This window comes from Daktulosphaira vitifoliae, unplaced genomic scaffold, assembly GCF_025091365.1.
Source record: "Daktulosphaira vitifoliae isolate Bord-2020 unplaced genomic scaffold, ASM2509136v1 Scaffold_2, whole genome shotgun sequence".
Taxonomy (NCBI): Eukaryota; Metazoa; Arthropoda; class Insecta; order Hemiptera; family Phylloxeridae; genus Daktulosphaira; species Daktulosphaira vitifoliae.
In genome coordinates, this window is record NW_026099573.1 from 26,140,052 (window position 1) to 26,199,045 (window position 58,994).

General features: G+C 29.1%; 4 protein-coding genes across 7 annotated transcripts in view; 3 read left to right on the forward strand and 1 right to left on the reverse strand.

Annotated features, from left to right (window-relative positions):
- Positions 1 to 3,114, forward strand: part of LOC126897552 (probable WRKY transcription factor protein 1) — a 9,810-nt gene extending 6,696 nt beyond the window's left edge. Inside the window, exons 5-7 of the mRNA XM_050671243.1 lie at positions 84 to 1,522; positions 1,750 to 1,970; positions 2,793 to 3,114. Of these exons, the coding sequence (XP_050527200.1) occupies positions 84 to 1,522; positions 1,750 to 1,970; positions 2,793 to 3,023 (1,891 nt within the window). The 3' untranslated portion in view covers positions 3,024 to 3,114. The remainder of the gene's footprint in view (positions 1 to 83; positions 1,523 to 1,749; positions 1,971 to 2,792) is intronic.
- A 9,001-nt stretch (positions 3,115 to 12,115) lies between these two features.
- On the forward strand, positions 12,116 to 36,554 carry LOC126899383 (uncharacterized). 2 transcript variants are annotated; one of them, XM_050674258.1, is made up of 10 exons: positions 12,116 to 12,501; positions 12,773 to 13,481; positions 15,960 to 16,181; positions 17,732 to 18,715; positions 27,224 to 27,352; positions 29,174 to 29,726; positions 32,526 to 33,025; positions 33,140 to 33,454; positions 35,203 to 35,662; positions 35,922 to 36,554. In XM_050674258.1, exons 2-10 carry the CDS (start codon positions 13,101 to 13,103, stop codon positions 36,320 to 36,322), a joined length of 3,945 nt encoding a protein of 1,314 aa, XP_050530215.1. In that variant the 5' UTR covers positions 12,116 to 12,501; positions 12,773 to 13,100; the 3' UTR covers positions 36,323 to 36,554. The 2 variants fall into 2 exon arrangements, with proteins under 2 accessions (XP_050530215.1, XP_050530214.1); XM_050674257.1 differs by having other exon boundaries at positions 12,116 to 12,486.
- Positions 36,555 to 43,609: 7,055 nt separating this feature from the next.
- Positions 43,610 to 53,888, forward strand: LOC126899384 (dipeptidyl peptidase 4-like). The gene is made up of 15 exons (XM_050674260.1): positions 43,610 to 44,021; positions 44,109 to 44,349; positions 44,505 to 44,599; positions 44,676 to 44,753; positions 44,816 to 44,868; positions 44,970 to 45,352; positions 45,412 to 45,602; positions 45,660 to 45,796; positions 45,879 to 46,002; positions 46,309 to 46,694; positions 46,989 to 47,452; positions 48,645 to 48,943; positions 49,009 to 49,403; positions 51,477 to 51,694; positions 51,807 to 53,888. The coding sequence occupies exons 1-15, from the start codon at positions 43,965 to 43,967 to the stop codon at positions 52,355 to 52,357; spliced, it is 3,672 nt and encodes a 1,223-aa protein (XP_050530217.1). The 5' UTR covers positions 43,610 to 43,964; the 3' UTR covers positions 52,358 to 53,888.
- A 1,232-nt stretch (positions 53,889 to 55,120) lies between these two features.
- Positions 55,121 to 58,994, reverse strand: part of LOC126899386 (cyclin-dependent kinase 11B) — an 11,520-nt gene continuing 7,646 nt past the window's right edge. For all 3 annotated transcript variants that reach the window (XM_050674263.1, XM_050674262.1, XM_050674264.1), the window contains 3 exons: positions 58,157 to 58,386; positions 56,129 to 56,400; positions 55,121 to 55,487 (listed from right to left, as the gene is read on the reverse strand). In XM_050674263.1, coding sequence (XP_050530220.1) covers positions 55,220 to 55,487; positions 56,129 to 56,400; positions 58,157 to 58,386 — 770 coding nt within the window. In that variant the 3' untranslated portion in view covers positions 55,121 to 55,219. The remainder of the gene's footprint in view (positions 55,488 to 56,128; positions 56,401 to 58,156; positions 58,387 to 58,994) is intronic.

Sequence of the window (58,994 nt, forward strand, 5' to 3'; positions counted from 1 at the left end):
TATTGTAACAAAATTTATAAATGCATATAATTCTAAGTTCTATATATTACATTTTATTGTTATTACAATAATTTTATTTTTAGGCGTGGTGCTAACAATAAATATACAAGAAATTGGCAAGATACTAAAGCTTATGAAAAAGAAAGTGGCCCTGGAGGTGTTAAGTCAGGACTTAACAAAAAATTTAGTAAAAAAAAACCTTTTGCTCCAGACGCTCAAAATGATTATGGAAAAGAATTTCCTGATGCATTAAATAAAAGTGAAAACAATGCTGGAACTGAAAATGAAAATTTCATTTCTACTAATCCTCACCACGAAAAACAACTAAAACAAACTATATCTTCAGCTGAGCCAACTTCATCTAAAACTAATACTAACCCTCCAGTAGAAAAAAAATTTGATAAATCTGAATCTTTAAATAAAACATTGATTCAAACTTCTAAAAACGAACAAAAACAATCTCAATCATATAACCGAAATAGTAGTTACAATAAAAACTATGATAATAAGGGTAAACAATTTGATTCTGGACCTCCATCTGGTAACAGACGCTGGAAACATAATTCTGAAGATGGTTCTAAAAATAATTTTGAAGGTTTTAATAGGAAAGGAAAGTATGAAGAGTTTAATAATTTTGAAGGAGGAAGAAGAAATCCTAAATTTAATATTGACTATGAATCCAACAATAGCACTGATAGTGGAAGAAGAAATAATTATGTCAATAAAGATTCTGGGCAATCTAACAGTAACTATTTTAATAGAAAAGGTGATTCTTATCAAAAACGTTATAGTCCTGGTGGTCCATCTCATTATCAAAATATGAATACATCTGATTATCGAGGTCACAGTAGTTCTAGTGGGCCTCATGTTAATAAAAGTCGCAGTTTTCATAACCAAATGAATAATGCTCAAAACCAATTAAATAAAGAGAGATATTTCAGTCGACCCATACCTAATGAAGACGAGCAAGCTTACAATGATGATATTGGAGATCCAGAAAGTATGCAAACACCTGTTCAATCACATAGGTATTCTCAACAACACCATCGTAACACTAGTAATGTTGGAGGGGTTAAAAAATCTTCTTTGCAGTATGATCAAGAAAAGCAACAATCAATGGCTCCTCCTCCAGCTACTGAACAACAAGTTGTTCGTAGTTCTAAGAGATATACTGCCCAAAGTCGCCGTACTCTACCTGATCCAGTTTTAAATTTTAGCGGAAACAAACAAAATATTCCTCAAACTCAATCTCAACCTCAACCTATACCTCAACAAATTCAACAATCAAGTTTACAACAAATACAACAGCAGCAGCAGCAAATACAACAAAATACTTATCAACAGCAACATCTACAACAACAACAACAATATAATAATATGATAGTTGAACAACAGCATCATTTGAATAATGGTATGATGATGGTAGATCATACTCATCATCCTCACCACCCTCATCAACATCATCACATAGCATATCATCAACCTCATAGTCATCACATGACTCAACAGCAACAGCAGCAAGGTATGGTAATTTATAAATCATAAAATGAATTTAAATTCAATTTTTTTTTTTAGAATTGTATAAATCATTAATATTTATCTAAAAGTATCATTTGCAATCATTAAAATATACATGTATTCTACGTATATAAATACATAATATATATTTTTGTGTAAATGTTTTTAAATGTATAATTAATTAACTAAACCTAAAATTTATTAAGAATAAAAATTTTAATTCTTAAACAGCAATGCATGGTTATGCACCAAGTCCAATGTCAGCTGGTGGTGCTGGCACATCAGACGAGCAACAACCTGTGGCAGCTGCAGCAGCAGCAGCTGCTGCTGCTTTGCAAATGTTATCATATGGAAACCCAGCAGCTCAAGCAGCAGCTTATCAACCACAGCTTATTAATTATCAAACAACAGCAGCTGCTGCTACACAACCACCTCCTTCAGCTTATATGACCGTATGTATCAAAACAAGATTTTATACCTAAAATGTTTAGCTCAATTAAAAGTTAAGTCCTTTTATAGTGCACTCAGTATTTCTAGGCACATGTCTTTATGTTATGGGACACTATATTTAATAAAATAATGTCTGTTCTTAATTTATGAGTCCAGAGCTAAAATTACTTTGACTCTAATTTAATGGAGATGTATTGTCATGGAGAAAGGTTTGGTTTCAAACTAAGACCTACAAACTACTTAATTTAAATGGTCTTTAAAAATTATTTAATTATTTTTTTTATAACATTCCTAAATTTATTTTAATGTTTACAAAAATATAAAATTATTGACCTATGAAAGAGTTATTCATGCCCCATGTGTTTGGGTAAAGTTGAGTTTTGAAAGTGACTTTAAAAAATTAACCAGTACTCTTCCTTTTATCTTACAGTTTAATAACAGTTAAATAATCCTATTAATGGACAGTTATTTTTGGACACAAGTGATGCCCAAGGTTTAGGGGATTCTAGCTTCCTTAAGAACAGCTATGCAAATATTATTCTATGTATATTTTCTTTTATGCTTATCTAAAGTTTTGAAATTATAATTTTGAAAGTACAATTTTAAAAAAAAATTAATTATTCTACTTCTGTTTACAAATTTCAAAAGTAATAAAAATATATCTATTTCAGTTTCCTTAAAATAAAGCATTTTGTTGTTTCAATAACTAAAAGTAACTAGCCAAAATAAAAATTCAATTTTGTGTCATATATATTGGATGTTATAGTAAAATATATAATCTTATTAACTGTATATAACTGTAATCATTGTGATATTTTTTTAAGGATGCTAACTATATGGCTATGATAGCCTCTGGACACCCAGCAGCAGCTGCCACTGCTGCAACAACATACTATCAACAACAACCTCAGCCTCAACCACATCCTCCAAGAAGGGTTAACCTCGCTATTCCAATTGTAGCACCACCACCAGCTAATGGCCAACAACAGCCTAATAGCTCTGATAATGGACCAACTTCATCTACAGGAACCTCTGCTACTGTAGCAACATCTTAAATTTCTTATCTTTTTTATTCATATTTATGGTTGTATGTAGTTAGAAATTAAGTTTCTATAAAATAAATACTTGATGTGTACTACGTTTATAGATTATAGTTTATTTACATTCATGATCAGTACATATTTTTAATTGCAATTTAATTAACAACTGCAGCCTTTAAAAAGCAAGTAATACCAACAATTATTCTATATTTTTATTATTTTTAATTTATGCCAATTTTATTATAATTATATATGTATTTGAAAATTGTATTTGTACTTGAAAGTTGTAGTTTTTGACAACAAGTTACAAAACAAATTTGATGAGTTATGAAATATATCTAGCAACACTGTTAACAATTATGCTACATGAGTTAATTACAAATTAAATTTGATAAATTACATTATGGTTTGGACAATATACTTTAAATAATAGTAAACAATTTTCATTGTATTATAAACCATTTATTTAAAAATGTACAAATTAAATAAGACAAACGTGTTTCTTAAAAATGGTTTCAATTAACCTGTTTGTAGTACTTAAGGCTTAAGTATTAAAATTTGCATGTATGAATATGTTTCCTTTAAATTTTATCATCTATCAAATTTAACTTTTAACAAAAAATAAAAGTATTTTTCTTTTAAATGTCGTGTTAAATTCATGAATGTTTATGATATACCCTAAAAAATGATATAATTAAAAAAAAAAACTGGTCAATAACAACTTTTAAATCTGTATTTTTGGAAATGTTGATATTTCAAAATGAATATAGAGGATGAGGCACTGATTATATATTTTTAGTATTAGTCATTCTGTGCTGAACTACTCTCGCCTATATATAAAAGTAATATTTTCTAAAATAATGGTTCAAAAATTATAACCGAATAGTCATTTTCTGAACTAAATCGTTTACAAAAGTAAAGCTAGATAAATTTGTTAATTTTCAAAAAAAAAAAAAACTAATTTTGACGTTGAATTAGAAAGTAAGGAGCAAGATTAAACAAAATTTTAAAAAGTGTATAAAAATCTAAAAATTAAAAAAAGAATAATCAATATTTTTGTATTCTTGAATATTTTGCTTGAGGCATGTTAATTAATCACTGTATGTTTTGCAAAAAAAACTATTTCATTAAAAATTCGTAAAAAAATGTATCTTTTTTTATTTGATTAAATTCAACTAATAAATTTTAGGAAAATTTTTATTTTACGTCTAGTAGTTTATTTTATTCTACTATTTTAGCTTTAATTTAACGGTCCTGTTGTAATATTGCCTAAGTAGATTCATATTTAATATACTATTTTTATCACTTAACTAACACTTTATACCCAACCGTCTTGGGATTGATTCACATATACCCTCAAAAATCAGTTGCATTATTTCTACAATCTGTCTTTTCAAAATAATAACTAATAAAATAATAATAATTGCCGAACTATACTAATCCTATGTATTGAAAATTATACAAAAAAAAAAAATAACACTAAATAATATTACATAGCAATTAGAATCACTAAATTTTGAGATTTAATTATTGTGGTTACAAAAATTTCATCATCTTACGTTGATTTAATAAGTTAAGTTCTCTTAAAACATAATTATAGCCTCCAGTTTAAAAATTGGTTCCCCCAAAATAGAAAAATCATGTTGTGTCTTATAATATTTCTAAGGAAAGAAGAGAAATATAATTAAGTCCTTCCTTACAAATCATTAAATTGACAACTCTAAACGTAAAGAAATAAAATGCAATGTTTGTTTTAAATCTATACGAAATTTTTAATCCTAAAATGTAATGAATAAGTTAATGGCTCATATCCAGGTTTATGTTTACAAGTGTTCATTTTTTGTAACACGAAACAGACTAATAGCGTTTTATTATTAGATTTATCTCAATTTATTAAATGTGAAAAAAATTCTATATTATTTAATTTATAACATTTCATTATCAAGTAATTATAATTTTTTCATGATATTAAAATTCTTAAGGTTCTGTTTTGTACAAATTTAATGTTTAAAATCATTTAAACTAATATTACACTTGCTACGCTATGCTACTTACTTTATGCATGGTCTAGAGATTTTGAATAGCTTTGGATTAAATGATTACCAAACTTCAGCATCTCATTTTTTTAAACTAAACCATCACCAAACCATTATTATTTTATCAAATAGTTTGAAAAAAAAAATTAGTATTAATTAATACTAATTCATTTGCGCAACTGGTGGTTTTTTATGATCATTTAAATTTGACGTATGACATTTAATGACTCAGTTATTCAACTAATTGTTAAGAAAAAATCATAAATATTTTGGAAATTACGATTATTTATTTAGTTTGGTCAAAACTTAAAACCAACTAAATCATAAAAACACTGTCTAATTCATTATCTAAATATACTATTATCATAAGTGTAAAAAACAAATGTAAAAAAAAAAAATAAAGCATTAAATTATTTTTCAAAAGTTATTTAAAAATAAAATAACATTTTTTTCAAATATTTGAACTTAACGTATATTTCTTTGATAATTGTGCATTAGTCGGTTATTTGTCAAAAAAATAATTGAAAAATAGACATTTTTGAATTGGACTCAAAATTTTCTATCTATTGGTAGAAACGATACAATTATAAAACAAACCCAAAAATAGTTTCAGTGGAATATTGAGCTTTTTTGTCTGAAAATTAGTCAAACTCAAATTATATAAAAACTGTTAAACTCGATGATTAAATCATAAATTTTGCACAAAATTTATTAAAATAATAAAGTATTGAGAATTTTTTCTTGCTTCTATTAGTTTTATATTGTTTTTGATAAATCAATTTTTAGTTATTTTTTTAATTTATCTGTTATATCATATATTTATACCACTTTACTTTTTTAAATGGCCACACACATATTTCACTAGCTTATAAAATAGAAAATAATCTAATTATGAGAATGACTGGTCGATAACAATTATTTATACTTTAGAAGTTATTCTCATTTTTATACCTAGGCAGGACGAAGAGTACGGTTGGGAAATAACTAGTAATAAAAATAACTGTACCCACCCTCACCTTCATTCAGTATTTTAAATTGTTAATAACTTCTGAAATACTAGTTCACAGGTTGTTATTGACCAGTCATTTTCTTAATTAGATTATTTTCTATTTTATAATGATTTAATTGTTTAATTATCTCTTAATTAGTAATTATTTACTAAGTAATATATAATACTAAATAATAAAAAAATTAAGTTTTCGTGTTTTAACCCTGAAGGAATTAAAAAAAATTTATTTCATATCATTGTAGAGTTTTTGAATAGAACAATTATTTCCTTTATAAAAATTAAAAATTTTCTAACCTATACAAAGTGATTTTTTTTTCAAGAAAAGCAAATAATGGATAATTAAAAATAATATTGATTTATTGTGTTTTTTAGTTTCATGTTTTTTTTCCATTTACTAATCATTAAGTATTTTTTATTTTCTTCCATTATTTGATGTTAATTTTAATTTTTCAAATGACAACATACATCAATAATTAGCTTATTTATTAGATAATGACATAATTAAAAAAATGACTATTGGATGTCAATATTATTCATTTTATATTTTAAACATGTGATAATAGTAAATTGGAATATTGTAAAATGTTGTTTTCAAAAATCATAAATGTCTGGCTCATCATTAAATTTTTTGAAAAAAAAAATAAAAAAATGAATGGTTTAGGAAAGTGATTAAATTTAGTCATTCTCATAGTTTGCTTGCCTTTAGACGTACTAGTTAATGAGAATTTGTCTGTTTTTCGGAGTTTTAGAGTATTAAATAACAAACCCCTATTTTTAATTTCATATCTAAAATTGAAAATAAATTACGATTAAACACAATCATATAAATAGGTTTTTATCCATTTTTCTGGTTTAACTTTTTGAAAATGACTAAATTTCTTCATCAAAATTTATTTTTGATACTACTTCGGATCAACTGATAAAAATGCTAAGCAGAACATTTTTCTTAACTTGTAGTTGTTTTAGTATGACTTTTAATTCGCTTTAATACTGAAAATGATTGTTCAGCGGATCAATTACTGGCAGGCATAGATAATTACATACGGAGAGCAATTTCTATGTATGGATAAATTACCACAAAATCATTTTTTTTAACCATAATATAACATCCAAAATGGATTTGTAATTTTATCACAATACTAATACTTTTTATGTGACCTTAATGTTGTACAAATTCAGTGACTAACACTGATAAGCTTTTACTAAAATCATAAAAATGGATTTCTTCGACAGAATGATTATTTATAATGTGAAGAATATTTATGCCAATAAATCATATGAATTTTTTTGTTTTTGCAATTCTTATATAATTTTATCTAAAATAACGAAAAATGTCTCTATTATGAAATTTTTACGACCACTTAAAATTATTTCATTAGACGGATTTTCATAATGCCACAATTTTCGTTATTTCTCGATTCTAAGATCTTCATAATCATTTAGTTCACTTAATAATTTGGCAGCATCTTCATAAGTGGTAAAGGAATCCCTATTTCTAATTGATTTTACGAAATATATTAAAGATACATACAAATAAACAACAGTGATTAGATGTATATTCACAGAGTATAATTGTTTACTTGTTTTATTTAAAACAGTCTTTAAATATTTATAACTGTAATAAAAAAAAATTTCCGTACGGTGTGTAATATATCTTATTAGTTTAATTTACACTCTTTCATCGTTGTTATACTTATACTTATAAACTGGACCAATTTTATTATCATAATTAGTAGAATGGCGATCGCTGTACATATTTTTTCGGTTATGAGTAAAACATAACAACTGCAATATTTAGGCAACAATTTTTTTATGTAATACCAGGATATTATGGTGTTTCGTAAAAAATTGCCGCCTCCTAAAATGAGCCATAAATTTGCCACTGTGGCAAAGGGTAACACTTGTCCTCCCCTCCAATGCGAGCCTGTGTTAAGTTACTAACTAAGATGACCAAAATAATACGAAAATTACGTTTTAAGGTCACAAACGTTGAATCTCAGTAGTTTTTCAACTCTTGCGTGAGAACATTATAGTATTGCGTGATTTCGACTACAGAATGTGTTAAACGACTACAGCAGCTGGCTAAATTCCGCGGGTCGTCAGCATCCCCGTAAAGGTCGTCCATATTAGGAAAACCGGATCTTCTCCTTTGGTCCATCGGATGTCCGGTTATTCTGGAACACCTTAAATCGTTCTTACCATGAGATTCTCATAAGGGTTATCTGCATAAACCCTTCTGTTAATACCGTGACCGTCCTGAAGCTGCATAATATTAACTTGTGTTGTGGGAATAAAAATTCAAAGTTTAGATTTTTATTGTTTTTATGCACTTCCCGTTCGAGCAACCTGCAGCCGAAATATATCTCTGCAGCAACCTGCTGCAACACCTCACAGCATACACAATTATCTAACAATAAGCACTTTTCGTATACCACTCTCTCATATAGCCACCCCCACGTCAGCAGAAAAATAGAGCCCTTTTCCCTCCTACACACCCTACTAACGCGTGGCAAAATAATTTTATGCAACAAGTAGCTCTGTAGACCGAAAACAAAACGTATAGAATTAAAAAATTATTTTTTATTTTCTCACGGTCTTGCAAAAAATATACTTGAAATCATAAAAAAATATGTTTACTCTTGTTCTTAAAACTGTAACAGTTTTTCTGTTAAAGTCCGTTAGCTAGATAAGTCTTATACATTGTATATATATAAAATATATTATTCTCTCCCCCACACACGTACGCTATCGTTATATATTTTTCGAGTTGTATACCTTTTGATAGTTAACAAAACTGTGTTTCATAACACTTATGTATGAATCATTCATAGGCGTTTTTGCTGTCGTCGGTGGCGGCGGCGGTCAAAAGGGATAAAACCAGTTACACTATTGAGAATATATCTTTGCCTTTGGGACGTTGGTCCATGTGTAGAACCGACGGACGTTGAATCTCGCTGTTGAAAGGGGGGTCGAGGGGGAGGAATAACCTGATATCGGGCAATAAAAAATAAAACCGGATCTCGGTCGATCAGCATCCCTTCGCGTTACACTCTATTATTCGACGACTGAACGATAGATACAGGGGGAATCGATCCATGATCAAAAAAACGGGATTCTGGACTAAAGAGAAGACAATAACGGGATTCGATTAAGTAATCTACAATCGCGGCCGCGGTCCACCATCGCGAAGGTCATGTGAACGCGACGCTTAAAGGGTTCTCACCGTGGTCGTCATCTCACAGTCCGGCAAATGGACCATATACAATAATATTTTATTGAACTATTTCACCACAGCCTTTGAACATACTTGATTATTATTCATAAAAACAACGTTGAGCAACCACCTCCATAATTTATCGCGCTGTCCTTACAATACCTTTGTTAACATTATTAACCCGTGTTTCAATTAAATTGAACATTTAAAGTTTAAGATTAAAAACTTAATTTTAGTCTTGTTTTAATATGCTTAGGTTTTTAGACCTACGTGTACCACAAAAACCCAATTTTTATTATAATTCAACAAAATTAATATGTCTTAAAGACCAACTTAAAAATTATCACAATATTACTTATATATAAAATAATATTTTGGTATATGATATATAAGTTAAGTCAGGGGCGTCATTTCATTTTTTTTTTTTGGGTGTGCAACATTTCAAGTAGGCCATTTTGAAATTAAATCAGGCTATATAAAAATAGATATACCTACTTAAGTAAACAAAAAAAATCCAACCCAGCACAGTGGGGTCGTGGCATAGTTGGGACAAGTATAGATGATATCTGATAGTGATTTGAAAACACTATCATAAGAAACGTTTCGATGCAAATCTGTAGATAGTATTTAATTCTAAGAAATTGATGGATTATTTTAAAAGCAAAATAAACTCCTATTTTTTGTTCTACATTGACTGCTATTTCCACATAAAAAATAAGTAGTCGTTCCAAATTTTTGTTNCAAAAGCAAAATAAACTCCTATTTTTTGTTCTACATTGACTGCCATTTGCACATAAAAAATAAGTAGTCGTTCCAAATTTTTGTTTTTGAACTTCTATTACATAAATCAAGCTTTATTTTAACATATATTTAAAAAACGCAGTATTCCCGGAACATTTTCAAAAATTAAGTTAAAAAATATCTACTTTTTAAATAAATTTTCAAGTTTTCAAAAATTCAAAGTCACTTTTGTTAACTTTGAGGAGATTAAATAATCAAAATAAGTTTATATTTATATTTAATGTGGAATGAGGGACTAGTAGATTTAATTAGCGAGAAAGAGGTATGGGAGGCTGTGGCATCAATGAAAAAGACTAAAGCAGTAGGACCAGATGAATTGCCAGTAGATGTATAGAAAATAATAGCCGTTGTTGACATAAGGTGGTTGAAGGATCTTTTTAATAAAATCTTATTAGAAGGAAAAATTCCAAATTATTGGAGGAATAGTATTGTGGTGCTGATATTTAAAGGTAAAGGAGACATACAGGATTGTGGAAATTGAATGTGATATTAGGACGGCTGATGTGAGTATAGATGATAAGGAAGATCGTGTCAAGTGGAAATGTAATATAAGAGTGGCCGACCCCAAGTAGTTGGAATTAAGGTGAGGAAGAAGAAGAAGAATATTTATATTAAATGTTAGTTGGATTTATGCTACTTTTATAAAAATTGTTGAACTCATTACTATGACAAACCCTTACAAAGTAATTTAAAATAAACAAAAAAAATAAAATTTGAACACAAAAAAAATAGCATATATTTTAACTACGGCAGCCATTTGCATAAAGAAGACAGGTCATCGGAACAATTTTTTTTTTTAATTTTTAGTACGTAACATATGTTTAATTTGATATGTGTTTTAACGATGCAGTATTTTCGGAACATTTTTAAAACTTAAGTTGAAAAGTTGAGTTTTGTAAAAAAGTTGTTATTTTGAATCCCCCCTTTGTGGGACGGTAAAGGGTTAGATTATCATAAAATTAATATTAAATGAAAAGGAAATACGTAAGATGTTTATATAAAAAAAAATATTTTGGTTTGTTCATCTTTCAATAAGTTATTACAATTTTTAGAAAAAAAGTGAAAAAATGTCGAAATTTACCGATTTTAATAATTGTAATTTTTTAAGAGATTTTCACCATTTACAGGGAACTAAAGAAAATGTTTCAATTTTTGAGGGTAATGTCTTAAATTAAATTTGATTTGAATCTTTTGACGTATCGTTGAGAAAAATCGGTCCAGTGAGAGCTGAGAAATAGTAATGACAGACACAAAAAAATATAAAAAATAAACACATTATGGTAAAATTAATACCTTCTCGGATTCGCATCGAAGATGAAACTATTACGAACATCAATATCAATATCAACATCTTGCGTCCGGTACGAATATCAATAGTTCAGTATGATATATTTATTGTTTACTCAATTAATTGTTACCAAAATATTTGTTTATTGAACTATGATAATACAATATTTTTGAAATTTGAATTAATGTATAAAAAGTTGGTGCATTATTAATGCAGGCCAATTAAAACAGTTTTTAAAGTAAGGGGTGCGGTTGCACACCCTGCCCCTCTCTAAATGACGTTCCTGAGTTGAGTTATAATAATAATAAATATTAACATATTAATAACTGTTTAATTAATTAAAATTTTATTCATATATCAATGTTAATCATTCATAAATATAGATAATGCTATGTCATGTCAATTTTACTGGATATAAATTTCAACTTACCCCGTTAACACAAAATCAATACAACGTTTATTTTTAACGTTTTCTTAAGTAGACTAAATTTGATAAATAATTGTGACAATATTAACTTTTCATATTGACGCCTATGTTATCTGTAAAGTTTCATCACTCTATTTCAAATAAATAGTAATATGATAATGATGATTACATTCGTTTTAGTGTAGTAAACAAGTTGATGTAATATTAGTAGTACACTTTAACACGTCATCATGATAAAAAATGATAAAAAAATGTGTTTTAGAGCTTTGGAAAATTGAACATTTTATTATATTATTTATATAAAATGGTATTATTTAAAATAAATGTTTTTTAAAAATGAAAAATTACTTATATTTTTTATTGTTTTATTATTTTAAATTAGAGTTAATTTAAAGCAGCCTCAAACCAAATCCAACTTTAATATCATTTATTTTTCATTAAAATAATTTTCTACATTTTTTGTTTTTGTAAAAAGTTATTTAAGATTATTGTAACACAAGCCCATAAAATATTACCTATGGTCGGTACGAGAAACCGTCGCAGTAATATCCATATAACTCCTTCTGGTTGGACAAATGGTCGGAGTTAGTAGGGTAAGCGGAACAGACGAACGGATGGTTGGCGAACCGGTTTGGTCCACCTTGCAGACAACAATGGAGGAGTATACGGCCATAGTAGAGATTTTATTCGTCGTCGACTGCAGGTAGAGGGGTTGAGGGTAATTCTTTTATTGCATAAGTACCCTTGATATTAGGGGGTGTCTAGAAAACCTTCTTGATCTGGGACACGCAAAAGAATTTTTTATCTTCTGCTCACTCTTGATCTTGAACCTGATCCGCTAACATTTCAATGGTTAACAAGCAAATATTTTACTTGAGTGTTATGATTCAGTTCATTTATTAATATAATTTATATTAAATTTTGAATATATTATTTTATGAATTTTATTATCATTACGTTTTAATAAATTTTGTGTTATTTTGTTTTAGATCGATTCGTATTTGGGAATTTATACCCACTGCATTCATTTTTTTAAACAGATATTCTCACAGCTTTTCACATACACACTATTATTGTCTAAGTTAGCACGCTGACGTATTCCGCAAGATAACTTTAAAATTATTATATTATCACACATTTGTGCATCATCACTGTTTGTTTATGATCTGCAGAAATCACAGATATTCATTATTTTTAATTAATTAGATTTAGATTTGTACATTATTTAGATGCATTATACTTTTAAGGGAAAAAACATTATCTCCAATTTTATTATTATTTTTTAATACTTTTTTTACTGTGTAGTTTTCATAAATAATGAATCGACATCAGGATGATATGGATGACGAATCTACAGAGTACAAAAGACATCGAGAGTGGTACATGCAATGGGTTCGAGAAGCCTACACTGCTCCAGGATGTAGGGCTAAAACTGTGTGTGCGGCCAAGTACGAGAAGATTGTTAGAGCGGTACGAGGTCAACTTCGAAGGGCGGCGGATTCATCAAAATTTCGATTTTGGGTCAGGTCTAAAGGATTTCGAATGGGGAGACCAGCAATACTGGATCAAGAATGCAGTAGTCAAGGATCACAAGTTATGGTCGATACAGATCGATTATACGTAGTGGACTCGAGGAATAGCAGCAATGTCAACAGAAATTCTAATAATAAAAAATCTAAGAAAAACAATAAAAACATTGTAAGTGTTCTTTTTAATAATATCCAAGTAAATTAACTGAAACTTGCTATCGCTGATACATACTTTCAAATTTTTAATTAACATAAAATTGAAATTAATATTTCGTTTTTGATTACATAAATCACTGACTACATTAATTTAAATTTATTTTTCTATTTTTGCGTATCTATTTATAGGCGACATAAATACAAAGAGTATGACTATTATTACTATATGTATCCTGGACAATTTAAATTTAAAATAATTGGAATTTATATATTATAATCCCCAAACGATAAGATTACTTCTGGATGATATTTTTCATTAAAAGTATGCTATATTTCGTTTCTTACATATATTTTACATATATTAATACTTACGATGAGAATACTCGACTGTTTAAATAAAATAAAAATTTCTTTTGCTAATCAATAAAAAAGTTTTGGAGATGGCACACTCCAACCTGACTAGGGCGATACAATAAATAAGGTCTTAGTCGAGGGATACCCCTATTGAATTAGGTACATTTATAAAATGTACAATTATAAATATAATAGCCGAAATTTTTAAAAAGTTTTTATTGCTAATCAAAGTAGTCAGCGTGTCCGTAATCAGTCGTCGTCATATTGATATACTCTACTTTTTCACCAGTAAGTGGCTCTATCTGTTAGTATTGAACTTATTTAATGGACCCTTCAACTGCTAACAATAATTGTAGTTAAGCTGTGCTATTCATAGCTAGCTTTTTGATGGGTGGCCACTAGAGTATTTTAGTAATGGCAATACCGTATTTCTTTAAACGGGTAAACCAATACTTCATAATTGGACCACAAGCCAGTACCATAGTATTCATTGTTTGTACCAATTGACCTGTTTCCTTACTTTTTTAACAATCTGTATAATAATTGTTTAACTAAAAATAAATATATGCTTTAATCTCGTTTTATTTTGTTACAATAGTTAAAAAATTATAAATTTTACATGCTTTCATCTACCTAATATTTTTGACTATTACGGTACTAAAAACACAAGATAAGCAAAATTGCACTTAAATTTCCAAACATGTAAAATTATGTGTTATATAATTTTGTATTTAGCTTATTGGTTCTCTAATACAAATTTATAACTTACTATACCCTAGAACCTTTTTAATTTATATATATAAATGCTAGAAGTGTTGACCCTAGGTAATGTTGGAGTCTGTTATGGTATCCGTTTGTCAAAAAAATATTAAACAAATCGTATTTAAGAAAAAAATTACTTATTAAGTTTGCGAGTTTTAATTATTTTCTATCACTTATATCATAACTATATATTGAATAAAGAATATATATATATATATTTCAAAATAACAATAAGGAAATACAATTGATTAATAAAGATATACCTTTCAAAACCTCAAATACCGAGATAAATTTAAATAAAAATAAAATTTCGGTATTAGTTAAAATTATGGTTAAAAAAATATTTTTTTAGTTACCTATAAGTTTCGAATTTGAAATTTCAAAAGGGATCGGTTTCAAAACTAGTTTTTTAGGTTTCGGTTCCTAGCACTGGATAAAGAACTACCCCTTACGACCCCACAAAAAAAATACGTCTACGTATTATTAACAAAACTTTGGTTAGTTGTATTTAAAATAGCCTTTAAATTAAATATTAAATTTATGTAAATAATTTAGTAGTATTTTATATAACCTGTTGCATTTGAACAATAAGCATAATTTATGTATTATAGTGTACATGTTATCGCAATACAAATTAGAGAAACCACCTAGTAGAACTACTTAAGTATGAAAACATTTTTTTTTTTTTGATATAAAATATTAACTTTTTTCATAGTAAAATTTTTCAACAAAATTAAAGTGATAATTTATCGGTATTTTTAGAATATATTGAAATTTTTTTCTATTTATTTAGTTAATTTAGTCTGAAAATCTGTAATAGTTGTCAAAATTAACTTTGATTCTGTCCAATTATTATTTCTAAGATCAACCCTGAATATCATTGACTGATTGAATATCTATCAATTTATGTTATATGTTATGTTTTAGCTCGTAGTTATTAAATTTTACTATAAATAATAAATATTATGATAATTCATTAGAGAATTATAAATGTCAGTAGAAATTTTAATAGAATATAATCTAGACATGACGAAATTAATTTAAGTATGATATCAGTGATTAGAATCGAAAATATTTCTATTCCTTGGAAATTTTTATTGTATCTAATAAATTAGTTGACCTATATAGCAAATTAAAAAAAAAAATTATTATAGAAACCTAAAATATAACAATATTGATTTTGAAACTTCAATTGAACATAGGAGTTACCTTTATAAAGTTTAAGAATCAAAAAAAATTTAATAGATCTTCTATAGGTTTCTATAAGTATTATTTTTTTAAAAAAATACACCTTTGATTTAGATTATGCACATTTGACCCCTTCTGATACGTTTACATTGTCACAAAATGCTTATTTTGGACTTATTTTTTTAAGAATATACACGACGACATAGAACTAGAGTTAGACGATCAACGTACAGATTTATATTCCGATGAAGACGACGATGAGGTGGTAGACACAGCAAGACCAACAACTATTATTTATAAAAAAGTAGCAGTAGTAGAAGAATTTTATGATATAATATACAAGGTTCACGTTAATAACAATGATGATGATCAACGACGACATTCTGGCCAAAAACGAACACATAGAGCTGTAAGTTTACTTTTATCTAATCTTTAAAAATGTGTTTATAATATAAAAAAAAATTATATTACTTTTATTTAAAATTCTCGTCATCCACACCTTTTATTAATTTAAAAAAAGGTTTTTCAAACTCAAATAATTCGCTCAAATTACTCATGTCTCGTCAAATCATTGTTTGTTTAACTTGCATAACTTAACGACGTGTTTGGACACAACAATAACTAAAACAATTGTAGTATAATCTAAACAAATTATAAATTTGAAAACTGAATAAAAATTAACATTAAATATAAAATTTATTGGGATTAAACAGATAAGTTATAAATAAATAAATATTATTATTTTTTACTTTAATACATAACTGAGAAAATTATTGATTTTACTCTGCCACGATTATTTTTCTTTTTATGGCACTATACACAATTACTCCACTTCTACTGGTCGATTTGTTTGAACGAGACGTTAAAGATCACAAAACGTCATTATTTGGAGCTTTCTAGGCGGGAGAAAGAGGAGACCGAGAAATGTCTAAGTGATAAAAAAGTAGCATCGACGTCTCATCTCTAGCCTTTACTCTAAATTGTTAATAACTTCTAAAAAATTGATCTAAGAGTTGTTATTTTGTTTTTTTTTGAGTCAGTAATACGTCAAAAGAACACAAAACGTATCTATATGAAACTATCAGCGCCATAATTTTTAAATGTTTTCTTCAATTCTTTTAATAAAGGAAATATCTCATAAAATTAAAATTGTCATAAAACAGTCAATATTGATATTTTTAGTTTTTACTTTTTGTAAACTTGAAGCATTTGTCTTGTCGGCGACAAACTTTTTTTAAAAATCCAATCAAGGTACTATTAGGGCTTAGATATTATATTAAATATTTTTTCTTTTCTATTTTTGATAATATTTCAAAGGCGTGATTTCTTTAAACCTACACCAAATTAAATCTAACACATTTTACTTTAAAATAATAAATAATAAACTATCTGAAATCATAATTTCCAAATGTCATTGGACATTAATTAAAACCAAAAATTATACAATTTCTGAATAACTAATTTTTTAGTTTTTTAATAGTAATGGAATATCTATTATCAATGGAATATCATTCTAAATTATTTAAAACTAATGCTTGTTTAATGTAATATATAATAAAAAAAAACATTCCGATAACTTGTGTTTGTGAGAAATCTACTTCCTAATTCAAATATCTAATAACATTTGGTAAATATAATAATTTTTTTTCAATTTGTTACGTATTGTAACATTTTACAATAGAGGTCCTAATCACTGTCAAATATCAGTCAATACTAATTTATAAAATGTTTTAATTCCACTACACTGGATCCTTATTATACTTAATCTTTTTAACTTAAATGTCTAATTAAACAATTTAATCTATTAGAGAATCAATTATTTTAATTAAGTTTAACAAACACAAAAGCGTTAATATTTTATTTTAAACTAATCAACCAATTTACATTTAAATTTTTTCTTTTTTCCTCGGAAATCGTTAAATTTATTAGAATTTTAAATTTATTTTTGTGTTCTAATAGATAATGGAAACTTACGCGTTTCTTCCCAGAGAAGCAGTTACAAAGTTTCTCATGGGATGTCGAAAATGTAGTAGTGGTTCACAACCATCGCCTCGTCCTCCATGGACCAGTTTACAAGAACAACAACAATTTGAATCACATAAAACGATCGTACCACAACAAAACTTACCTGAATGGGTGTACAATGCTGATCGTGTTTTGACTTTTACTTGTTCTACTCCCGTAAAAAGCAGTAGCTTCGATAGTGGTATGGATGTAGACAAGGAAAACATGAATGACAATAACTGCCAATACGACATAGTAAAAACCCTTACTTCTACTATAACTGAAACTAGTTTAACTAATACTTTAACAACTTCACTTACTACTAACGTAACCTCTATTAAACATAAGCGTAAAAGTACCACCCCTATTAAGAGAATTAATTCTAGCAAAAGTGGAGAAAGTACGTTAAAAGACAGCGGAAGTAGTACGTTTCAATTATCTACAACAGACAACAGTGGAAGCGTAGGGGAGAAATTGAGTGGGTTGACTGACGTGAGTAGCATTAGTGTTAATTTGCAACCGTTAGATTTATCACACAATCACAATTCCCAATCTTCATTATCACCGTATTCTGTAGTCAAAGATGTGGACAATGATGGGGTAGACCAGGATTGGAAGGTAAATTTTTTTCGTCCCAGACGTAAAAGAATACTGAAAAGACGAAAAAGGAGGTATGTTCTAAAATGTGATAAGAAATCTAATGGAGTATCGAGTAGTGATGATGATAATAGATGTAATATTGATAGCGAATATGAACCAATGAAAAAAAGAGTAAAAGTTGAACTAAACTCGATTAAAAAACAAAATAACTTACATACTTGCAATAACAATTATTACGAACACATAAAATGGTATAATTATAGTGATGCAGTTATGAACAGATGGACTAAAAAAGAAGATACAGACGAGGCACCTACCGACAAACGCAATTGGGAAATGGTAAGTTTTTAGAATTCAATACCACTAATTTTCGTTAGTTAAAATATAATCAACACATTTTCTGTGACTAAAACTTCTGAAATAAATTACTGATTTTTAGTTCACTATAAAATAAATGGTTTTTGAGTTTTTTAGTTTATAATAATGGATATTTATTTAATAGGTCTTGTCTATGTAGATTTTTTTATAAAACTTATTCATTATAAAGACCTTCCGCGTTAATATACAAAATGAAACGGAATTGCTCACAAAACCCTAAGCAGTGTGAAAAGGCAAGCGTTAGACGGACCGAGTTGAGAAATTAGGGGAAGCAAAACTTTTATCTCCTACCATCTGAACCTAGATGCTTTTACACGCTTTTCCTCGATAGAATTCTGTCACCGCCACATCGCCCCAGATTTCTACCCTGCGACCCTCTTTGTCATCATGTTCCTTCCACAGCCGTAAAACAGGCCGGCGGGTGTGGAAGTAGAGGTGGTGGTAGTAACAGAACTCTTCCACTTCTCCGTTCTATCTATACTACGTATACAAACGGTCCGCTCTGTTTGTTCAACCCTCGTGCTTTTTCCCCTCCCTCCTCTCCTATCCAACTAACCCGAATTTCAACTAAAATTATTCAACGGTGGCAAGGCCGAAATGCTGTTTTCGGTCCGGCTGTCCCGCGCGTACTTCATCTTTGTCATCGTACGTCCACCACATAATCCTTTCCACCTACCCGCCTTCCTTTGCGTGTTTTTCCGACTACCTCCCTGTAGCCCGTCCAAATAATACCCATCCCACCATTACTCTCTATAATGCCCCTAGGATACATTGTTTGCGTGTGAACAGGAATATCCGAATGTAATACGATACAGTATTGAACGAGATTCGTATAGGTAGAGAGCAGTAAAAAAAAAGTAGACGCGAAAACGGCAAAAACGCCGGTAGAAAAATATCGATTGCCACTGGCTAACGCACTTATTTATTTAAATAAACGCGTGTAGTGCACAACAGGTGGCATCATCCGACCGTTACCCCATTATGTTTATTGTACCATTAATACGCATATTTTACTACGTTTACTTTTGCACACAAATATTGCTTAGTTAAATAAAATAATTACTTCACTTAAAGCCTATGTTTCGATTTATTTTATTAATGAAATACGTTCAGTCTGGAGAGGTAAGCAGGAATGTGTGTGTTTACTAAATATTTTCAATGAAGTTTATTTGCGAGTAAATGGTTATGTTAATGATACGAGAAAAGTTTTTTTTTTTTGATAATAATATTTTTTGATATTTAAAAGTTTCCATAAATAATAAATATTATTCGCTTTGATGACATTTCTTAATAAAAAAAATTCTGCTGCATTAGACATCGTGTGTTATGAAATACATTTTGCATAATGTACTACTGTAGCGAGATTGAAGTAATTTTGGTTTCTTCGAAATTCTTTATCTTCTCTTTAGTTCACAGAGGTACAAGAGAAGAGGGTAGGGTAAAGTCCAAAGAGATAAGGCGCATTCGTGTATTATATATATGTTATTAAACCCAGGATATCCGACCGTCCGGTATAGCAGAAACGTTGGCGGGCGGGGACAGTGATGGACGGGCTTTGTCTCGCGTATAGTGAGTGGGCCAAAGGGCTTTTACGGTAGACGGTGCGGGAATGTACATACCCGAAATAATTTGAGGCAGAGATGTGGCCGGTATTCCGACGTGGACAGATGCGAGAGACAGTAACTCTCGGTGCCACAAGCTCTAAACCAAAGGGCGTCGAAGTTTGAGGGGGGGGTTTATGCGCGTGTAAAAAAAAAAATGATAGTAATAATAAAAATAAAAACTAATTCAGAAAATACGGAAGCCCGTTCTGTAAAAGATGCCAACAAGATTTGGTGTGGGTTGAGTGTAGGGAGGGCCGGAGCAGCGTACGAGTGCAAATATATATATATGTGTGTACAAACCCTCGTCTCTTGGGCTACCCACCACGACCTTCCGCTGCTTGCACGGTGGTACACTTTGTCCCTCTACCCCTTCGGTCGAAACCTTCTCCTGCTTAGCCCGAAACTACTCTACGGCCGAAACAATCTACCACCACCCACCACTGCTTGTCATCTACTCAGTTGTCCCTACCGCACATTCACCACTATCGTCGCTGTACACGTTTCGACTACAGCGTCGACTTATTCCTATATATAATATACCGTACTACTACCCGCTCACACAACTTCCCAATAACACTGCTACCGACGCCGACAGCCGTCACCGCCACGTCACACACTCCAAGACAACGGACAAACGTAGCATGAGAGGGGTAGTGGACGATACGCGGGTGTTCCTTTTCACTCAAACTATCCTTCAAACCCCTCGTGAGCTACCCTAGCTTAATATACGGTTACCACCGGACCTATTGTCCATCCTGGAACGTACTCGTCCAACTGAAATAACGATAGTCAATCTCATTTAAAATGCAATCCATTCAGACTAGGTCTATATAATTACTATCGACAGCCAAATAATGAATATTTGCTTTACATGAATACATATTATTATATATATATATATATATATATATATATAAAAGTAAAAACAATTGGACAGGAATAATATATTAAAACAAATTATAATAATTGCTGATAAATATTAAGTGATTTGAAATATTGATTTAATTTTATTACATTTTTAATAAATAATACCTAGCCAAAAGTAAAGAACAATAAGAGCGAAATAAAGAGACAAGTTCTTCAGAATAATATTTTTATAGAAAAATAATAAAACAAAAAGATCAACCCAAAGTATTATATGTATTAAGAAAATTACGAAACTTAAATATCTCTATTATTTTGGTAATCGAGACGTACTGAAGGTTCAATAAGAAAGAAAATGTTAATGACTTGTAGGTCAATTGTTATGGATAATAGGAACAATACCCTTTTTATAATTTATTGAACATCTTGTATAATTTTCGGAATTGCTTAGGTTAGTAATATTTTAGATTAAAATAATAACAAGCCTGAGATAAATGTTTAGCGATAGGTATAAGAAAAATAGTGAAAATACTATGTTTACTAAAATTATGGAATAATAGATCCAAACACATTATTAGTAAATTTAGTAAAATATAAATTATCTCAATGACCTAAAACAACAGAAAAAAAAATGTGGAATAATACATGTAAAAAATATAATTTAATATTATCTTATAAATTATAATAAAAACAAAATTATTTATTTTTAATACATGGTCTTGTTTTTATTAAAATACTTTTAAATAAATTATCCAAGTATAAATTAACTCTCTTAATTTAACTAAATACACCAACTCTGTAAAGGGTACAAACCGAATAGCTAATTTTATAAAAAATATTTAATATTTTCAACAGGAAAATAACTTATTCGAAACAAGGACCACAACAGAGCTTTTTTTTAATATATTCAAGTAAATTTTTTTCTGAGTAATTTATTTAATGTATATCCTACAAAAACCCAATTTTTTTTACTCGTATTTTATTTAACCACAAGTAAAACAGTGAATCCTTAACTTTTCTTTTTGTCAATTTCACCAGTAATTTTATTACACACAATAGCATTAAAATTATCTTATACATATATGAATGTTACTCACTTATATTAATGTTATTAAAAAAAAAAAAAGAGATAAGTTATATATTCTATGCCTATTATCTACCTGTATACTTTAACTTTTATAAAGAAAGCACAATTGCAGTTTTTTTCTTTTTGCAAATGAGTCATTATTTTTTGTGTTTAATGATTACACCAACTCACTATGATCATTATAGTATGAAACGTTTTAAGATTAATTTTTTTTTCTTTCAATTCTTTTAACCGTTCGGACTTTCGAGAGTTTTCAAAGAGGGAAAAATGTGAAAACCAAGTTTTACGATGTCTTACGTCGGGGGTGGGAAAAAGAGCGATTTGGTGGGGGGGGGGAAGGGAATTTTTCTTGTTTTCACTGGGGCGGTATGAAGGGAAAGGATCCGAGGGCTGACAGGGGTACTCTGGCAGGCCCTCTACGCACGCACTCCACATTTCCTGACTATATCGCACACACACTCACACGTACATAAGAACGTTCACCCCACCCTACCTCATCTTCCTCGTCACTTTCTACACTACCCGCAGCCGTATATGTGTGTTTTTTTCCTGTCCCCTTAGCTGCCTGTGTACCCTTCTTTTACACCCCTATACGACTATACCTATTTATATATATGTATAGATTGACATACACACACACGCGTGCATACACACATACATACACTGAGAGATAGAGAGAGAAAATGTGTGTGCTTAGTATACGTATATAAACCCCGCTGTCGTCCCAAAACCGTCGTCGTATTCACCTCTTCCACTCCACCGCCTTAACCATCGCTCAGGGCTCTTATATCCTTTATACGCCTACTGCTGCTGCAACGGAACTACTACTCTACCACCTCTACTACTATTACTGTACTACCGCTGCCGTCCAAAAAGCTTGCAAACCCTCTACGACCTCGCCCTCACTCGCCGCGGGGTTTCGTCGCCGCCGCCCATCACTCTGCCGCATTACACTAACTCCGACCGCTTCTGCCACCGCCGAGCACTGTGCTGTCAATCTCTTTCACCTCCTTTTCCTTCTAGACTTCAGCCACACAAAGAGAAAGAGAACGGTTTCCGTGCACTCCGTCGTTATATTCCCTCTCTGCACTTTACTTCTTCACCGCCGCTGCACTCGTTTTATACCCCAACTTTTCTCCGTCCTTCCACACCTATCACTCTACAACCACTCTCTCTCTTTCTCCGGCCTTGGGCTATTTTTTGCCTTCTGTCTCCCACTTCATTCTCCACCATCGTTTGTCACTCTCTAGCTCTATCACCAACACTACCACTATCCTTCGAATGTTCTTAGACGTACTTACCCCCTCCCGATACACCCGTCTATTTATTTTCACCGTCCTTCTAACACGCCATACTATATAATAATGTCAGTAGTGCCGGTGTCACCGAGACCACCCCGCGGAAATGATTGCACCCTCACCTCTCTCATAAGGATTGGACTCAAGACGTAACTTCACACACACACACACATATTCTCTATTCCCCTAAATGTATGAAAACGTACTATATATATATATATATATATATATATAGGAAGAAGAGCGTTGCGCCGCTGTCGCTTTTACCGCACCGCCAGTGGTGTGGTGTGCGCTCAACGGCGCTTGGACGGTCAGTCTTCATTCTCTGTTCGGCTATAGTAGTAGGCATTAACTTCCTTCAATTGTCAGTTATCACGAGAATGTTATAGCAACTTATCAATTTGATAACTTGATAATTGTTGTTAAGTAACATATATTTTTTTCAAACTTTTTTATTAAAAATAAAAAGTAAAATTTTGCGATAAAAATGATAAATCAATAAATAAATATAGTAGAAATAATTTCGTCACATAAATCAATAGTTAAATCAATCGCTAGGTATTATTAGCTGCTATCAACCTCAGTTTTTTGTCGGTAGCACTCAAATGTCAGCAAAACGAAAACAAGGACTTAAGGTATAATTTTTTTTTTTTGATTTTTAGTGTGTGAAAAAATTAATGAGTTTTAGATTTTTAAGAAAAATAAATGCGTTTAAGATGAGCTAAACATTAAACATTAATTTACAGATTATAGTGTGTCAACATTTTGTTTTACGTAAATTCTGGCTTTTAAATTATATTATTTATAAATCAGAATACGTAAAAAATAAAATAAATATATATATATACAAAGATGGGCATATATTTAAAAATGATATACTAATTATGTTTTATTGGTTATTGTAATATATTTAACATTTTTTTGTGTGTAAACAATACGCACATGAAAATAATATATTATGTAATTGGAATTTGTGGAAATGATAAAATTTAAAGAGAACCGTGTAATGTTTATTACTTCTTATAATGTTTAAGCGGACGAACGAATAGATTTAAAAAACGGCGGGCTTTGGTTTCCTTGTTTCTACTCTCCATCTACCATCGCCTCTTTATTTGTAACGTATCACGACGGGTATTATTTAAATTTCTACTGAACGTGGTTGTATGCATACAATGTGATCTACAGAGTGCGCCCGCAGTGCTACTACTTAACGCATTACCAATTTTGGCGGCAATTTAGAAAACCTAAAATTTTTTCAGTCATTACATTTCTACTTATTTTTCTGAAATTGTTAACAAACTAAGGTACTTTTCTCTTCATTTTACATTACATTACAAACTGACCTCCTTGGTGAATATATTTTAATTTTAGTTTTTAGCATTTTTATTACTTAATTTTTTTTCACAGAACTATATTTCCAAGCTTTATGTTGAATACGACCACAATGAGCCTTGTGACATGACGGGCTGACGTGGTAAAGCTATATGTGTGTGTATGTCTGTAACGTTGGTAAAGGGATATTGGCTAAGGGTAGTGGTGTCGTAGTGGCAAACGAGGTGGTGTCTATAGGGAGGAAACTGGGTAGTAGTGGCCGTAACGCTACAATAGTAGAGGCGGCAGGGAGGCTACACAGACAGTTTTTGACCACCGCCACCGCTATCGCCACCGCCGCCTCCGATTTATTTTCACTCTGCCTCTACTGACACCGCCACCGTAAGGCTCTTTCTACCCTTCTCTTACTCACAACCTTCCCCTCCCGTGCGCCCATCGCACCGCATTCGGTTACCCTTTTTGGACCATTCTCGTCGCCACACGCACACACTAATACCACCCGGACCCGAGCCCAAAACCTTTTCTCCTTTCCCACTCTCCTCGCACTCTGGCCTACAGCTGTCTGTCTCCTTACGGGTATACGTTTGGGTGTGCGTGTTTCTCTATGTGTGTACACGCACCAAAGCCGTCCCCTTGCACCCCACTTACAAATCCTTTTTCTCTTCCTCTCCTTTACACGCGCGCAATGCCTTCACACCCCGCCATGTGGCTCTAAACCTACACATATAACCACTACCGCTCGTCCAAACTTGACTCTAACCTACCTATATATACATTTACACAGTACGTGAGTATGTTTGCGGATATATATATATATATATATATATAAGGCCCGGCTAATGTTTCCAACGACGACGACTGTGCCGCTAAAACCCCTCAAAGCCCCGCCGACCCACCTATCCTCCTTACGTCGTCATTTTCGTCGTGTTTGCGAGCAAGCTTTCTCCCTTTCCGTACACGTTTCCACAGCCATAGTAAAAACCTCTCACCCGTTTTTCCACCAAGTGCTTACCTCAACACCCTCGTACACCCGTCTTGAGCCGCCTACTATCTCTGTATTATACTCATGTGATGTATATATATATATATATATATATATATATAAACACGTATAGAAAAGAACCTTTTTTGACCGGCGGCGTTGGTCCCTCAGCTTACCCGTCATCCTACAAACCCTACAGCCGGACATTTGGCACTCACTACCTTACTCACCCTGCGTTACAGTATCCGTGCGCTGGGATAACAGAAAGCTACGAAAAAAAAAAATAAATAAAAGAAAGTTTGCTTAAATATATATATATATATATATATATATATAATACGAACCTCTCCTCTGCACTTCAGTTTTCTCCGTTAAGACTCCTCTGAAACTCTCCGTTCCTATACATGAATCCATAGCTACTACACTCTTAATACCCCCGACTCGAATCCGGTCCCTTTAGCGGCACGTCGGTCTTTTACTCTCTTCTATCCCTCTCGCATACTATAGCCATCGTTCCTTTAGACCTTTCCATTGCCGCTAGCGTCTCCTCCTCAAAGTAATAAGTAATCCTACACGGACCACCACCGCTACCGACCGTATCTTCTATATAGACAGGATCCCAAGGGGACTTACGGCCCCTTTCCTTATTTCTACTCACCGCCTACCAAACCGACCAGTCACCTTATATATATATTTTCACCGAAAACCCTTGGCGCATTCCATCATCCGTAAAACACCAACACCCAGCCTGAAACTTCTACGCACTAACCCACATTTATTTTTTCTAATCCAACCCTTTCCTTTTTGAGTAAATAGAAGAATTAATAATAATATATATGTATTACATACGGGCGCATAAACAAAAATTGGACAAAAGTTATAATAATTATGAGTAATACAATGAACTGATTTTTGTACTTCATCAGTCAGCATATAAACATGTTAAAACATCAAACATTTATTGTGTATGTAAGAAAATTGTAGCTGGATCTATTGCCTCAAGGTTTTTGTTATATTAAACCCACAAAAAAAAAAACAAATGTCGTATTTTTATGTTTAAATTACTATATAATAAATTTTTTTTAATTGAGACAACATCAGTTTAGATATTCTTATTTAGTGATCATTTATAAAATAGTTTTAACTCAATAAATCAAACAATTGACTTATGAAAATACATCTTCTGGGTACAGATATAATAATAATCGCCTTAAAAGTTAAAAGTGCACATTTTATTATTTACAAAACTTTACGTAATTTAATTATGACTCAATGAAATAATTATTGTTTAATTTTTTAAAGGATAAAGGAACTGCTGCAGCTGCATTGTTACATCATAGGAGAATGAACGGTGGCGATCTACACCACAGTCATCATAGACACCAGCAGCATCATAGAACTAATGGAAGCAGTGGATTGTTATCACCATCGGTAAGTGCTATAAAATGTTGCATTTTTCTATTAAAATATTTGGGTTAATTTGAAATTAAAACAATATTAAAAGTTTATTTTTATAAGAACTATCATGTATATAAATTTAAAATTAAAATTATATTAAAAATATATTATTAGTTTAAAACTAAAAAACCCAGAATAGTGGTGACGTGGCATATTTGGGTCAAGTATAATGATATCTGACAGTGATTAAAATCACTATCATAAAAAACGCTTCGATGTAAACCTTTAGTGTTTAATTTTAAAAAATTGGTGGATTATTACAAAAGTTACATGATCTCCTATTTCCTTATTTATATCCTGATTAAGATAAAGTATGTCGAATGAAAGATGTATATAAATACTACTTCTCTTGAATAAATTGTTTTGATCCATACATTTTTAAAAAAGTTATAGCATTTTAAAGTAAAAAATGTAAAATATAAAATCGAGAATTTTCACACAAAAATAGCATTCGGTAGCCATTTTCACCGTGAAGACAAAATAAAGTCCGAAATTTTTTTTTTCATAATAAAGTAAATTACATTAGCTTTAATTTAAGATATATAATAAAGTGTCAAACTTTCCGGAACATTTTCAAAAGTTGAAAAAGTAAATTTTTTGTGAAAAAGTTGTCATTTTAAATCTCCCCCTGTGGGCAGGTAAAGGGTCAAATTTATAAAAAATATATGCCAAATAATAGGTAAAGACATCAAGCATCTATAAAAAAAAAAAATTATATTGATATGTTTATTTTTGAAAAAGTTACGGCAGTTTTTAGTAAAAAAAATTGAAAAATTTTTGAAAATTAGCGATTTCTAAATTTGTAATTTTTTTGGAGGTTTCCCCCATTTACGGGGAACGAGGGAAATTTTTTCAATTTTGAAGGGTAATGTCTTCGACTAGATACGATTTGTGATCTTTTGACGTATCGTTGAAAGAAATCCGTTCGGTGAGAGCTGAGAAAAAGTGGTAACAGACACAAAAAAAAAAAACACATCATAGTATAACCAAAACCTTTTCAGCTACTTATCGAAGCTAAAATATTAAACTTAAAAAGCAACCAAAAATTACTAAAAAATCGTTGATTCGTATTTCGGAATCAATCAACGTTAAACACATATAGACATCCACAATTACAAAAACATTTATGTATATAAATGTTTCATTCCTTGCAATTACATAGTTAACAAATTCTGTATGGTTATTTTTAAAAGTAATTTAATTGAACATAGTGTGTTCATTACTATTTTTCTAGAGAAATATCTTAAATTCTTATTATATGCTACACTTCTTCTAAGTATACCTCATATTAACAGTGCAAACTAATATATTAACTGTCTGAATTTAAATAAAGGAAAATTGAATGCGAATAGTTGTAGTTGAACATTTTGAAATATAGATATATTCACTTATCAAACTGGTGAACAATTTCACCTGAAAATAGTTTTTCCTTTTTGCACTTGTTTTTAAATTAATTAATTAAAATATACCTGAATTTTTCATTTTTTATTATTTTTTTGTCGAATGGGAATCTGAATTTACATAAATATTGATGGGGTTTTTATAACTGAGTAATATGTTAATAATGATATCTAAAAATTTTTATAAAATTCTTTGATTATTAAAATTAAATTAATGATAGACATCGTTAAATCTTGTGATTCGACTGTAAATTATTAGAAGAAACTCCTTTATTACGTATTAGAGTCAAATTTTGACATAATCAGAGATATTTAACAAATTTTAAACTATTTTTTTGTGGTTCAATAATTAAAGTAAATTTTTAATGTTGTTTAACTTATTTCTTATACACAGAAACTCGTAGTCAATCATATGTCACCCACTCAGCCAACGCCTCCGCATCACTTTCATCGTCATTGGTTGGATAGTGTTAGCAATACGGGTGCTACCAACTCTCCAGCAGCTGCTGCTGCAGCAATGACAGCAGCAGGTATGATGATGCCTTTAAGCATGGCTAGTGAATCTTTGGAAATGGATAATGCTGTTGCGGCTGCATACAATCGTTTGATAGCTGACTTACACCGAACTAGCAGTCACGGATTAACTGGAAGTCATCCGGCAACAGCCGCCGCTGCTGCGGCTGCTCTTTTATTTAATAATCACGCAGCCACAGCGACTTCACCTCCACCACCGCCACCGCCAATTCCTCAACATCATCATCAACAGTTGACGCATCATCAAATACAACAGCAATTGCAGCAATACGCTGCGGCAGCCGCTGCAGCAGCGGCGGCGGCAGCGGCATCTGCTTCACCAAACGTATCTGTTCCAGACAACATGATCGGTTCTTCTCCGTCACCACCGGTATCTCTTTGTCGTTTGACATCACCGTCGTCCAACAAAATAAGTAAGTAAAAAATTAACTTTCATAATAATATTTTAAACCAAAAATAGAATAGTAATATTTTATGTGAATGGATTTCCGAGAAGTGTTTTGAACACGTCATTATGCAAAACATGACGCGGTATATTTATAACTTAAGTAAAAAAAATATTTTTGCTCAATAAATGATCGATATATAACTAATTGATTAACGTTAAACAAATATGTTTTTTGAGATTTAGTAAATAAATTAATATTTGTTAAACATTTTATTTAACATTAAATTTTGCTACTAATATGTTTATTCGATAAATAGCTGAGAAATGTATACTATGTTGTTTTTTTCCTTATGTTTATTGTCCGTCTTCGTGATTTTTTTACTCCTAAAAGCAATTGTTGCTAGAAAAGATTACACATTGTATTTAATTTAAGCTATTGACGTCATAATTTAAGAACAATTTCATTGATTTGTGTAATCAAGAGAAATACGCCATGAAACAGTCAATTATGATACTTTAAGTTTTAAATTGTCATATTATATAAAAAGTACTATAAAAATAATTTTTGAAAACCTTACGGATTATGAAGAATAATAACAGATATATTATCAATTCATTTTTTTCTATTTCATATAAAAATCCACGTCTTTCAACTTTATAATATTAAAACTCATAAAATATTCTTTAAGATGAAAAAAGAAAACGAACCTTGTTTTCAATAAATCGTTCGCTTTAGTACAAATTTATTTAATTAAAAAAAAAAAAAACAGCGGATGTTGTAATATTTTATTGTATTACCAAAAACCTACGTATTTCAAAGTTCATTACATTGAAGCTTACAAAATTTATGTTATGTTGAAAAAAGAAACATTTTTATGTCCATTTGTTTTCTATGATATATTTAAACTGATTTATTTTTAATAAATTAAAAAATAATGTGTATGATAAAATAAGTATTTGAAAAACTAAAATTAAACATTTATATATAATATGCGTTTTTTAGCCATTTTGAAGGTATCCAAATTTGTTCAATTTAGTTAGGAATATATAATAGCATAGGAATAATTTTCGATTTAGACAGAAATAAACTCCCTTAATTCTCCCTACTTAATCTATATCACTAATTACAGCACATGTTATGTTTTTAAACAAAGCAATAAAAATTTGTACTGGCTGATTTTTATGCTGGGAATTAGCGCTTTGAAGATAGTATTCGTTATGCTGTCTTAGTTGTTTCTGTTTGTTGTAACCTCAAGTTCAAAATAACATATGCAGGTAGGGCCGCGGGCAGACTATCATCATCTTCCCCTGTACTGGCTGATATTGTGTTCTGAAAATCTAACAAAATTTATTAATGCATATAAATCCTTTTCTTAATTATTAACTTTTAAATTGATGTATTGACTATCTCTCAATAACAGCGACACAATTAGAAATTTTATATGACTGAATCTTTTGGTAAAGCGCTCATTTTCCTCAGCATTTTTCTATTTAAAACCGGAAATTCGCCAGGCTTGCTAATAATTGTTCCAGAAAATTTCATTTAAATCCGTAGGTTTTTGATCGAGCTATGTGTATTTTTTTTTAAGTTCGTGAGCATAGTATTTATATGGACATGTGTGTACGCATATAAATTTTATTTATAATTTGTTTTACACCAATGTAAAACACAAATAACAATGTACTAAAAATTGTTTTTAATGATTGTAAAGTTTTTTTTATATACCTGACAGGTATTACCTGTTTTTCTAAATAATAATAATTAGTTGTTTATTATTAAGTATAATTTCGAATACACATTTGTATTATTTTATTAGCCATTTAATAAGACATCAAGATATTACATTATAATATACGTTTTTGTTATCATCTGTATTATTGTAACTCTTTCAGTGTCTATTGGAATGGAAAAATCTGTGTTTTTCATTCTTAAAATAATATAACAAACGTAAATAGTCTTTAGCACTAACACTAAAATATGCAACTTATATAATAAAACAAAACTATGGTAAAAGTATTAAATTGCTATAATATTTTGAAGTCAAATTGATAAACACCAAAAAACATTTTTATTGAAAATGTGTCATGTTAATCAAATTTCAAACAAAAAAGCTTTTTACAAAATGTCTCTATCTTTGTCCGATTGTAATTACTGACTGAATGATTAAAGCACTAAAAAATAAACATATTTGATATCAACATTTAAATTTTAATTAGTTAATTATAGTTCGACATAAATATAAAAATCTGTATCAACTATTAACAATGATTGAAAATAAGACAATGTTGTACTGTTATTAAAATTGTTGAAAGAAGACAGTTATCAAATTGAAATATTAAAATTTATTTTGATGATCTTAGTCAACAAATGTCAGCCGTATACCTACTCTATAAATTTTATTATTTACTCTTTTTGAATTTTACTCAGTTAAATAATTAAATATCTACTACGTTTAATCCGTCCTACGTATAGGGAGGCGCCTAGTTATGGTATATTATATGAACGATAAAAATTCGTCTGTTGAAAAACAAAATGAATGGATTCCTAATTTATAATATTTAATAAATTATTCAATAAAATTATTAATAATAGTATTTCATTATTTTAATTTTTTACTTTGATTTTGAAAAGTAAAATTTAATCTAAGATCTTGGCTGGTGTATTTTCAATCTTTACGCATTGAACCATTTTTTGATAGTCATTTTAATCACTGTCAGATCTAGTTTCAAATAGCCCTATATCTATTACGTGGGGATCATTGAGCTTAATTTTTGTATCTGTAAACTATATGATAATTTAACGTTTGAACAAATTATTTGACAGAAAGCGACAACGATAAATCAGAAAACCTAAACGGAGTCATCGGTGATCGGTTAAACTCGTCAGAACAGCTCATGCCGATCAATATTTCAATGGAAAATAGACATGAAAACACTTCATCAGTGACTTCAAATGGGATGGCTGTACAATCGGTAGACGATGGACAGCAACGCGTGGAACGTCATGGTAGTAGCGTTGATAAGTCTCCTGGAAATTTGAATCAACAGCAAGAAAACGAACCGACACCGACTACTGCGATAAATTCGTCGTCTAAACTTGAAGTAGCTCACGGAGATACTATTATGGACAACGATGATGATGAAGATGAAGATGATGCCAATGTTACGACTGGTACAAATGAAAGTCATCAAGATGGTAGTGGTGATGATGATACCGATGATGTTGAAATGATGATGCATATGAGCCATCAAAACCAAAATCATAATTCAACAAATAGTCATTCGAACGTACCAGTAGATCCAGAGCGATTAAAGGCATTCAATGTAAGTTGGCAAATATTTTTTTTTTAAGATTTAGTTATTATGTTAAGTGCAGCATCAGTACCACGTATTATTTTTTAATTAAAAATAAATTTCGATTAAATTTTTTACTTTTAGATGTTTGTTCGGTTATTTGTCGATGAAAACTTGGATAGAATCGTTCCTATATCTAAACAGCCTAGGGATAAAATTCAAGCCATCATGGACTCTTGTGCCCGTCAATTTCCTGAATTTGCTGAGAGATCTAGAAAACGTATCCGAACATATTTAAAGTCATGTCGCCGTAACAAAAGAAGCATTGCCCAACAAGGCAATAGTACTACAACAGCTGTGACTACATCATCAGGAGAGTCACCTATATCGAGTTCATCAGTAACGAGTTGTTGGTCTGCCGCAGTGGTGGATGGTCAAACTGCAACACCTCCAGCCCCGGTGAGAATTTTTTGATTTTCATAATATAATTAAAAACGAGTAATACAAATAAAATAATTATAAATTAGATAATACGAACTATTAGATTAAAACAGTTTAACCAAAACAATATTCTTTCTAAAATTTTGTATTATTGTATGACTTCTCAGAAAAAAAATGCAAATCTATCATTGTGTTGATTTAAATGTAGCAAACTATAATTGCTATTTAAAAAACCGTACAAAGCGAATAATTAAACGATATTTTGTAATATTTAAAATTAGGTTAATGTAAATCAAGTCCAAGTTTAATCGGCCAAAACTATACCTATACTATATAGAAGCTTAAGTTCTGAAGCTATAAATATGAGTAGAGGGATGAAAATTTTATTTTTAACGATTGAATGTTTATATTATGCGACCTTTAAAGCTTCTTTTAAAACTAAAAAAAAAATGTTATCTACTATAAGAAATTGGTCGTCAAATTCAAAAAAAACATATACTTTTTTTTAGATAAGTAAATTATTTTTATTAAAAATTCGGTATGGGTTGCGCACAATGAATTATAATAAAATCTAAATGCATAAGCAGTGACTATGCCCATCTTTCTAATAACTAAATTAAGCAAATTATTTAACAAACATTTATAATTTGAATGAAATTTAAAATAAAAAACATTGAAGTTGTAAAATTAAAAATTCTATACATGATTGTGAAACTTGTCAGAGTCGCATCGAACCTTTTTATACTTTCAGATATAATCTATGCTTATCCCAACTATGCCACGACCTCACTGTGCTAGGTTTTAATAATTATTTTTAGCATTTCTTTACATTAAAAAATTACCCATTAAAACAATTTTTCCAAGAAGGGAGTGTGATGATATCTCTCATGAACCCTCTGACACGGCAATGTCTATACAAATGTTTTAAATATTATTGATGGTGTATGTAAAAATAAATTTTAAATTACCTAAAAATTATTATATTATTTTATTCTAACTTAATTTATTGTTTATAATCAATTTAAAATTTAACTTATTAGCTGCAATGTGTAGCTAAAAACTATTTGTTTGTTTTACTTTGCCATGTCATTTTTTGTGTGCTTGATTTGCCGTCATTACTACCATTTCTACTGGACCGATTAACGATACGTCAATAGATCACTAACGTATTTAGTTAAGACTATCAGTGCAATAATTTTGAAAAATTTCCTCAATATTTTGAATAAAGGAAAATATCTCAAAAAATTACAATTGCCATAAAACAGTCAATGTTTTTAGTTTTCGCTTTATATTTAAATAACTCTTTAAAAACTAAAAAGATAACTGCGAAATTTTTATTGATAATATTTGTCTTAATGACGATGTACATTTTTTTAAATTCTTTAACTACTGTGGGGTTTAAAAACATCATATCAATGTTTTTATCTTCTTAATTGTTGAAAATGTGATTTTTTAATCTATCTTTTTTAAATTTACATCAAATTAAAGATGATAAAACATACTTAAAGATAAAAAATGAAAACGTTAGTGTGACTTGTCCTTTGCGAGTAATCAAACTTAAAAATCAAAAACCATGCAATTTTCAGTAGATATGTTAAATTTTTCTTAGTATGTTCCTAATACTCATCGAAGAGTTTTACGACATTGATTTTAATTAGTGTCAGATAACAATCAATATTAATCTAAAAAATATATCAATTCCACTTTACTGGATCGCTACTGTAGTTTATGCAATTTAATCATGATTATTATAATTTTTTTTTCAGAGACCTACTCCAGCTCATCTTACAAGCGTACAAGCTGAAACTATTTTAGCCCGAGCTTGTTCCAATGAATCGCAAAACGCTAAGAGAATGCGTCTAGGTCTAGAACCAGTTGCTCAGCCTTATCCTGACCACGGACAACCAATTGAACATAATCGCAATAATGCAGGAGACTCAGGTTCCGGTTCTGGTGATGACGAAGATGGTCACAGTGGTGGTGGCGGAGGCGGAGAAGAAGATTCCATGAAAATGGAAACAACAGAATCTGGAGATATTGACAAAGAGATCACGCCTTCGTCTTTAGTCGTTGCTAGTTACGGTTCTCCCACAAAATCGTCAACTGTAGAAGTCAATGGTCAACCGTCTAACTGCAGTGAAATTGGCGACAGCGACAGGCACAAACTGAAAGCGAAACGCCATCATAGACGGTCGCCTTTTTCACCATCTCCTATCAATACAAATGGTAAACATTTAATTATATTTACGTTAATAGTATAGGTAATTCGAGCTTTTTTTATTAATTTCTAAAAACATTTTATTGTACTTTTTGTATTACAACTCGTCACCAAGCTATTCATACAAATTCAACTCTGTTTAATTTACTAACGTCATAGGACATCGACTGAATTTTGGTCTACTTTTCATCTTAGTTTTTATTGTCGATAAATAGCATTAAACATAACTTAACTTAACTATTAATAACATGTACATATATTTTTAAGGTCCAACTGATTTGAGTATCAAATCTATGATGGGATCATCGTCCACAATACCGTCTCAACAACAACAAGCGTCTATTGCAGCGTCTACAGCCAGAATGCTTTTAGGAGCTCCTTTGTCTCCGATCACGTCGGGTCCTACAAATATTCCATTCCAACAACAACACCACGTATCAAGTGGTACAAACAACATAGGGTTACTGACCACACAGCCGACATTCACCCCAGTACCAACTCCAACTATACAACCACACAAGAGCGGCAATAATCAATCGCAACTATTACAAAAACTCAATGCTGCCGATATGATGACCGTCCGACAGCTAATCGCCGGCTACAGAGAATCAGCCGCTTTTCTATTACGATCAGCTGATGAACTGGAACAATTGCTTTTCCTACATTAATTATAATATTCTCCATTAATTACTCTTATTAATTGATATTATATTATTATTATTATTATTATTATTATTATATATAGAGGCGAATACCTCACTATCTTAATCAAAATTTAACATGTTATTGCGTTTAAGGTATATGTTTATAAAAATTAATACGTATTTGAGTGATGATGTTAAAGTACAAAAATGATTGAATAAAATAATTACTGGTCGTTGTCGTCGTCGTCGTGTATAACTGAATTTGTTTTCATTTTAATTTCCTTTTCCTAAGCAAATTTCGGTAGAATCATTGAAATATTAAATTAAATTACTTAACTTTTCATAGATAATACTATTAAATAGGTAGACAAGATTTCATAGAAATTAATGATATTATGAGCAGGACTCGGGAGTTATACGTTTATAAAATTCGTTTTTTTACTTTTAAAACACCCAACATTATGAAAAATGATTATGATATAAAGTACTACGGGAATATCTTTTGTTCTGGAGGCAAATGATCTGTTTATGACACTTAAAACTAAATTTCTAATTAATATACACTACTTAGTATTAACAAAAACTAACATGAATATTTATTTATTATTGATGTACTCGGTATAACTAAAATAAATTTAATAAAAGCCTAAAAATTTGAACCCTGATTACGAGTTATACATGTACAGTGTAAATTGTTACATTTTTGTTCTTTAATATTTAACTAGTCATAAATAAATATATTATTTCGCTACTCTAAAGACTATACTATGTATTTACATTTTTTCAATTATCCAGGAAAGCGAAAAATCTGAAATCGCTGTCTAATAATCATTTTTTAGTAATAATTTATAAATTTAGATTTTAAGTTCAGATATATAAGGGTGGACAAAAAAATGTTTGTTCTAATTTTTATACTGACAACTCTGAATTTGTTTTAATACTAATAAAAACAAACTGTAAACATTTATAGGCTCATTTAATAAGGGTAACATGTGCAGCATGTTAACTTTATTTAATAGTGCGAAATGGGTAAATAAGTTATAAAAAAACTTATACTTTTCATTATAACTTTTTTATATTTAACTTATAGATACAGTTATTTAATCCACTAATATAAACTGTTGGATTCAAAAATATTATTTTTTCGGTAAAACAATTAAAAAATAATGCAATAGTAAGAAATAAGTCAACATTTAGGAATTACTGAAATAAATTTTTGACAAAAAAAAAATATAGTTTTTTTTATTAATAACTATACTTAAGAATAAAAAAAATCTCAAGAAAAATTTGAATAAAACTATTTTTACACGCCGATTTCATACCTCTACTTAGTTTTTTTTTTGAGTTTCTGAGTAAAAACTAATTCGTGAAATTTAAATATTTTTAATACAACATAAACCCTGAATATAGTTTAAAGACTTTCTCTTCATTACTAAAGAGTTAAAGTAAATTCATATATTAATAAGTAAATATCAAATTTGAAATCGGCGGAATAAAAATTTGTTTAAAACTAAAGATTTTTTTTAGTGTAATTAATAAATAATAAAATGAAATAATGTATTTCTCGTATTTAAAAATACTAAACGTGGTATTTAAATTCTATAAAACAGTATAAATTAGTTGTACATAACTTAAATATTACCCGAATACAATTTATATAAAAATATAGTTACTTCAAAAGTTTGAGATTTTCACACATTTCTTTCTATAAATGTCGAATATATTAATTTTTACTGTTTTACTAACATATAACAACCATTTTAGAAATTCACTTATATTTTTTCAATACTGAGTTGAATAACTGTATCTGTACATTTAATATAAAAACTGTTATCGTGACTATATTTATAACTAACTATATTTTGTTAGTATAACTATTTTTTTCAATTTCAGAGAAAATTTTGCACAGCTTATTTTTATTTCCATTAAAATAATTAAAAAAGTAAAACAGTTTAAAAGTTTATCTTTTTTGTAACTATCCAAGCTATATTATATATTTTAGTTCACGAACACTCCATAAATAAAAACCTAGTACAATCCATACGAAGCATAGTGAACTCCACTATAGTATTAAAATCTGATATTGATTAAAACCACTATTAAAAAAAACGATTCGATGCAAATCTGTATATTGTATTTTATTTCAAGTAGGAATTTAAATTGTTTAAAGATAGCCAATTTAAAAACAATAAAAATTAACTCACATTATATAAATATATTACTACTCTCATATATTGATATTGTGATATCACTATGATAGAAAAAAATCAAAGAAAATTCAATTATTCTGATCTTTGTTAATAATAAACTCAGTTATGAAAGTGTAATTTTAATTTATTATAAGCAATTGGTAGTTAGAACATTTTTTTTAGAATGGGCAACCTTCTTCCTTTATATACTTACTGGAATGACATTAAAAGCTACAAAAATTCTCTCTAAAATTATTTATAAAATAAATCCTATTTAATTTTTTTTCTTATAAAAGTAGAGGAATTATATAGATTATTGACCTTCTATTTTTATATGATTCATATGACTAATTGACCTAAAATATAAGCAATTAATGATTGGAAATAAACACAGCACAGTGGGATCACATCACAGTAGGAACGTGACATAGTTGGGACAGGTATAGATGATATTTGACAGTGATTAACATCACTAACATAAAAAACGCCCATTTTATATATTATTTATTATTTTAAGTGTTGAATCTAATTCTTTAATTTTACTTGAATCGACTTGGAGAAAAAATAATTTATGTTAGATTAATATTACAGTTACAAATATTATTTCCAGGGAGATCAAAAATATTTTACTATAAAAAATTAAGAAATTTTATGATAAAAATATTAATCGAAAATTTTACAAGCTTTATTGCCAATAAACTGAAAAAGAAAGTTTATACAAATATAAATATCCTATTGAAGACCATTGACTAATATTTGATGTATTAGAAAAAACAAAGTAGGAAAAAATTTTGTACTGGACGTATTGTACAAACAGCGTGAGAACATTTCTTATGTCTAGAAAATAAATAACACTTGACGAATTATTTTGAAAAATGATTCCACATCGATTGAGTGACTTTTTATTTCATAACCTTTTTTTAATATTATGTATTATGAAATTTTAAATTCCATTGAGCGTTTTTTATGTAATTCTAATTAGCCCACGTGGTTAAAGCAAAAAAGAAATAAAAAAGTTCATAGGACTAACTCTCTATATGTTACTGAAAATAGTACTACTAAAACTATTTGCAGTTAAAAAGAAAATCAAAAAAAACCCAGCACAGTGGGGTCGCGGCATAGTGGGGATGTTGCATAGTTGGGTTCAGTATAGATTTAATCTGACAGTGATTAAAATCACTATCATAAGAAACGCTTCGATGCAAATCAGTAGATAGTGTTTAATTCTAAGAAATTGGTGGATAATTACAAAAGCTACATTATCTGCTAGTTTCTTATTAATACCCTGATTAAGATAAAGTATGTCGAATGAAAAAGGGATTATTAAAAAATATTATTTCTCATAAAAAAATTGTGTTGATTCGTACACTTTTCAATGAGTTATAGCATTATAAAGTTAAAAATGTAACCAACCCAACCCAACATCAACTCCTATTTCCTTAATTATATCCAGATTAGTAATTATTTTAATTATATATTATATAATTTTTATAATTAATTATTTTCAAATTATTATTGATTTTTAATATGTTAAAAGTAATCATTTTGAACCTACTTCTTTTTGTTCTTTAAAGTGAAAGTTTTAATAAAAAAAAAATGAATTTATTACCATAACTTTTAACTCAACTTGCAAGTTTGAAATAAATATTATTAAATAGAAAAAAATGAAATTGGTAGATTATTTCAAAAACAACAATAACACTTATTCCCTTAATTTTACCCCGATTTATAACTATAATATATGAATACATAATAATTACAGTAATTAAATTGAGTATGAAAGTGGTATTCAATAATATAATATTGTAATTTTTACGGAGATATTATAAAAATAAAAAGGAGTTGTATATTCATATACTTTTAATGCGTATACAAATTTAAAGGAATTTATGCAATACTTTTTAATAAAAAAATTTTGTTACTTATGAATAAATACACTAAACAAAAGGAACTTTCATCAGAAAAAAAATATACTTTTCTAAATAAACTTTTCGTGATGTTTTCAAATGTGCAATTAAACTTTTTCTATTACTTCTAAGTTTTAATATTATTACTTATTATTAAAAAATAAGTATTTACATATAAAAAAAAATAATTAAGAACAAAAAAAATTGTATTAAATTAATACTGATTTTGATTTTTAATATGTTAAAGGTAATCATTTTGAACCTATTTTTTATTGTCTTTTAAAGTGAAAGTTTTAATGAAAAATACCTTCTCAGCTTCGCATCGAAGCTAAAAAATGAATTTGTTACCATAACTTATAGTTCAACTTGCAAGTTTGAAATTGACATTATTAAATTGAAAAAAATGAAATTTTTAAGATTAATATGCAATCTGGAAATTTTATAATTACTAATTACAGTACATTTGTCAGAAAAATTCGATTTTTTTACATTTTTATCGTAATAGATAACTGAAATAGAAAGAATAGTAATCATATCCTAATAACTTTTGGTGTTTAAAAAAATTCTGCAATTGAAATATTCAGAACTTAATTAATTTTAATAATTTACTTTAATTAAATGAACCAATCAAACCAAAGTAGTTAAAAAGATTTACTCAATTGAGCATATTATCAAAAATATAATTATAATACGAGGGTAGACTATAGTGATAAGATCCTTTATATTTATTGAAATTATTGAATCTAAATGAGATAAATATCAAATGATTTGAAAATTCTATTGTAACTCAAAAAAAAAATGCAAAATTTTAGAAGCCACAAACGGATTTGAACCTCGTACCCTAGGCGTTAAAGATCAAGGTGTTACCCATTCGGCAACTATTCGTTGATTTTTGTTGCATGATAAAATTGGCTATTTAAGCTAACTCAAATTTAAAAATTACTTTTTCGACTTTAAAAAAGTAAAAAATGTTAATAAGTATAATATCATATGTCTTATGAACTTTATTCTATGTCAATGAAATTATATAATATTCATGAAAGTCAGTTTATTCCCCTAATAAAATATTTTAAAATAAAATAAAATACAAAACCTAGAATTTTAATAAAAAATATCATATTTTTAAATACGGTAGCCTTTTGGCAATAGAAGATAGGTCGTCGGGACAAATTTTTTTTTTTCATTTAGTAGTACATAAAATAATCTTTAATTTGATTTATGTTTAAAGGACGCAGTATATCCGGAACATTTTCAAAAATTAAGTTGAAAAAGTTAGTTTTTGTAAAAAAGTTGCTATTTTAAATCCCCCCTGTGAGCAGAATAAGTGTTAGATTTTCAAAAAAAAATGATATAAAATGAAAGAAAATTACCTAAGGTTTCAATATAAAGAAATATTATTTTGATTAGTTAATATTTGAAAAAGTTATGGCAGTTTTAAGTACAAAAAACATTCCGATAGAAGGTGATTTTTATCGTAAACATTACATTTTTTTTATAATTTCGACAGCCATTTGCACATAGAAGATAAGGTGTCGGGACAAATTTTTTTTTTTCATTTTATAGTACATAAAAAAAACTTTAATTTGATATATGTTTAAAGGACGCAGTATTTCCGGAACATTTTCAAAAGTTTAGTTGAAAAAGTTCTATTTTTTATACAATGTTTCAAAGTTTGAACCCCCCCTATATAAGGGGAAATTGTCTAATTTTAATAAAAAGTATGTCAAATGGAAGATGTACTTATAATGTATTTAGAAAAAAAAAAATTGTGCTGATACATGCATTTTTCGAAAAGTTATAGCATTTTTAAGTTGAAAATTAAAAATTGAAAATCGAAAATTTTAACACAAAAATAGTGTTTTTTTAACTACGGCAACTGTTTACATGCAGAAGATAAAGTGTCGGGACAAATTTTTTTTTTTCATTTTATAGTACATAAAATAAGCTTTAATTTGATATATGTTTAAAGGACGCAGTATTTCCGGAACATTTTCAAAAGTTAAGTTGAAAAAGTTCTATTTTTTATACAATGTTTCAAAGTTTGAACCCCCCCTATATAAGGGGAAATTGTCTAATTTTAATAAAAAGTATGTCAAATGGAAGATGTACTTATAATGTATTTAGAAAAAAAAAAATTGTGCTGATACATGCATTTTTCGAAAAGTTATAGCATTTTTAAGTTGAAAATTAAAAATTGAAAATCGAAAATTTTAACACAAAAATAGTGTTTTTTTAACTACGGCAACTGTTTACATGCAGAAGATAAAGTGTCGGGACAAATTTTTTTTTTTCATTTTATAGTACATAAAATAAGCTTTAATTTGATATATGTTTAAAGGACGCAGTATTTCCGGAACATTTTCAAAAATTAAGTTGAAAAAGTTAGTTTTTGTAAAAAAGTTGCAATTTTAAATCCCCCCCCATGAGCAGGTTAAGTGTTAAATTTTCAAAAAAATTATATCAAATGAAAGGAAAATATCTAAGGTTTTAGTTTAAAAAAAAATTATGTTGATTTGTTGATTTTTGAAAAAGTTATGGAAGTTTTAAGGAAAAAAAGTGAAAAAAATGACAAAATTTGTCGATTTTTAAATTTGTAATTTTTTTGGATATTTCCCCCATTTGCGGGGAACGAGGGAAAATTTTTAAATTTTTAAGGGTAATGTCTTCAACTAGATACAATTTGTGATCTTTTGACGTATTGTTAAAAGAAATCGGTCCAGTGAGAGCTGAGAAAAAGTAGTGACAGACACAAAAAAAAAAAAAAAAAAAATAAACACATCATGGTAAAATTAATACCTTCTCAGCTTCGCATCGAAGCTAAAATAAAAAAAAAATAAAAAAAAAAATAAACACATCATGGTAAAATTAATACCTTCTCAGCTTCGCATCGAAGCTAAAATAAAAAAAAAATAAAAAAAAAAATAAACACATCATGATAAAATTAATACCTTCTCAGCTTCGCATCGAAGCTAAAATCTAAAATGTCTAATTATTAGCCACTAGTTGTTATTTTTTGTAATTTTTATTGCAACCTGATGAAAAATTTTAAAAATAATAATACGGGCGCTATCTGTGAGAGCCTCAAAATTATAAACATAGGATTTCGGGTCGGTAAACTTGCAATGTACATCGGAAAGGCTCGTGCTGGATCGCCGACAATAGTGGCAAGCGTTTGTATACTTGATATACAGTCGGTGACGGCTTCGGCGCACAGCTTCCAGATGGAAGCATCGGCTCGGTAGGGATCCAACCGCACCCCCTCACTCGTCCACATCGTCCATTTGACTGTAGTATTGTTTTCATCGTTTATTCGTTCATTAAAATAATACTAGTGTTAATGATTACATCAATAATAGTTAATTGGTGCTCGAAGTATTTGGACAGACGTTTTTTTTAGAAATTTCCAAATAAAATATTACATTGTTAATATTAGTATGGATTGGTTAAAGTTTAGAGCGTTCGAACGGTTTCGACTAGATAAACGGGTCGATTATATTGGCCAATGAATAAAAATAAAAGTTCATATGTTTGCTATCAAAAATTAATTTAAACTAGAAATAATTAAACATCATGACTATGGCCGATACCGGAGTGACTACAATGACAAGTGCTGATTTCGATGACCAGGTGAGTACTGTTATCAAATTCAAATTAAAAAAATGCACTGTTTTCTCTTTAACAATAATAATTTTCGTATTTATTTATGCGTTTTAGGATTTAGTTGGTATAAGCAATGCACAGAAACGGAATTGGCGAGGCATACTTATTGCTTTAATGGTCATTGTGGCTGTATTGGCCATGATAATCATGTCAGTAGTACTATTAACACCTGAAGAAGACTTCGGATTAGGTGGACGCTGGCGAAGAATGCGTGGACGCAGAATCCGTCTAAGTGATGTTCTAGAAGATGAGCAATCGCATTCCGTGCAATTGTTCAATGGCACGTGGATATCGGGTAAGACAAATTTTGATTATTCATAATAATATCGTCATGTACATAAAAATTTAATTGCAATCACAACGTTAGACAAGAGTTCAGTCTTTTATTATTTGAAACTGTAAATACTAATAATATAATTAACTCACTTAATATGCTTGTTTATTATACAGGCCATGAAATGATCTACAAAACAACAGAAGGTGGTGTGGGATTACTGAATGTCAGGACGATGGTCAGCACACCTCTTATGTCAAATCATTCATTTGTAAGTATATTAAGTCCCATTTACTTCTGTCGAAGTGAAGTGTTAAAATTGCTTATAATTATAAATTTTTCTGCAGAATCTACTGAATCCAGTAGTGGATTTCACTATGTCACTAGATAGAAAATATTTGCTAATAGCACATGATCCACAAAAGGTATTTTTTCCAACTAAAATAAATGTTTTATATTATTCACAAAATTTTCACTTGGATTTCAGTTATTTAGATACTCATATTTGGCTCGATACACAGTATACACTATTTCTACCAAGTAAATAACCAACAAATTAAAAACAATTTTTTTTTGCTGTACATTAAAGTATATGTCACATATTTTTATCAAACTTCATGAAATCTTATATTTTATTACAGTCATATGATATCGGTGACTCTGAACACCGTAGAAAATAATAATGATAATGTAACTACAAACCAACAACAGCAATCTTACTTTATGCAAGTGCAGTGGAATGGAGGTGCTAAAACAGAAGACGCGAGCTTTAATACTGCATCTTATGATGAAAAAATAACTCCTCCACCAGAGGATAAAGATTTCGATTCTAATTCCAAGCCATTATCACCTCTAGGCTTAGTGGCCGTGTACAGTAATTGCGATATTTATTACATTGCAATATTAACTGAAAAACTTTCAGAAAATAATGAAGATATAACAGTTAAGTTAGTTCCTAAAAGAATTACTAATACTGGAGTGCCAGGTATTATTAGCAATGGTGTACCTGACTGGCTTTATGAAGGTATGTAATAAAAGTGATATATATGTATATTATCATTAAAAAAATGTCCATTTATTCAGAAGAAATATTGAAGTCTAGAACGGCAATGTGGACATCTTCACCAAATACTCCGAAAATGATGATGTTATATGCGACATTTGATGATACTCGCGTGGGAGAATACAAATTTCCCATTTATTCAACCAATGTTGGCAGTGATTCTTTCAAGCGTCACTTATACCCAGAAATCCGTAGTCTGCGATATCCAAAGGTTTTGGTCTAAAAGTTTAAACTCCTAAGTATTAGTTAATAATGTGACTTTCTATAGGCTGGGACATTAAATCCAATCGTTACTCTATCAGTGTTCAACATTGGAGATGTTGCTGAAAATCTCAAAAACAACAACTTGCAACAGTCAATAAAAATTCGCACGCTCACTCCTCCCTCAATGTTCCAGTATACAGAGTATGTAATAGTCCTAAGATTGTAGGATTTTCAAAATATATTTCTCATTGAATTTGCTTTATTTTCCTATTTTCATTTTTAGTGATTATTATTTTACGTCAGTACAATGGGTCAGTCCAGAAGAAGTGTGTGTTGTCTGGTTGAATCGACAACAAAATACTAGCGCCACTACCATTTGTAAATCACCTATGTGGATTTGCCAAGAAGTATTTATAAAATCACGTTTATCTTTAGAGATAATTTTGTACACAAACAAATCTTCTTCTTCTTCCTCGCCTTAATCCCAACTACTTGGGGTCGACCACCTTTATCCTAAACTTCCACTTGACACGATCTCCCACATCATCTACGCTCACATCAGCTCTCCTCAAATCGCATTCAATAGCATCCCTCCATCTCTTTTTTGGTCTTCCTCTACCTCTTCTTCCTTCAACATTCATTTATATAACTGTTCTTACAGCTTCTTTGTACATAAACAAATAAAAGATTTTTATTTTGTTTGATTATCTCAGACTCAAGTCATAAATGCTGCATCGATGGTTAGTCGTCATGGCAACATTGGTCACGGAATTCATGGACAACCTATTGCTGGCCAAAATAGTCAAACCCGACTAGGCGGATGGGTGGACGTAACAGGACCACCGGTTTTTAGCCGAGATGGAGATGGATATGTTTCACTGGCACCCATTAGATACGGTACAAACAGTGGTTCAGGACGTACTTCGGGATTTGCTGGAATGCATCAGGCTGCTTCAAGTAATAACAGATACGATCTCGGAGCAGGCTATTACAGACAAATAGTTGCTGTGAATATAACAAAAAAACTTTTGATCCCACTTACTTACGGCCCTTGGACTGTCGAAAAAATTTTATCATGGGACCATATCACTAATACTATGTAAGCATAGTTAATTCTAATACATATAATGTAATTACGTGGTTAAAAGGTAAAGACTTTAACCATTCAACCAAAATGACAATAATATTTACTGTTTTTTTTTTAATTTTTTACAAAAAAGTCATTTTTATGTGCTAGATTGGTTAATTCTTTTAAGGTGTATTTTAAGCTACGATACGGGTGTCAAATATAAACTACAAATTTCGTAATCTATCTTTAAGAGCTCAATTTTTGCTATCTCATAATTGTTTTTATGTTTTAAAAAACAAATTCTCATTTTATTTTATTTTACAGTTATTTTTTGGCTATACCTGCCGATAGGCCCAGCGAACGGCATCTGTATGCCACCACACATTATTATTATCATATGAGCAGTTTGAGCACCTCATCATCCTACCGATCTCACCAACCGCATACGCCAGCTCATTTAATTGATCCCCAACCTTCAGTTTGTCTAAGCTGCTCAAATGAAGAAATAAATGAAAATCCAGTTGCTCCTGATGCTGTTTCTACAGTTGAAAAAAACTATACAACAACAGAAACATTAACAATAACAACATCTGAACCAAAACCCGCCGAATCACGTCTATACCAATTTTTATTATCGTCACAACAATATCAATTAGATCAATCAGAAATCGGACATATTGGGGTAAGCAAAAATGCAAAACAAGACAAGTATGATGACCAAGCTGACCAAAGAAAACGTCATAATCAGCGATTACGAGAAAATGAACAACAATTAAAAACTAATAGAGGTACCTTAAAATTTAATTTACGAAACGCTAAATAATTTAACTACGCTGATCAATAACTTCAATTATTAAATGACCAGATTCTTAAATAGAATGTATTTTTATAAAATAAAAAAAGTATTTTAACCACTTCTCTTTGAAATATCAGTAATTTTTTTGACAGAATAAGATTTATTTTGAACTAAATTAACAAAAGTAAAACAGACAACTTTTTTCTATAAATAATATCATATTATGTTTCACTTTTTAATAATAAAGGAAAATTCTCTATGGAATTTGTGATTAATGCAAGAAAAAGAATAATAATAATAAAAAAACCTAAGGTTAAACTATTAAATTAATTCTCATTTCACGAATTATACTTTTTATATGAATTTTTTATTCAGAATCTATGTAACAAAACTTTAGTTGCGGTTTAGGTTTTTCAAGTTCAAATTTTGATCAAACGGGTGTTGAATTAATAGGTTCTATGAATTTCTTGTTAAAATCATGCAAAACTTTTTTTTTTCAGTAATTTTTAACCAAATAATAATATTATTATTTTGTTAATATTATTATTTTAGAGAGATTATAAATAATTATATCAATAAATGATGATTATAATCTCACTTAAAATCATCGATGAAAAATTATTTATTTTTGTAATGAATAACAAAACTTACAAATTAATATTAAAAATCGAATTAATTATTATTGACAAAATGTAATATAAAAAATTAGATGGATTACATTTGACGTATAGAGTTCAATTAAATACTAGAAAATATAAAACAATTTTTAGCTTTATATTGTCGGCAAAAAACTTCAAAATTTTGTAATCCTGAAAACTTTCAAGCTTTAGAGCTTTAATAAGTTGCTGCCCATAGTTTGTTTTTAATTTATAAAATCATAAATTAAATGACGAATTTAAAGTAAGATTAAAAAGCTAACTGATGTACGGCTGTTGTGTAACTGTATGATTTTTCTACTAGTTTATATTTTTGATGGATGCGCAAATAATAAACACAAAACACGTTTTTTTTTTATAAAACAATAGCTATTTAAGTTTTATAATATCACGTTTTACAATTTAGTCTCGATGTATTTACTCTCAACTTTTTAATCATGGTAATACTAGATTTTTGTTTATATCAGATATCTTTATATAAATAATTTATTAAATACTCAAAGACTAAATGTTTTTTTATGACCATAGATCCTCGTAGAAAACCTGGAGGTAATCAGATCAGATGTAATTATTACGACGCTGAATTCAGTCTTACAGCCGAGTTCTACGCTCTCATTTGTTTGGGGCCTGGTGTCCCAATGGTTACCCTTCACAAAACAGTAGTAGTTCCTATACGAGAAGAAGAAAAAAAAACAGAGATTGAAAAAGAAACTGATAAAAAAAAAGATGACATCAGCGGAATTAAAGGGCGTCCTTCCCAATTGAAATCACATGCAAAAATATCGAACAAATTTGTTGGTACACTTGAAAACAACACTTACCTTTTTGTAAGATAAATTAATTTTACTTAAATAGTTTTTAGTATCGAACTTAAATAATTTTTCACGAACAGGACAAATACAACACCAAAGTATACCTTACAGCAACAAGAACGTTTGATGTACGCGTTTCTGGTGGACACAGCGCCAGGATTCGATTGTATCTGCCACCCGGAGTACGTTTTGACTCAGATTTGGATTCTATAGGATCCGGAGGAGCGGGTGCTAGTCCTGATGACGACCGCAAGTATCCGCTTATTGTGCACGTTGGTAACGGTCCAGGGACTCAGTCCGTAGTAGACACTTGGCAGTCGGATTGGTCTATACAGTATTTAGCTGCGGCTCATGATTACGTAGTGGCCGTCGTGGACGGTGGTCGTGGATCCGGAGGCCGAGGATACGACCTGTTGCTATCGATATATAAACGTCTGGGAAATTACGACGTTGCAGATCAATTAGAAGTCACTGAGTAAATGCATAATTTAAAAATAAAAAATACTTTGCACAATTATGATAACAAATTAATTTTTACTCGATAAATGTATGTAATTACACAGGACAACAGTCATTTTCTTATTTGTAATTAATATATAAATTCTTTTTGGAAATTTAACGTTGATTCCGAATCTGGTTACAGATTTTTTTCTATTATACAGTATAAATCAAAAATCATAATGCACAAGTTAATATATGTGTACAGCCAAAATTATCTATTAAATAAAATTTAAATGATTATTATTTATTGATTAAAGATTCATAATTGTAAATTAAACTGAAAAAAGTTATACTCGAAAGTTAAGCTTATTTTTTTAGCTTCGATGCAATGCTGAGAAAGTATTAATTTTACCATGATGCGTTTTTTTTTTGTGTGTCTGTTGCCACTTTTTCTCAACTCTCACTAGACCGATTTCTTACAACAATACGTCAAAATATCACAAATCGTATCTAGTTGAAGACATTATTCTTAAAAATTGAAAAAATTTCCCTTGTTCCCCGCAAATGAGGGAAATCTCCAAAAAAATTACAATTTTTAAAATCGGTAAATTTTATCATTTTTTTAAACTTTTTATTCACCCCTATAATACGAGGTTCAACTCCGCCTGTGACCATTTATATTTTGCATTATTTTTTTGTTAGAAAAAAAATGTTCAAATAATTTGATTTTTATCTCATTTAGATTCAATAACTTCAACTTGAAACATACATATAAAAAGTAGAACTTTTACAACTTAACGTTTAAAAATATTATGGAAATACTGCGTTCTTTAAACATATGTCAAATTAAAGCATGATTTTTTATTTTTATCACGTTTAGATTCAATAACTTCAATAAATATCAAGGTTCCCACCACTGTAGTCTCCCCTCATAAGTAGAAATTTCTTATTCATGTTAATATTATTTTACTATGTGTTTTTTTTTTGTGGCTGCGATCTATTTTCCCAACCCTGAATTAACCTACTTTTTTCAACGATATGTCAAATGATTACAATTCATATTTAGTAAAAGATATTGCTCTGAAAACTTGAAAAAAATGCCTTAATAAAATAAAGAGTACCTTAAACAGCTTTATCCATACAAATAATTAAAGTGATTCATTTCTAATATTTTTAATGTATTTCTTGTCGAATTAGATTTGATATGATAAAAGTATTCAACTACAAAAGTAAATAATTTTACTTTGTAATTTATTACTACCAGTCTATAATATTCCAAATTTTTTTGTAACATGATGCTATATAAATTATAAATCTAAAAAAAAAATGATATTTAGTTTCACCTGAATTTAACAATGGATTTTTACAATTATAATCAATTTTTATACTACGCTCAATTGAGTAAATCTTTTTAACAACTTTTTTTTTATTGGTTTTTTTAGTTAAAGTAAATGATTAAAATTATTTCAGTTCTTTATATTTCAATTGTAGAATCTTTTTAAACACCAAAAGTAAATTATAAATAATTACTATGATTTATATTTAAGGGTTCTATTATGATAAAAATGCAAAAAAAATAGAGCTTTTCTGATAAATTTACTGTAAATAGTAATTTTTGAATTTAAGAATTACTAATCTGGATATAATTGAGGAAATAGAAGTTGATGTTGCTTTTGTAATTATCCACCAATTTCTTAGAATTAAATACTATCTACAGATTTGCATAGAATCGTTTCTTATGATAGTGATTTTAGTCACTATCAGATTAAATATATACTGGACCCTACTATGCCACGTTCCCATTGTACCGCAACTCCAGTGTTCTGGGTTTTTAATGACAGTCTAACTCAAATTTAAAAATATCGGTTAGACTTGATAGAACAGTCCTAAATTTTGCACAGGTCTTATTAAATATCATGATAATTAATGACTAATTATTAACTATGTCAAAACTAGATGCGTTAGATAAAAAAATCTGAAGTCAGATTTGAGACTATCGTTGAAATTTCATAAAGAATTCATATAAAAATTTTAAACAATACAAACATATTTATTATTTGTTGTTTAGTGTTATTTATTCTATAGAATGTGTTAATACTGTTAAAAGGTATTTACGAGATAACTTGCATTTTGTGGACAAGAGACGAGTAGCCGTTTGGGGATCAGCTGGTTATGGTGGTTATCTGGCGGCTAAATTACTATTGACAACTATGATTCAAGAAAAGAAACGAGGACGACGAAACTCTGGTAATGGCGGTGGATCATATCTACCTCTATTCCGATGCGGCATCGCTATTGCACCCGTTTGCTCCTGGAATCTTTATAGTAAGACACAATAATTATAATATTGTTTGCTAAAATCGCTCTCGATTCCTTGATGTATATCTGTATATAAATTATTACTTTGATCAATAGTGTTCGTTTGTTTTTATTTTAGCGTCTTTTTATTCGGAAAGACATTTGGGCATGCCAGATGAGAATGCCAAAGAATATCATGATTCAGATTTGGTTACCGACGTCCAACGATTGTTGGAAGTACACAAAGAGGAAGAAAGTCGCCGCTCACCACCAGTATTTTATGGACAACGGCATTCCAGCGGCCGATATAACAAAGATGGTGGTTATTACTCTTCTTCATACACGTCGACGTCAGCACAATCGGAAGCGCCTCCTTACCAATACCCCGAATTCTATTTGGTGCACGGCACTGCCGATAACAAAGTTCACGTACAGCACACAATGCGGTTGACTTCAGCCCTGACGCGAGCAGCCGATGGACTACTTCGTTTTAAACAGCAAATGTATCCAGACGAAGATCACGACCTAGCCGGCGTTCGATCGCACTTTTACGCGGGAACGTCCGACTTCCTAGAACAGTGTTTCAGTAACAAAGATGGCGAGGAAGAAGACGATGAAGACGGCGGCGGAAACGACCGGTTTACCTACCGCGACCGCGATATTCACTACAACCAAAATGGTCGTGATTAACATCCTTTAAGGCAACCACCGTTTTACAAATTTTTCGTGGTATGACACCTGGTCTATTACAATTTAGTATTCTAGAAAATTAATTATAAAGGAATGTTATTCATTGCAGTAAATATAGGCGTATCCAAGGGGGGGAGGCTAAATGGGTTATATCCCCCCGTTGATTAATTATTACTATCAACAGTATATGACTTTGGCGCTAATAAGAGAATGTGATAACCAAAAATAAGTCATTAGTTTCTCTCTTGAAAAAATGCTGCGTACGATACTATCAGTTAACGGATATTGTTTAAATTCACAGTCTTGATTAATTCATTTATAGATAATTGATCTCAAGTTAGAAAATTGTCCAAAACCTAATAGAATGTATTTTGAATTTGTTAGTATAAATTTACAAACAATTCTAACAATAAGAAAACTAAAAATTTGATTTTTGGTGATATTATAAACAATGACAAAAATTACCCTCCTCCAAATTTATATATGTAAACTCTGACTAATATGAAATTTCTTAAAAATTATATTATCATTCGACACGTGCGTAGACAAAATTGAACGTTTTGATAACATAACATTTTGTGTTAGGCGTAAAAAAAGATATTTGAAAAAATGTTATAGTTAAGTAATTTATAGTTTTCACGTATTTAAATTAGACTATAGTTTTTGGACGTAAAAAGATTTTTTTTACTTATTTTATCGTTAAAATACTTTTTTAAATAGGCAATGATAGTCCAAGAAATGGAGTGCCCTGCGCCCTTTGGTCACTATTGTCAAAGTTTACATATAGCTTTTTCGTTTACCTATTTTTTATACAAATATGTATTATACAACTATTTAAATTATTTATTTATATTTTAAAGTCATATTATTTTAAGTTATATTAAATTGATTATGTTAATCAAAGAGTGCTTAACTTCTCCAAAACTATTGTCCAGTATTTATTTGTCATATAAACTATTTTCTTTCTTACTTATTTTTAAAAATGCATAGATTATAATAAAACAGTAGTCTTTAGGCTGGTGAGGTAAATTCAAATCTAAGGGGCGAAGGGTATTAGTCCCCTTTTAATAGATTAAGTACAAAATCATAATTTAAAAAATATTAAGGGTTGGATCAAGACTAGTTCCATTATTTATATACATTGTATATATTAAAATATTATTGAGTCCTCCTAATAGTTAATATTTTTCGATTAAAATAATAATAACTATAATTTGGGTTTGAGGGTTATCAAGTGCTCTAAAACTGTAATAGTATTAAAATAAACCTCAATTGGTAAACTTTGAACTTTTTGAATTCCCTTATCAAAACACTTAGATATGAAATATAGTTACAAAAAAGGAGCAATATTATTGTACCATCAATGTCAAAGAAATTGAATAGAAATAATATTTTAAAATTATGTAATATATATTATATCATTTTCATCACTGTAGTGATGAAAAGTCTTGTATGTAATAGTAAAATCTATGACTATACAATAATAATTAGTTAAATATCTTAATTTATTAATATTATACTTGCATACTATAAAATTATTTATAAGTTTTAAAAATAATTATTCTATAGTAATATAAAATTTTAAATTTTAATTAAATTAATTTTACACTTGTTCTGTATTTTAAATTTCTGTTGATTTTGTAGAGAATTTTTCTGAAATTATATGTGGTTTTTAATTATCTTTCTACAATTAAATAAATACTACTTGGAAAACAGTTAAATTTAAGAAGTAACTTTCTTTACTCAAAAAAATGTTAATTTTCAAATCTCATAATTGGTTAATCTGGACCAGCAAATTATTGTCATATAATAGTATTGATTACTTACCTCATGTTTTATACACTTTTCTATCAAGTGAAATAACTTAAAACATAAAAAAAATTTAAATCATTTCTTTTTAATGACAACAATCTTAATTTTTTTTTAATATATTAAAACTCATGCCATTAGAATAACCAAATAATTTATCTTATAAAATCACACTTAAACCATTTTTGTTATTAGTATTATTTTATTTATAAGTATTGTCAAAAAGTATATTGTGGAATTTATAAATTTATTGAAAACTTTTTTATCCTTTAATTTCTTGATACAAAGTATTTTTCCATTTAATGTTTTAATTATTTTAAATGTTTAAACATATATTGTATAGTTTATCGCAAATTCTTGAATCTATTTTTATACTTTAACATATTAACTTCTACATTGTGTCGTTTTGTTTTATTATATTTTAAGAGACACTACAGTAGCACCATTCTTCCATTGTCTAATAATGTTTTAATACAATTTAAATGTTGTTGGAAAATTATTATTAATTGATTTATTGGTAATTATTTAAATTATTAGATAATAATTGTTACCTTTTTTTTTTTTTTATTTAATATTTTTAGTCAAAATATAAAAAATTCATTAGTTAAATAATGTCTTAAAATGATAACTTTGATCATGTAAATAATACGACTTCAAATTTCCAAATTCACAGATTAATCATTAGTGTTCAAACATTTCTTTATCTATTATGTGAAAAACATTGCCAAACTGGATATATTTTTAAAAATATATGGCATAGTATATTATTATCATGGTTAGTTTAAAAACACTTTCCAATGGCTTTATTTAATAATAGATAAAAATTCATAAATTTATGAATAAAAATTGAAAATCTACAAACTTGTGAGATTTTAAAGTGGTTGTGATATGAGTCAAAATTAATGAGTGTTGTATTCTTATAATAATTTAGAAATTAAGTTACTAAGGGAAAAATCCTATTTCATACTCATATATTATACACATAATAATTACATTTTGTACATAAAAAAAAATGATTTATATTAATTGAAATACCTTATTAAAATAATTTTATCAAAACTTAAGACTAAAAGCTGGAGCAGGAGGGAGTCGTGCTAAATTATTTCCTAAATGGAATCCTTCATCTTCTTTAAGTTGTTTATAATCTCTACCTCCAGATGGTGGTTTAGGACTAGCAGCTGCTTTGCGAGTGCCTCCTTCACTTTTAGCTGGCCAAGTTGGAAACATTGCCGGGTCAATAGATAGTGGTAATTCTAAAAAATATTTATGTTGAAGAGCTTCTTCTGCTGTTATTCGCGTAGCTGGATTATATGTAAGCATTCTATCAAAAAATATTAATTGAAAATGATACAATAGAATTTAGTTTTTGGTTTTCTACAATAACAAAATAAAAATAATTTAATATATTTACTGAAGTTATAATATGAAATTTTTAGAATATCTTTTGATATTTCAATAACTCTAAGCATTTATATTTCTAAGTTTTAATTGTCCCTTAATAATTCACTTAGCTTTCTCTCTAACTCTCTTCTAATATATTATTTCGAGACTACCCCAACGAAAATTTAGTTGATAATTTTCACAAAAAAACGCTTACCGTTCGTTTACCCTATAATTACTCTTCATGAGAGAACTATCCCCCTCTGATTGCGTTACATATCTAGGTGTCAAATTGAACCCTATGATCAGGTGGCTTCTTTACTTCCGTTTTACTTTCTCGACCACTGCCCACTGTGCAAATTTCCAACGCTATATCAACAAAACATCCTGGGCTTGCATCTTTCTCATTACTTATTATTTTTATATTTGTTATCCACGCTAAAATTTAATATGATTCTTTTTTATTTTCTTCAGCTTCCAATACCCATATAAAAAAATTAAATTCTTCTTATCTGCATACTTGGCAGAATTTTTGGTGTTCTAAAGTTATCTAAATCAATATTAATAAAAATGTTAACTCACTTTTTAAGTATATCATATCCTATATCTGTTAAGACACCCTCTTTTAAGAATCTTCCTTTGAAATTAGAAGGAGGATAATCAGGTAGTGACAATTTTGTTACCATACACAAATTAGAATATCCGGGCCAAATTTTTTCATTTGGTGTGCCAAAAGTGGAGAAAATTTTTTTCACTTGATCATATTCAGACTTACCAGTGAATAATGGTTCCATTAAGAGAAACTCGGCAAATATACAACCAACTGACCACATATCAATTGGTGTTGAATATTCCTAAAATAAATAATTATTAGTTATAGTATTTTAAATTTATTAATAATATTTGAATAAAAAAACCAGCACAGTGGGGGCTTAGCATAGTAGGGTCCAGTATATATTTAATCTGATAGTGACTAAAATCACTATCATAAGAAACGATTCTATGCAAATCTGTAGATAGTATTTAATTCTAAGAAATTGGTGGATAATTACAAAAGCAACATCAACTTCTATTTCCTCAATTATATCCAGATTAGTAATTCTTAAATTCAAAAATTACTATTTACAGTAAATTTATCAGAAAAGCTCTATTTTTTTTGCATTTTTATCATAATAGAACCCTTAAATATAAATCATAGTAATTATTTATAATTTACTTTTGGTGTTTAAAAAGATTCTACAATTGAAATATAAAGAACTGAAATAATTTTAATCATTTACTTTAACTAAAAAAACCAATAAAAAAAAAGTTGTTAAAAAGATTTACTCAATTGAGCGTAGTATAAAAATTGATTATAATTGTAAAAATCCATTGTTAAATTCAGGTGAAACTAAATATCATTTTTTTTTTAGATTTATAATTTATATAGCATCATGTTACAAAAAAATTTGGAATATTATAGACTGGTAGTAATAAATTACAAAGTAAAATTATTTACTTTTGTAGTTGAATACTTTTATCATATCAAATCTAATTCGACAAGAAATACATTAAAAATATTAGAAATGAATCACTTTAATTATTTGTATGGATAAAGCTGTTTAAGGTACTCTTTATTTTATTAAGGCATTTTTTTCAAGTTTTCAGAGCAATATCTTTTACTAAATATGAATTGTAATCATTTGACATATCGTTGAAAAAAGTAGGTTAATTCAGGGTTGGGAAAATAGATCGCAGCCACAAAAAAAAAACACATAGTAAAATAATATTAACATGAATAAGAAATTTCTACTTATGAGGGGAGACTACAGTGGTGGGAACCTTGATATTTATTGAAGTTATTGAATCTAAACGTGATAAAAATAAAAAATCATGCTTTAATTTGACATATGTTTAAAGAACGCAGTATTTCCATAATATTTTTAAACGTTAAGTTGTAAAAGTTCTACTTTTTATATGTATGTTTCAAGTTTTAAACCCCCCTGTATAAAGGAAATATTAAATTTCTAATTTTAAAATAAAGTATGTCAATTGAAAGAAGTAAACATAAAGTGTTTATAAAAAAAATTGTATTGATCATGCATTCTTCAAAAAGTTATAGTAATTTGAATTTGAAAATATAGAATAGAAAATTGAAAATTTTAACACAAAAATAGCAGGTTTTAATTACGACAGCTATTTGTGCGTAGAATATAAATCATCAGGACAAATTTTTTTTTTCATTTTATAGTACATGATATGACATGTTAAATTTTCAAAAAAATATTGTAAAATAAAAGGGAAATATCTAAGGTTACAATATAAAAAAAATTATGGTTATTTGTTAATTTTTGGAAAAGTTATGGAAGTTTAAAAAAAAATGTTGAAATTTATCGATTTTAAAAATTGTAATTTTTTTGGAGATTTCCCCCATTTAAGTGGAATGAGGGAAATTTTTTCTACTTTTAAGGGTAATGACTTCAACTAGATACGATTTGTGATCTTTTGACGTATTGTTGAAGGAAATTTGTCCAGTAAAAGCTGAGAAAGTGTCAACGGACATAAAAAAAAAAACACATCATGATAAAATACCTTCTCATTTTCACATTGAAGCTAAAATATAAAACTTACTTTGTCGCCTAAAAGTAATTCAGGTGAACGGTACCATAATGTAACGACAACTGGTGTGTATGCTTTTAGTGGAGATCCATATTCTCTTGCTAAACCAAAATCACCTACTTTCAAAATGCCTCTGTGGCTTAAAAGCAAATTTGATGTTTTCAAGTCTCTATGCAAAATCCAATTGTCATGTAGATGTGCTACAGCTGAAAGTAGTTGTTGCATTAAACATTTTACTTCACCTGAAAAGCCATTTCTATTAAAATCACATAGAACAAAAAATTATTAACTGATCTTCTTAAGTTAAGATAACTTTGTTATTGTGTATATGTTTTAAGATGAAAATGCATAAAAAGATATAACATTTAAAGTTCCAAATTTTTGAGTTAATATATAATACACAAGAGATTACAAATACAGGTAGTTAATTGGTTTAGTATGACATCGATATTAGCAGGTACACAGCATTGTTATTATCAATGGTAGTAAGGTACATTGTTGTGAGTTTATAAATACATTAACTGACAATACAAAAATATCTAATATCTAATAAACAAATAAAGTTATATTAAAAATTCAAATGCCATCTACTATTAAATTCAAAACTAAAACATTTTATTAATTCAAAATATGTGTTCCCATATAAAAAAACCCAGCACAGGGGGGTCGCGGCACAGTGGTGACGTGGCATAGTTGGATCAAGTATAATGATATCTGACAGTGATTAAAATCACTATCAAAAAAAAACGCTTCGATGCAAATCTTTAGATAGTGTTTAATTTTAAAAAATTGGTGGATTATTCCAAAAGCTTCATAAACTGCTAGTTCCTTATTAATATCCTGATTAAGA

Excerpts from the sequence above, each read along its gene's own strand:
- LOC126899383 (XM_050674258.1), top strand. The coding sequence starts at position 13,101 with ATGAATCGACATCAGGATGATATGGATGACGAATCTACAGAGTACAAA. Across the intron at positions 18,716-27,223 it reads ACAAACGCAATTGGGAAATG|GATAAAGGAACTGCTGCAGC; the intron begins GTAAGTTTTTAG and ends AATTTTTTAAAG. Across the intron at positions 33,455-35,202 it reads CTGCAACACCTCCAGCCCCG|AGACCTACTCCAGCTCATCT; the intron begins GTGAGAATTTTT and ends TTTTTTTTTCAG.
- LOC126899384 (XM_050674260.1), top strand. The coding sequence starts at position 43,965 with ATGACTATGGCCGATACCGGAGTGACTACAATGACAAGTGCTGATTTC. Across the intron at positions 44,869-44,969 it reads GTATACACTATTTCTACCAA|TCATATGATATCGGTGACTC; the intron begins GTAAATAACCAA and ends ATTTTATTACAG. Across the intron at positions 46,003-46,308 it reads CTATGTGGATTTGCCAAGAA|ACTCAAGTCATAAATGCTGC; the intron begins GTATTTATAAAA and ends TGATTATCTCAG.